Source organism: Acomys minous (genome assembly GCF_964271855.1).
Source record: "Acomys minous genome assembly, chromosome: 10".
Lineage (NCBI taxonomy): Eukaryota > Metazoa > Chordata > Mammalia > Rodentia > Muridae > Acomys > Acomys minous.
Window position 1 is genome coordinate 18749776 of NC_140491.1, and position 72089 is coordinate 18821864.

General features: G+C 38.7%; 1 long non-coding RNA gene across 1 annotated transcript; it reads right to left on the minus strand.

The window, feature by feature from the left end:
* Positions 1 to 7428: 7428 nt before the first annotated feature.
* LOC311607022 lies at positions 7429 to 48295 on the minus strand. Its single transcript, XR_014782502.1, has 3 exons — positions 48267 to 48295; positions 47780 to 47892; positions 7429 to 7514 (listed from the first exon to the last, which is right to left on the minus strand). It is a non-coding gene; the product is annotated as an uncharacterized lncRNA (long non-coding RNA).
* Positions 48296 to 72089: the final 23794 nt, after the last annotated feature.

Here is a 72089-nt window from a genome sequence, read left to right on the forward strand (position 1 = left end):
CTGCACCTGCGCAGAACCTTTCTGGCTCTCTACACCAGCATCATAGCTATCCCTTAGTTGGTCTTCAGAATGAAAACTGTTTATGTCATTTCACACCACGCTTTTTGTGAACACAAATATGATAATGCCACTCTCTGCTTAAAGTTTTGTCCGGGAGGACTCCTGAAGATGAAGGCCCAAACATTAGGTGCGTAGGACTTCTGCTCTCTCACCTTTTGCCTTAGTTTTGAAAAAAAAAATTACATTTGTAGGGCAGTAGAAAATAAATTCTTATTTATTTTGTGCTTAAAATGCATAGTTGCCGACATTCATGAATGGGCAGCCTACCAAGAAGTAGTAACTTTAGCTGGATAACTTATGGATTTCAAAGAGGTCCATGTGGCTCCATAAAGAGTGTGATAAGACAGATATAGGAAATGATCATTGAATAACTGACTAGAAACAAAAACAAACAGTGGGAATGGGTGAGGTTTATTGACTATATATTGTGTTGTGGCGGCAGTTTCAGATATGTCTGGATACGTCAACTCACTTAATTCTCATGTTGCCCCTAGGAGGTGAGTGTCAATCCACTGTTACAGATGAAGAGATTCCTGTGCAGTTGCTACCTGGAACTAGTAGATGGACCTTACCTGAACAATAATTACCAAAGCTAAAAATCAAATTCATGTTCTTTGGATCCAAAGCTTATACTCTCGACCACATTAATAAATTTAGATGATGAAATACGCATGGGTAGTTTCAAATACCATGATTTCTAGGATGTTTTTAAAGCCATGGAAACCTTCATTTAAGCATACCTTTGATAGATAGGTTGGTAATATACATATCCACTGGTGCCGTGGTGGCACCAAAATCATGGATGAGAACAATCGCGTTGTAATTGTATTAAGTCCCACTCCACAGAATGTAGTCCAAATCTACACACTTGGGTCCATAAACTATGAACAGACAGCTCCTAGTCCTAGGGGAGAATCTAAGGCTATGTTTCAGGATGGGTTTAGTATGAAACTAACTTACAGTTATACCTATCAATTAATAATGTTAATAATGCTTCTCTCAATTCCCACCAGAGAAGCTTCTGTTTGCAGTAGACTGTGATTAACACAGAGATCCATGACTGGGCAAGGTGCAGAGAATAGGAGACTGCAGACTCTTCTGCCCTATGTAGAGCTATTATATGTTTATATACATACAGTATGAATGTATATATGTATTGAGAGAGAGAATTTTTAATTAGCTCTCTAAATGAACCAAGACCCTGCATCCAATCTTACGGTGTTTGCTTAATCCCCCTTGAGGCCTGCACACAATGTTCCAGGTTTGAGTTTAACCAGATGTGTTGTTAGCTTAGATAAACATCTACCCTCGGGTTCTGAGGAAAACAGGAACCAAGGATGGTTCCTGTGTGACTAAGTCTGACCTTACCCCGGATCTGCCTACACAATATGCTAATGTTCAAATGTTTGAAACAACCAATCGTGTGTGGCCGCACCAAAACATCCTGCTCCCCCTCCCCCGCCCCCCCCCCTCGACCCTTGCCTATATAAACCCCAAGCCCCAGGGCTTCTTAGTCGACTCCTCTGTCTCCTGCGTGAGATATGTGTCGACCTGGAGCTCCGCCAATAAACTACCTCGTGCATTTACAGCAAGATGGTCGTCTGTATGTCTTTGGGTGCGCGCCATCCCGAGGCTTGAGTGAGGGTCTCCCTTCAGGGGTCTTTCAGTATGTATGTATGTATGTATGTATGTATGTATGGATGGATGTATCCCACACTCCATCTTCCCACATCTCTGGGAACATTGATGAAGAAAGGATAGAAAGTGTATGAGAGCCAGAGGGAATGGATGATTCCAAGGAAGCAGCGTCAAGACAGACTAAATCTTACCATGACGAATGGAGTTGCGTATAAAGTCCCACCTTTTGTTATGGAGCTATTGGCAAGCATTTGCTCCTGGCAAAAGGACATTCACTTAAGAATGTAGTCCTTGGTATGTTAAATATGCTCAAGTGGAAGACTACGTGTTTAAGAATATCACAAATTTGTATTGTTAGATTATCAACAACAGCAACAAAAGCAGCACAAAGCTAGGAGGACAGGAAAAAAGAATAATCTGGGAAAAACAGGGGAAGTGGAATTCTTTATAATTAAAACACATTGTATAAAATTCTCAAAGAAATGGGGTTTCTTTTTGTTTGTTCTTAAAGCATTCTTTTGGAAAAAAAGAACTCTCCTGTTTTATAGAACTGATACAAATGAAGTTACACTTCTATTGCTAAACTATGGTACACCAAGTATACTGAAAGAATTAATTCTATAAAACTGTGAGGGAAAAATGTAGTTATGTGTGTTAGTACACCAGAGAACAGGTAAGTTTCCCATGCTACAGTAAAAAGTGAAAACATAAGTGGAGTATTGTGGGATGAATGTTGCTCTACAAGTGTACCTGGTAACAGAACTGGAGATCTTCCTTAAATAGAAAGACACAAAAACAACAATGAAAACCCACTGGGATCAATGCAAACATTCAGAGGCACAGCAACTGCATCCTAACTGAAATTTTGCCAAGAACCTTTCCTGGAAGGAAAAAAGGCCAATGCACATACATGCATGCGTGTGTGTGATTTTTTTTTTTGCGTGTGTGTATGTGTGCATGTGTATGTACTTAGTGTGTAAGAAGAAACTTTGCCAATCTCAGCAGAAGTCTCAAGTGCTAAAGTTAAAAATCTCTTATCTAAAAATCTTTACTGACTCACCTACTCTCTGACCGTCCCTACCAGATCAGAGAAAAACTGAAGTTGTCACTGTAGTCAGAGCTCATAAACACATCAATGACGGCAAAGCTGAATGAACAGAGATTTCATGGGAACTACCTTGAGAATTAAAAGCTTCCGGAGCCTGGTCTTTGGAACAAAGAACAATAGTTTCTGTGAGAATTACTTCCATGAGCCCTAGCAGGCTCAGCTGGTATTTTGAAAGTCCCTAAGCTTCTGCCAGTGGCAGCAATAGTATTACTTTTGCCTACCCAAGAGAGACAACGGGACACAGTGGTAAATTGAGAGTTTATTTGTAAAAAGTGGGAAAGTGACGATAACTCTTCTCAGGGCAAGAGTGACCCCAGCCAAACTACAAATGCTTGGATTCTGACTTGAATCTCAACACAGAAATCCTAGATTTTCCTCACTCCTCACATCCTCCCTTAGGGTAGCTTCTTCCTAAAAATAGGTGAAGCCTTCTTGGAACATCTTTTAACCATAATTCAGTCTGTTCTGATTTGATGTATGAGATGCAAAACTATACATGAACATTTAAATACCCATAACATTGCAAGGTTTGTGCAAGGAGAGGATGACAAGTGCTCAGTGTGTGCTCCCAGGGTGGGGAAAATCCATGAAGTCATATTAAGCTGGTTCCACCGAGCTCTTGCCACCTAGGCCACTTGCTGTCTCTCATCTCTCTGTATGGTCCATCCTGTCCTCTCTGGCAGCCTGAGGATCACTCACTCCTCTTCCTGCTCACCAGGAGTGGAGAAGGCACTCCTTACAGCCCTGGGGGGAAGAGATTAGCAACTGTACAGACAAATACCAAAGACAGTCGCTTCTTCTCAAAAGGTTACATTCAACCTCCAAAATAAAGACTATCGTCATAACGGGAAAACCATGGGTCTTGCCACATCCCAATCAACTGGGAGATGGGGAAAACTCTCATTTGTTTCCCTCTATCATTTCTTTCTCTGATAAAGAGGAGAAAAATACAGCAAGATGCTTATTTGAGAGACACAACCAAGTACAGTTTCCCTCCAGCACAGTGTTAGAGCATGCTGTCCTCCTGTGCATCCTAACACCATGCCGACTTCCTGTAGAACAGTAGATTAGCGCCAAAAGAATTTAGAAGCTTCAGGTCCTATTTATGAGTCTCAGAGGAAAACAAATGACAAGAGGAGATAAAAACAAGGATATTAGAGGGAAAATTTACCTTCTAAGCTACAACAAACAGTGAACACAGCCTAACTCCTGCACAAATTAACATAAAATCTCACCCTAACTGCTTATTTATTCAATTCATTTTATGGTATATATAACATCTAGCATTCAGTGAAAAAAATATGCAAGTATAAAAGACTAAAAAAATATGGTTTTCAAAAATAAAACAAGCACTGAAGCCATTATTATCAGATTGTCTATTTAAAGGAATCTGTGATTAAAATGCTAAGGGCTGAGCCAGATAAGGAAGGAAAGCAGTGCAGACACGTACTGCAGGGCAGAGATGGAAGCTTCCAGAAGCTAATCCAAGTTGAATACAGAAATATAAAATAGCACAGCAAAACTGAAGAAGAAAGAAAATCTACACTGGGCCAATAAGTAAACTGGAAACAATTGAGGACAGATTTGGCAACTTGAAGGTCCCTCTGTCGGAACTTTTTGGGTTTTTTGTTTTGGCTGGTTTTTTGAGACAAGGTTTCTCTGTGTAGCCTTGGCTGTCCTGGACTTGCTTTGTAGACCAGGGCGGCCTCGAACTCACAACTAACAGCCTCCCTCTGCCTCTTTGAGCGCTGGGATTACAGGCGTGCGCCACCATGCCTGACTTGTCAGAACTTCTAACATTGACACGCAAAGAGAAAAAATAATGGGAGATGAGAGGGGGTATCTGTAAACTGCGGGACAAGTGCATATAATGTAACATATCTGTATGTGAGAAAACAACAGGGAGAAGAGGAAGAAAGCAGACGCGGTTGTAGCGATAATGTCTGAGGATTTTCTGAACTTAATACAGACGTTAAATCAGAAGGATCCAGGAAGATGGGAGCATCTCAAGCAGGACAAATGTCTCCACCCTACAAAATCTATACTTGAACATATCCTATTCAAAGGGCAGGAAACCAAAGACTGGGGGTTGGCGGGGGGGGGGGGGGGGGCCTGGATGTCCAAAGCAGCCAGAAGAAACAAAGAAACAACATTTAATGAGAAGCAGCACCAAGTAAATGTAGAACTAGATAAACACAGACTGCAGACCTCTGGACGAAATACAAAAAGCTTATTTCAGGTGCAGTCACTGTTATGCCTTTGCAGAGGAATGGAAGTGGGCTTCGTAGGGATTTTGATCATTCCAAGGTAGGATTGGGAGGTTGGGATTTTGCTGTTAAGTGTAAAGAGGAAGAAGAAAATAGAAAGCAAACGTGTGCTTCTGTTGATGGCTGCACCAAAAAACCAGTGGATTTGAAAAGTGGGATTCACAAAAAACTCCCAGGGAATATTATTTATTTAGGCTGAAATTAGTGCTCAGAGGTTTAACATAACTGGAAAACAACCTGGATGATTTGTACAGGAAGGGAATTCTGAGAATCGTTCTTGGCAGTCCGTGCTGATGGAAACGGCTGCTTGGTGATGGAAAGAAGTGGTCCCACCTAGGCCAGGACATGGAGAAGGAAGAGCGAAGATGCTCTCCACTCTCTTCTACTCAAGACTGCAAGAAGGACAGGGAGCCACATGCGTTAGGAACACTGTCCTCGTGTCTGCCTGTTCCCTTCCTACGCTGTCGACTGAAACACGCGCTTCAAGCCCTCCGGCTGCTGGTCAATACCCGAGTTTGAAAGAAAGCAAGGACCATAATTAGTGAAGCCGAGAGGTATTCTTCGGCGCTTCTAATGATAGATCATAATTCTACAAACGTGAAAGATTTATAACACGCATTGCACACCTGCTACATTCCAGATGAGCGAACTTTGTGTGCTCAGAAGTAAGTGGGAAGATGTGCTGCATTGGATTTTATTGATTTCCCTCTTTGCTTGTATAGTTTTACGATGCTCCATTTTCTCTTTCTCTTGGTTTGGAAATTGTGGCCTCAGTTATTTATTTTCTTCCTTCATTTCACATTTAAAACGTATAGGTAACACTGCATCAGTTCTCCCGGCCACAGGAAAGGCTGGGTGAACTCTTGGGCCTCAAAAAAGCTAATCTCAAGACAAAGGAGTTAATTCTTTTCCCTCTTAGAAAACTTCTCCCTAAAGTTCCCTTTGCTTATCATTTTAAATTCGCTTGTATCTTGCCCTTTTATCTGCTATTCTGACATCTCACTTTCAGTGATTCTAGATCTGTAGTGTTTGAGGATCTATTTTGCACCAGGTTGGGGCCAGCTGCCATTTATAAGTTATTGACACAACTCTTCTAGCAATGGGACTAAAGAGCTTAGGTTCTGTCTGTGGAATTCTGGGAACCAATGAAGATCAACTTATAAATTTGACCTCCCCACTTTCCAAGCTTGGTTTTAATCAGAAGAATCAGCCTCTTTCCTAAAGTCCTATTCTTTCAACTGGCTCAGCACTTAAGACATGCCAGCCATCTGATATGGGACATATGGCAGGACCATCCATGGCATCACTGCTTCTCTCTCTGTTAGTGCTATTCATTTCTTCCTATGGATTACAGGTCAGGCTTTACTGATAACAACTGCAGAAACAATTCAATCAAAGAAACATTAGAAAAGTGACCAGTTTAAATTTAAAATGAAAGTTTGTGCAAACCGTAAAGTTTTCTTTGTAAGTTGTAGTAAGAGGTTGAGAACACTAGTAAAACAGAAGGACAATAACCATTCACTGTGATAGAAGTTATACATGATTTTTCTGTCCCTCAGTATCTTACAATGAGATATGCACACTCTTTTCTATTGTGGGACCATGGTTCTCTGCAAGGATAGGCATATAGAAAGGGATTCTGTTAGTTGTGGAGGGTCAAATGTTCTAAAGTTTAGACTTTCACACTATCACCAGCATTTGCTTAGAACATATTCCCAATACCTATAATGCAATAACTAGATCTTAACATGGAATACTGCTATTTTGTGTTGAGGAACTTGGCAAATGTTGAAAATTTCACATAATTGGACCTACTAGTTAATATCTGATTAGTTTTTAGAAATGAAAATCCAAGTTTTAAAAGAACAAACATATCATAGCATAGAAAGAAATCCGGCACCACAATTCTAAAAGCAAATGAAATAAGCCGACACAGTAGGGGCAGTTTTGAAGGCCTGCAGATGTGCTGGGGTGTGCCCTGTTCTCAGACGGTCTGCACTCCCTTTGCTAGGGGGATTAGTAAGTGAAAAGAAGGCCCCAAAGGAAGAGAGAAAATCAAGGCACTTTTTTTTTTCTGTTGGGAGAAGCAGAGTGGAAGGAAACCGTAAAAGAGGATAAATCTTTCGATCCATGATTTAACATTTTTACTCATACTCGGAAACAACAATCTCTGTAGCTTATAAAATAAGATATCCAATTAATTATTTTACCCCTTCTCCCTTTTGTGTTCAGGAGAGAATTCTAGGCACACAAAAATGGCCATTATTTATGTAACACCTAGAACTGAGTCAGTTTCATAAGTTATGTTAAATGAAACGAAAAGCACACAAAACACTTGCCATTGCTTAGCAGAGTGCATGCATCCATCGAGGGCAATCTGTTCATTGTGTTCTGTTCCTTCCTGTCTTCTAGGTCTCAGAGTCCAACACATTTTCTCCTTCCTGGGTCGAACAAGAAATGAAGAACAGTTAGGTAAGGAGATATCTGCTTACATGCAAAGATGCGGAAAGTGACAGCAGTTCCAGAGATCCCAACCTTCCTAATGCTGTAACTCTTTAATACAGTTCCTCATGTTGTGGTGATCCCCAGCCATAACATTATTTTACTACTATTGTATGTTCAATGTAAACAACCCACAAGTTGAGAACCACTGCCTTAGTGCGTAGTCTTCTTTGTAATCTTCTTCTTCTGGTCATCAGCAATCACAGGATATTTGGTCTCTTGGATATTTCTTGTCATTGGTGATAAGGCTGAGAAGCCAAAAGATTCAACAGAAACATCTCTGAAGTCACTGATGCTACCATAGGAGCATGACAAAAGCAATATTTATATATTACTGTGTTAAAGTTGTTTGTCCTTACAAGGTGGAAGAAGCAGTTATATTTATCTCATGGGAAACATAATATTACTGTGCTATATTTTTGTGTAAAATATGTAATAATGTAAATTGGTATATGGAAAGATCTGGTTCTGCTGAAATAGCAAGAGAATAAAACGGCAAAAAATGCACAAAATGGAGCTATTAGACACCCTTAAATGCTTATAATTAGTAGGCTTAAGCAATTACATGATTGAGTACTTTGTCAGGAAATAGAAAAGTACACTCAAGCCTAAAATAAAAATTATAACACTAAAAACATAGTTAAAATTAAAATCTCAGTGGATGTATCAAGATTAGGAAACTAAAGGGAAAATTAATGAAGAGGAAAGCAAGCCAGAAAAAAAAAATAAACAGGAGTGAGAAAGGGCAGTACAAATGGCCAATGCAAGAAAGGGATCAGGGACAAATGCAACATACTGGCAGGTTCTAACACATGTATTTGGATTATTAGAAGGAGAGGGGATGGAAGTGGAACAAACATTAACAGATACAATGTCTCAGAATATTACAAAAATGTCAAAAGATAACATGAACATCTGAAAGAAGAATTGTAAATGTCAAAGGGGATGAATGTCAAAAGTAAAACACAGAATGAAGCAGACGCATTCCCAGGAGTGTCAGGGTACAATTATTGAAAACCCTAGTTGAATTCTGAAAGGATGCAAGTAAGACAGCCACTTGGAGTAATCACAGGAGCATCAAATGCTCAACGGAAGCAATAGAACCAGTAGATAATGAAGAATACTTTTGAAATCTCTAAATAGACTGAAATCTTAAAATTTAAATGCCAGAAATTGATTTTTTTTAAAAAAATTTCATATTTTAAGACAAAGACCAAAAGATTTGACTGTCAATATGATAGCAATCAATCTGTAATGGAAATGAGGAAAAAGTACTCCCCCTCTTTTAAAATTTGTTTATTCACATTACATCCTAGATGGATTCCATCCCTCCTCTCCTCCCCGTCCCCCCATCCCCTCCTACCTTGCTTCCCTTTCCCTCATTTTTCTTCTGAATTTTTTTAGTATATGTGTTGCTAAAGTGAGAAAGAAAAACATTTTTAAAGAAACAAAAACTGCATTGATTCTTAAAATACCCATATTTTTTAAATAAGGTAAATATTTATTATACATTTATAAATTATTAATTTATAAGTTCATGCTGCCATGGAAACATTAGTGACAGAAAAAGAATAAGCCTTGTATGCGAGACTTACAGACTGGAAGATGACACAATAGCTACTAATGTAAGAAACTGGCACACTAGATTTTGATGGTTTTGCTTTAAAAAAAAAATCAAAGTTTAAAAAACAAAAAAAGCAGTGAGATGATTTGTCTTGAGCTGCCTGGGTTGGTGTGGTCACCTGGAGCAGAACCAGACAGGCCAGTTACTATTAACTTGGACAAACTTCCGGACAGCTTAGTGATGGACTCTTATGTTGGCCATCTCCATGGGAAAGGATAGAGACATAGGGTAAAATATGCTCTCCTTTGAAATTAGTTGGGATATTAAAATTGAGGAACTTTAAAGTTAAGAAAAGTGGCAGTGAGTAAACTTGTTGACAAATCTTAGTTACCTAACTTATTCTGAAAGAACCTTAAATGAAAAAAAATAGAAAAAACACTAAAAGAAAACACATGTAACAATACTATTCACGAATGCATCATAAATGGATTCATAAAAATCATAAAAATTAAAATTTCACAGCAATATTTAAGGAACATATTTCGGTTGACCACTATTAAGAAACGGCAATTTACACAAACATATGAAGGGATCAACATAAAATATAAATCCAGCTGATGAAGAAATGGAACTGTGAATGACTGTTGGAAAACGGCAATCACATGGGTGTGTAATACAGGAGACTTGAAGGGGCATCTCTCAGTGCAGAGGTCTTGTATGTCATGTGGACACTTTGGACTCGATCTCCAACACTGCCTAAACATGAAGCAGCAGAAATGTTACCTGCTAGGTTTCCCACCTTCAGGTGTTATTAAAGGCTCCATTTTCACAAAAAAATCTCAGACAAGCATAAAGCACAGCGCAGCAACTCAGCCCTGTATTCCCAGGACTTGAAGGCTGATGCAACCTCGGTTATGAAGTAAGACCCTATCTCACCCCTCAGTCCTCTAAAAGAAACTTGTTCCTATTGTAAAAAGTAATTCTTCTGTAAAATGTCTCAGAGAAATTATAAATTGAAACATTCGATAATTGATGGATATATAAGCCTAGCAAGGATAATAATTGGAAATATAAAGACCAATCAAAACAACAGTATGTATTTTTAAAAAACCCAAACTTAGTAGGCACTTCTGGCTATCAACAAATCTTGTTAAGTATCTTAAAAGCAAAACATTTAATATCCCATCCTTATATGTAATAGCTATTGTAGTAAGGAACAAGACAAAATGTGTTTGGTGACTATCACCATTTAGCATTTAACTGAACACCCTGTATTCCACTTAAGTAAAAAATAATGGTTAAAAGGGGGACATAGTATGTGAGTTAGAGTGATTACAAAAAACAAAATCTAAGAGCCTTCAAGCTTAGGAACCCTCCCAATTCTCTCTATCTGCATTAGGTCATTTTCTTGTATTTTTTAGGCATATAATAGTATCATTGGGAAAGGCCTGCAATTTTTCCACATCTTTTATAATTTTTATATCTCTAGTTCATTAATCTTGCCTAATAGAGATGCTGAAAACTTAAAGAACAAGTCTATGTAATAACAGTGCAAAGAGTTACACATATCTTGCTTGACTTTAATATACGTATCTTCAATATTTCCTTAATTAAGCATGATGCCATATTTATATCAGAACATGATATATATTTTTAGTAGCATTGTCTCTTTGATTGGGGAAATCTAGAGAGAATAAGTTTCAGTTCCTGCCATGTGTAAGAAAAGTCATGAATGCTTGTATTCCCTATACAAAATTCTCCAGTTTTTCATATACTGTAGAACATCCTCTCTTACATATTAAAGTTTTATCTAGATAACTTAGGATTCTCAATACAATATACATATTTTAGACATTATCATATTCTCTTCTTTAGAGAACAGAAACAAGGAAGTGTCTGCCGTGTGTGTTCTGTATAAACATATATTTCCTACATTGTTGTTGATTGGGTTGATTGAATCTGTGCATGCATGTGGATACTGAGTTCACCAATACATCAATAACGTCATAGTAAAACTGCACTTTTCCAAATTTAATGGCCTTTGAAAATTCTTACTTCCTAGTGTTATTTTCCTCAAATGCTTGAGATGTGTTTTTATTACCTTCTTAGAGTTTATCAGAGTGACCAAGCAAGCAACAAATCATATCAGACTTCTCCACCTCCATTTTATTGGTTTATTTTATGTGTTTGCATGTGTGTATGAAGGGCGGAGACTAAAGAACATAGCCAGTGCCTTCCTCAATATCCATTCTCCTTACCTTTTTGAAACAAGGCCTTAGCTGAGCCTGAAGCTCATCAGTTTGACAAAAACTGGGCAGAAGGCCTCAGGAATCCTCTAGGCTTCATTTTCATACTGATGTGATTATTGATGAATACTGTCTGGCCCAATGTAGGTTTTGTTTGTCTGTTTGTTTGTTTTTCTAGTTGTTATTGTTTTCTGATTGGTGCTGGGCACTAAATTTGGGTCCTTATGCTTATGTGACAAGTAGTTTAGCAACTGGGATGTCTTCATGGATTCCCTGACTGAGCATTTAAAAGATGAAGTGTCAGAAAGAAATGTCAGAGTAATAGAAAAATGGTATCTTATTGTTATGCAGAAAGGCTAAGTTTGAGGAGCAAATTTTCCTGTACTCCTAGCTTCAAAAACAAAACCAGATGATTTGCCTGCACAGCCTCTGGCTACCCGTGTGCTTAGGTGATATTTATGGGCCAGATAACCAGGGAAAGGTATATGTAGACACATCCTTTAAAAAAAAAATGGCAAAAGTAGGAGAGATGAGCCATTTTGTTTTGCTAACTAAAGTAGCAGGGTAGGAAGTCCCAGTGACCTTTCCATCTCTGCCTGCCCAGAGATGGGATTTCAGATGCCTGTCTTCAGACCGGGCTTAGTACATGGGTTCTGGAGTTTAAAACTCAGGTCATATTTGCACAACAAACACATTTGTGACTGAGGCATTCTTTCCAGCCCCTCCCTGACTCTTACCACTGGCTTTCTGCCTCCTGTTTCATTTACTAGGACTCTTGTGATCACACTAGGATCATCTGAGAAATTCAGGATAGTCTTCTCAGCTCAAGAACTCACCAGATTGCAAAGTTCCTTTAGCAATGTAATATGACATTTTTCAAAGGTTCTGAGGATGTGTGTGCAGAAGTCTTGGGGGCACTGCTGTTTTGTTGACTGTTTCATTATATGGAAATGAAAAGTTAAGGGGTGGACACAATAAGCTCTTCTCTAAAATTCTCAGTGTTTTGTTCTCTTAGCCCATTGAACCTGGCACAAAGTTAAAGATGTGGCAATTGCTGTAAGAGACAGGTTCAGCTTCTACAGGTCTTCACTTACCTCCCCCGCCCACAAGCTGTTCTGTGTACATATCAGAAGTCTCTTGGCTTTTCGGTTGGATCAACTGCATGCACTTCATGTTGTTGTCATAAAAGTACAAAATGGGTCGGACTTGTACATCACACAATAATATTCAAGGTCAATTTTTAATCAGAACAGATAACTCATTTCTTATTTTATTTCTCATTGAAAATTTTGGCCAGTCACATTGTCAGTGGAGCATATCACGAATTCATCAGTCATTCTATTAAGGACTTCTTCCCCAGAGAAAACGGATTTTTCTTTCTCTAGCACCGTCACACCTGTCTCTAACTCCTCAAGTCAGGGTAGGGTCTTGTGAACACTTCTGCAGTGCCTTCTGCAAAGTTGACTGGTATGGTCCTGTGAAGCCAACAATGGCTGTTGAAAATTTATGGGTGTATCATCTCTGTAATGTCCGGAGGCTACTATGTTGCATCAGTCCTCATGCCCTTTAGCTCTGACATTCTTTCTACATCACCTTCTGAAGTGTTCCCTGAGCCTGGGATATAGGGATTATATTATACATGTCCATTTTGAGACGTGTACTCAAGAGTCATATGTAATCTTTGATTTAATCAGTTGTGGTTTTTGATAATGAACTTTTTCTACTGAAACACTGATGCTCCTTTGACGGGGTAACATCAGCATTGACTTAATGTGTATGATGTTAGGTATTTAGAAGACACTTGAACATACAAATTTAGGATTACAGTAGTATCAGGTTCTCCTCTAGAGCATGTGACCTCTTCATGTAATACCAGGCATGAGTTGTGTAATTGAGTGGATCTTACGCTTAATTATAGAACTCTTGACTACCCCCAAATATTGGTGCCACTGTAGCAGCACGAGGCTTATCTTGCTGGTCTGATGATTGTTGTAAGTGAGGATTTATTGATGATTAGGATTGTCAATAACTTTTTTATCCAAGCAGCCTGTATAGCTCCTGACCCCATAAGAACTAATCAGAAGAATGAAGGTTTCCAGGTCAGTACCAGCTTAATTTTTCCAAGTCTTATAACTAAAGTGCATGATGTCTTCAGCAATTGGGTCTTAAACTCAAATTTTGAAAGATAATCAAGAGGAAGAGAAAGGTCTTGTTTTGATTGGGGCACCTCTTTAGAACCCCGTGGTCAGCAAATCTAAGGTGTTACATGGGCTCTAGAGGGAAACATTATCAACAGGCTAACTCAGATATGAACTGTTTGAATTTGATAAGTATGCCCATGGGTACACCAGCGGCATTAGTGCTATGGGGGCAACCAACTAGTTTCTGATTGGATATAAGTCCCATTTACAAGACAGAACATATTCCTGGGGAAGATTCTGTTGGTGAGAGCCTACAGGCCCTAGGATTGAACCTACTACTATTATTTTTGCTAAATAAGCATTGAATTAAACAGCTTTCTAAATTGATATTTCTCTACTCATGGAATAGTGTAGTTCTCAGACCCCATCAATATTTGAGTGCAAGTGTGTGTGAGTAGTAGTAGTAGTAGTAGTAGCAGCAACAGCAGCAACAGCAGCAACAGCAGCAGCAGCTGTAGAAGGGGACACTGGTTAAAGTAGAAACTCGCAAATAGTGCGGAGTACATCTCTACAGATTATACGAGTTAGAGGTAAGGGAGGACCTGAGCAAAGTGTCTTCTCAACATGACAGGACTGCACTCATGAACTGATAGTGTCTGTAGCTAGCTGTATGAGATGGAGCCACTCCACATTCTAGCAGAGAGGAGGAATGAGTTCATAAACTTCATCACTAACGGAGGAGCTATGGTCATTTGATAACCTCTAGCCAAGGGAGAGTAAGGTTTTTTCTATGGTTTGGTTGATTGAGTTTTGTTTGTTTGTTTGTTTGTTTTTTAGAGACTGTGAATTCTGTCAGGTTAACTGTGAGCCCCACACCCAGAAGTATATGGAGAGCATACACTGGAATTTGTTTATAATTTTTTAAAAAAGGGATCCAAATTTGGAATAGCCCTGAGGGTGCAGTGGTGAGGATGCCAGTAGAGATGATGAGATGGGCGGTAGACTTGAACACTCTTTCAGTTCCATTTCTGCTTTCAACTTTCTGCACAGGACATTTACAGTGATATTTGCAGCATATACTCTGCCATGCTCAGATATCAACTATCTCTATGGAAATATAGAGATGTTCCAGATATCTAAAACCCGCCTCCCAGGGAAGCTTGCTCCTTAAGTAGTCAGCTGAGTTCTAGCTGACTCTTGGGGAAAGTCATGCCCCTAGCCTACACTCCGTCATCTTGTTGACTGCACAGGATATACAGCAAGAGTTCTTTACTTGTTCATTCCATTTTTTTTTTTTACAATTCCCAATAACCCACATGACTGAGCTTCCACAATTAACTTTTATTTTACTTGTGAAAATTTACCCCTTTGTTTAGTTTATCTAGTTTTACTCCAGTGCTGTAATTTTGGTTGTCTAGTGCATATATACACGTCAAAATCTCACCATCAACCCAAATTCAACATGTCCAAAAATCAACTCATCATTTGTCCCTCTTATACTAAAAGATGTTGCTGAAATCATTTTCCTTAAGATATTACATCATATTTTTATACATTTTTAAAGAAAGGCTTAGATTTAGCCAGAGATTTTTATTCTTTGGTCCTTCACAAATTCTACCCATTTTTTGGAACCTGTTGTACTTTATTTAACTGATGATAAATATTCTGCTAGGTAGTTTATATAGTACTGCAAACAATATACAAAAAGAGTATATGTATACGTATACTATTCCTAGAGTGTACAAGGAGAGGGAGGGACGTATTCATAAACCCTCTAATATTGTGTCCCTTTCCATTTCCTACTTGACCAAGGCTCTCATCAAATATAGCATCTTCTTTCCTTTATTTCTAAATTGTTTTTCATCCTTTGCCAACATTACTAGGGAAATATGTTAGTTAATTAAGCCTGGGCCCTCACTCATGCTAGTTAAGCATTTCATCCCTGATGTATTCTTAGCCACCTTTTACTTTTTATGTTAGAACAAGGTTTTATGGGGTTGCTCAGTCTGGCTTTGAACTCATTTTGTAGCTGAGACAGGTCTTGAACTCCTGATCACTGGCATGATAAGCTCATGTCACCAGGCTGGCTGAAACCAATGCATTGTATCTATATTCTCTGAATATCTCTAAGCTTCTGCTCCACTGAGGGCTTCTATTTGATAGATGGTCTTTTGTATTAAATCTGAAAATATGTCTAGTCTCAAACCTGATGCTCCATCCTATTTTGGGTAATGATATCACCATTGACTGAATCCCTCAAACTATGAGTCCAGAAATTACCCTTGACAGCCTTCAAATTTACCACTCACATCTAGTTGTGAGGCCAGCCTTGCTCTGTAACTCTTCAGTGTATTTCTCTTTCCTGTCACTGGCTTGGTTTGTCTCTTCTAACTCAGCTGGGAGGCTATCCAGCAGAGAGTCTGGACCTCAAGACACTCCCTTACCCTCCCATTCATTCTTCACACTATTGAAAGATTTATTTGTCCGAGTTAAACTTTGACTGTGTTGCATCACTTCCGTGCCTAAAATACTGGCGCGGCTCTCTAGCCTTGTGGTTGGAGTCCAAATTCCTGAGGGTGGCATGCAGGGACCTTGAAGATCCGACACTGCCTCAGCTCCTACTGTTCAGTTAGTTCAGTATGGCCTGGTAGTTTCCTTTCCTCTGCATATTATCTATAACATTTGTGTATCAGCATTCTATTTTTCTGAGATGCCTTTCCCCCTTCTCAGCCAACCACGTCAGGATTCAAAGACAATTTTACCTTCTTTAGGCTCTTAGGGAACATAAGAAATGTCCCGAGTTCCTATTTTTTTAGAAAAAATCCTCTTACCACACGGTTACATAATTATTGTATTATTTTGGTAATTACTCATTCTCTTTTCCATTTTTCATGCTTTCTCTAATTCGTATTCCTCTTAATGGTCTACAAGGCCATGATCTTGCCTTTGGCTCCTTTCCTGACCTCATTTCCTCCCTTTTTCTCCCCGGCTGACTCTGCTCCAGCAATATTGGCTTCCTTCCTAGTGCCAGCACGTTCCCATACGAGGTCCTTTGTACTTGCTACTCCTCCTGCCTCTTGTCGCCTTCCCTGGATACTTGCATGGCTGGTGCCCTCCTTTCCTATTGGGTTTCTGTTCAACCATTCTTTTCCTCTGCAGACTGTTTTGCCTGACCGTGCAGTCTGCGGTGAGCTGTGCCTCCTGTTTCCTCGGCATCTCGAATCACATTCTCCATAATAGTACATCCCCAGACTGCCGTCTAAATTGTGACTCTTCGACTTGTCTGTACAGATAGATGTACAAATGGTCGTTCATGCATGCGGAGTGTCCTGGTGTTGAAGTTTTCTTTCAGAAATAATACTAAAGCCAAGATTTCATGTGAAGTTCATGGATAAGGATGGATTAACCTAAACTCAAGAAAGCCTCCTGGGACATTTGACTACTCTTGATAGGAGAGCACAGGATATAGAAGAAGGTTTATCTGGGCTTATTATATAAACAAACATACCTCAAGGCAGTGTAGAACTACACATATTTCTTTGTAAACAAATTCCACACTTCAGGTATTGGCATTTATAGGCTCAGTCACTTAGATGATAATAACATAATTAAATTGAGATTTGTGGCAGACAATGGATTAGCACTATTGTGTTCTTACAGAATTTATTGCAAAATGCATTTTGTCATCAAGAGTAGTATGTAATTTAGATGTTCAAATATCCATCTCAGCCCCAGAACTCCAGGGGATCCTTACTTTCTGTATGAATGCTGGCTTGTGCTGACCAGCATACTAAGCAAGCATCCAAGGATTATCCCAACATCTGCTTGGGGAAGACAGATGTTGTCATTACAAATCTTCATCCTTGTGCTCCCCCACAGTTAAAAAGAATTGTTCTCAGGCATTGAATTTATAAATGCAAGTTAGAAATGGACAGAAAAACCAAGAGAACTCAAGTCTATAAAAAGTTCTGAATGGGAAGTTTCAAGACTGGAGGGGGAGAGGAAAAAAAATAGAAAGGGAGTGAGGGGTGTGGCAGTGATGGGGAACGAAGTAAGACATTATGAAGGTCTCAAGCTACATAAAATGCCTTTTGTATAGTTTGTCTTATGTGGGATTTTATCACCACATAAAACCCAATACGCTCGTTTTCACTGCAAGCAGGAGGACGCTGTATAAAGAAGCTGGAGAAACAGCATGCAACTCATAAAAGACATGCAGTTGGAATTTACACACGCATCCATCACGGGGCAGTGTGCAACAAGAGGCAGCCGAGGATGTTTATTTAGTGTGAGTCGAAAGTGATGCTTCCTTTCTCACAGGAAAGCCTGCTAGTTGAAAGGCAAATACCGGATCCATTCGAGGAGCACTGGCAAGCATGGCTTTACAGGACATTTACTTTTTTGCTGCATCTTGCCTTCTTGGCCACGCCTTCAGAAAATCAGGTGACTGTGCTAAGTTTTTTTTTTTTTTTCCCAGCCTCCAGAGACCTGTCCCTGCTGGACTCTGAGATGTGGGAGGCAGAAAAGGACATAACTACCAGGGGACCACTGGTATAAAAATTAATATCCGCCTATGTGTTTCTTAGTGCTTCCCTTTGGAGTTTTGGCTCTGGCTCAAAACCTCTTCTATCTATTGATGACAGACTGTGATATGGCATTCCAGTTTCATTGATCAGGGCAGCTAGCAAGGTTTGTGTCACCTAGATTTTATCTAAGTGACAAAGAAAGGGGCAGATGGACCTGGCACAGTGTGATCGGTGTGAGGCCCTGACCCAGCACAGGTATGGTGCTTGCTGACACTTGAATGTTTCACACTTCTGGCTTTGTATCTAGGTCTTAATCCTGCAGCTGCATCATGGGAAAATTCACTCAGTACAGCTTTCATCAATCCAACCTCCCCTTTCTGGAATAATACTAAAAACATACTTCCTAAACACAGACTAATTACACAGATTAAGATGATGGGTTGGTGATTTTTTTCAGAGGACTCTAAAAGCTGCAGAAGACGCAAGCGGTTTTTAGAAGCCTTTAGCATGCATACTTAGAACAACGTTAAGTGAGGGCCTCTCTTGCATTAGGGAGCTGGAGTCTGTCACATTATCCCCATTGACTCTCGTAATGTCCCTGGCGCCGTACCACATGCAACAGATGTAAAAGGTCACCAGTGAAGGGCGAAATATTATGTGACAATAACAAAACTGTGCTTTCTGCTAAGCAGGCCTTCTCACTCTGCATTTTGATTGTTCTTACCTGGTTTTCACAGACTGATTTTGTTTTTATTTATTTGCCAGAGTTTATTTTGTTGAGTATGGCAAAAAGACAAAAAGAGGTACAACAAGAAAGCAAGAGAAAGACAAGTTCCCTTTTTTGTTTGTTTGTTTGTTTTTGCATCCCAGTATAAGGAAGCATCAGCTGGAGCCTGTTTCACATGGGCTTTGCCTTCCTAAAGAACACTGTCGGTTATACCTCTCCTTTCCGCTGAACTTGAATGATTTGCTTAGCTAATCAAGCTTAAATAACATGTAGCAGCAAGGGGAAAAAAAGCCACTGAAAACTAGAATGACTGCAGCTGTTTTCTGCATTGTAGGAGAACAAAATTCATCTCTGTGTAAATGCTCTTTTGTTCAGAAGAACATACTGATGGAATTTTCAGGTTATGCGAAACAAGGTTCCAAAGACTGGTTCAGGATGGTGGTGTAGATACAGGAGCAGAATCACTCTGAGTTCTTATCAGTTGTCAAAGGTGGTGCTTTTATATTTACTAGTTTTACTTTTATATGCATTGGGAGTGGAGGGGAGACAAATGCTATATACTAGAGCTAGGAGACTATGGGAACAGAAGCTTTCCTGTTATATGTACACACTTGTACAGAGGCACATAGACAGGAAATTGTGGCCATCTGGATCTTCAGCAAATGAAGAATTTGTGAGAAATTTCTCAGTGTGGAAATGGCAGAAAATCCCTAATGGTTGTAAATCATATCAGTTTTTGGCTGTTATCCAATCTGTTATGATGCCTCCTACAGAACCAGAGTAGTTCTCCCTGTGTTCAGTTAGGGTATCCTGTGTGAATAGAGATGCAGAAGCTCCAGAGAAGCTTCCAGAAGAAGAAACAGAACAGTCATATAAGGAGATACAAGTAAGGAGATATAATGAGTCAGGTGCTTGAGTTATGAGTGGACCTCACCATACCCACGGACTTGGGAGGGTACAGGCTGTCCCATTGCTGCATTGGGGCTATAGTATGTTGTTCATTATATATGTGTGTGTGTGTGTGTGTGTGTGTGTGTGTGTGTGTGTGTGTGTGTGTGTGTATGTAAGTATGTATGTATGTATCAAAAAAATAACCCTATTCTGACATAATGAAGGCTGCTCCCAGTGTGTTTTGACACCAGTAACATAAGCTCTACAATTTCAGTCATCCGTTTTCCCGCTTTTTCCAAACTCTAGGCTCACTTTCTTCCCTCCTCCTCCTCCTCCTCCTCCTCCTCCTCCTCCTCCTCCTTCTTCTTCTTCTTCTTCTTCTTCTCTCTCTCTCTCTCTCTCTCTCTCTCTCTCTCTCTCTCTCTCTCTCTCTCTCTCCCTCTCCCTCTCCCTCTCTTTCTCTCCTGTGTAGGTTAGGCTTTCTTTAACTCATAACCCTCTTGTGTAAGCCTCCTCAATTGCTGGAATTATAAAATTGTAGCATCACTTTCATTTCATTTTTCCTACTTGATTTAAATCTAAGAAGTACTTCATTAGGCCAGGCTGTTCTACATAGTGAGTTCAAGGATGGCCAGGACTGTGTATAAAGATCCAGTTTCCAAAGACTAAAAACCAACCAACAAACAAATAATGTACTCACAGATAAAAACAACAAATAGAGAGATTAATATAGCCATTCAAACAAACATCTACGCAGTTCCAAAATCTACATCTCCATCTACTTCAATGAATCAGAACTTCTCATGCTGAACCCAAGAGCATTTCATAAAAAATATACAAGACCAAAAGTGACTTGTAGCTGGATTTAGCTACTTTGTGGGTTCCTCTGTTTTCCGCCCTTTATAGCCCCTACCCACATTTCACCTCCTATCACTAGATAGGAGAGACAGAAGGACAGATGGGGGTGGGGAGAGAGAGAGAGAGAGAGAGAGAGAGAGAGAGAGAGAGAGAGAGAGAGAGAGAGAGAGAGAGAGATCTGTGAATCTAATTTCTTTCTTCTTGTTTCTTTTTTGAGCATGACTACTAAAAAACTGCACCTGCACCCAACCACCACTACCATCATCACCACCACCACCCCTCGCCTCTCATGGGACTCTAGCATTTATATACTCTCAAAAAATTCCCAGAATTCCAAACTTCTCTAGAGCACAAGGAAAATCATAGCCTGCTGCTGCAAAGCAGCTCCATATCACCATACCTGAGGTTAAAGTAAAAACATATATTTCTGTGGTTAAAAAAAAAATGACTTCCAGATTTCAGAATTGTCACTACAGGGTTACGGTTTATTTTGTTTTATAGTTCCAGAGGGCTAGTCATTCATGAGACATATTTTAGCATGTAACAAGAGCAAGAAGCTGAGGGATCACATCCTCCAACATAAACATCAGAGCAGAGACAACAAGCTTATAGTGGGATAAGTCTATGAACTTCCAAGCCTCTCCCAAGTGACTCATTTCCTGTAGCAAGGCTCTACTTCCTAAAGGCTTCACAAGCTCTAAGTGTGCCACTAACTGGGAAGGAGGTGATCACACTCGTAAGGAAAAGTTCTTAGTCAAACCAGCATCCTCTACCCATTCTTTCATGCCAATTAGCGTTTCATTGCATTCATGAAGTTGACTGTGAATATTTAAGTCCACCCATGATAGAAGTCTTGTTGCACTCTTAATAGGAATCAAGAAACATTTACAACAGTGTCACAGATACTTTCGTGTTTTCTCTACGTTATTGTGTTCTGGCTACCAAAACCAAAAGAAATTATGAGGATAAAGGAAATATGTTGCTTATTTTTCAGGTATTTTCTCCTCTACTAAGTGTATTCCTGGGTACCTACTAACTTCTCAATTAGCATTTTGTTAATGGGTAGGGAGTTGCATTAGTCTCAAAAATAAGCATTTATTAGCCAGGAAAATTATACTAGCGGGAAGCTAAGCTGGTGCATTAGTGGATCCAACCAAGCCTTTTCTCCTTGGTGGGTACTATTTAGGTGGGCCACTGTATGGTAAATTAGTTCCCACAATGAAAAATTATAAGGGTTTCAGAACTTTTGTGCTTATGTGGTGTCCCAATCAACATGATACTTTCACCTTTTTACTCACAAAGACACTGTTATTTCCCACATAGCTTCATTAAGCAAAGCCAAAATAAAATAAAACCTAATAATGTCCTTTAGTCAAAGAATCAAATTAAGAGAACTTACAGCTCCCTTTAATATTTCTTTAAATGTTGTGAGTACAGTTAGCTTAATGAGAGACTAATATCTTAAACCCCATATCACCCTGAGTACTGCAAGCTAAGGCATTCATGTGCAGCCACAGATACAAAGTGTAATTTTAAATATCTCTCTTTGCTATGCTACTGAAAGGTATCAGAAGGCTTACAAAATTATTTTCATGTTTCCATTTTATTACAAGTCTGTATTTCAAGTATTCTGCTTTCTTGGTTTATTTTTTGTTTTAACTTCAAGTTTATTTGTGTGTGTGTGTGTGTGTGTGTGTGTGTGTGTGTGTGTGTGTGTGTGTGTACATGCACATATGTGTTATCTCTCTGTGTGTGCATGTACACATGTGTATAGGTGCCTGTGGAAGCTAGAGAGGGTGTCATCTTCCCTCAAGCTGGAGTTCCAGCTGTTTGGGGGCACACAGCAGGAGTGCTGGGGACCAAACTCCAGTTCCCTACAAAAGCAGGGCATGCATGCTCTTAACCTCTGAGCCACCTTTCCAGCTTTGGCTTTGACTTTTCTTTCTTTTTTCCTATTGTTCCATGCTCCTTCATGCATTTTGCTCTGTATTTGAGACTTCTCACAGCTCTCTCTCTCTCTTACATCCTTCATTATCTATAAAAAGGCTGTCCCAGCAGGGAACACTTGGGAGTCAAGTCAAAGTTCCAATTTACCTTGGGCTTAGATTTTACAACCAGGGCATAAATAAGAAAACTGCGTGTAATTAAAATCATCACAAACTCCAATTAGTTGATGTTAATAATAATAAGAGCCACTTCCATGAAGTTGAATAAGTTCATCTTTTCCTCTTCCATAAAAGTAAATCTGTCTGCACTCAGTTGAACCTCAGTTCAATAGCTGACTTCTTCATATGGGCCACGTTGTTACAGAAGTGAGCTTCTTCAGCTTCTGGACTGGAGTGAAATGTTCAGGGTGTCATAGAGGCATGGGACCAAGATGATGACAACAGGACAGGAGTGCATTCCTCAAGTTCTATTAGCATGTTGCTTCCCACATGGCTACTGTGCTGTGCAGCCTGAAAAGCCAACTCAGTCAGATAGGTGTTGATCCTCTGTGCATGTTTCCTTTTTTTTGACCCTCTCTCTTTTCATCTCTTTAACATCTAAAATCAAATCATAAATGCCCTGGGCTTTATTGTATGCATGGTACAACTTAATTGTAGTAGTTAAACTGGGGGTCCTGCCTTGAAAACAAAGCTAGATTTCTGTCTATAATTTTTTTTTGCCACTCAATTGCAAATATCTATGACCGTGCATGAAGCTTCTGTACATCAAACGTGTCAAACTGAAGACCTAAGAGATGAGTTTTGGTATTTTGATCTAGCATTACCCCATGTTTAAATTATGCTCAAAGATTAGGTTAAGCGGAAAAAATCATGGCAAACACTTGCCAGCATTAAAACTGTTTCCTTCTGACTTAGTTACTACATGGAAAGCCTTCACTTAAAAAAAAAAATCAACACTACTACCCATCAAGTGTCTATGCAGTAAGATGTTCGTGAGTGATGTCATAAACTGCTGGTATCAGCATGCGACTTCAACTCTTATCTCAGCTTTTAGCAGCAACAAGTGGGGAGGTGGATGCCTTTGAGGTTTTGATAGCACTTCTATTAGTGCGAAGGAAATCAGTATGCAGATACATAGATTTCAAACCTGTCTATAAGAATTGGTGGGTTCTCTCTCTCTCTCTCTCTCTCTCTCTCTCTCTCTCTCTCTCTCTCTCTCTCTCTCTCACACACACACACACACACACACACACACACACACACACACACACACACACACACACAAAGTCTCAGCATTTAACTGCTGTACATCCTGGGCACAGATGCAACTCATCTTGAGGTCTGCATTGAAGGTTCTTACATACACACTCTAGTTCCAAATCAACATCACTAATTTACTGATGTTCTTTCAGCAACAACATTGAATTTCCTCATAAATAAAACAAACGGGATTTTGTCCTTTCTTTGGCATATTTGGAGATCAAAAAAAACCTTTTAAACATTTATTTTATATGTATACTGGTGTTTGCCTGCATGTATGTCCCTGTATGAGGTGCATGCTTAGTGCCTCTAGAGCTTAGCAGAGGGCATTGGACTCTCTTGAGCTAGACACAGACAATTGTCAGGCACCATGTGAGTGACGGGGACCAAACCTGAATCTCCTGAAAAGCAGCTATGGTTTTTAACTACTGAATAATCTTTCCAGCTTAATATTTGGGAAAAATTTAGCAACCAACATTTAGTTCATTTTAAAGGTGATATGATTATTAAGCTCATGAAAAGAAATAAGGCTATATAAGGAAGAAAAAGCCTTGCCAAATGTAAAAATAAAATTTATTAGGCAATTTTCACCTTGCCAATAACTTTTTCTAATGGTATATGTGGGAGAGTTAATCTATTTTAAAATTCAATACAATAAATAAATATAATTGATTTACCTAAGGTTTTATTTTTTCATTCTTGGGAATGTGTTAGCATGATTTTATAGGCTTGGTCACAGTTGCAGAGATACAATATGTAATTACTGATCTGAAGAGCAAAAATCATGCATACTTTATACCTTTAAACATAACTCAATTTCTATTTGTAGTAGCTGATGCCTTCAAAACCCTAATGACTATAAGGAAATGGCTTCTTACAAGTAATCTTTCAGTTCTCGAGATAGCAGCTATTTTTACTCTCCTACTATAAGGCTGAGTTTAAATTTATACTTTCAACTCTTAAATAAGAAATAACAATATAAAACAATCATCTACCATATTAGATAAGACTTTCAGACTATGTTTCCAAAGTGTCTGGCAGAATGTTGACAGATTAGGAAGTGTTAGCTGGGATGTAGTCACAGGTGTCCAGTGATATTGGTTGTTACTCATTCACATTTACTGCTGGCAGATTACTAGCCTGAAAGAACTTAGCATTATATTACCTTCTGATCTAGGGTATCAAGTGAAATATAATGGGCTTAAAATATTAAGGTGCTGAAGAGATGGACCAGCCATGCAGGGTACTTGCTTCTCTTTTAGAGGACCCAAGCTCAATCCTCAGCACTCATATAAGGTGGTTTGCATACTGTAACTCCAGATCCAGGGGATCTGATGGCCTTTTCTAGCCTCCCAAGACACCCATGAATATATCACATGCACCCACCCACACACACACACACACACACACACACACACACAGAGAGAGAGAGAGAGAGAGAGAGAGAGAGAGAGAGAGAGAGAGAGAGACAGAGAGAGACAGAGACAGAGACAGAGAGACAGAGTAGAGAGAGACAGAATTATAAAGATAATAAAAGTCTTAAAATTATTGAAATCTTACTTTGACTTCATTAATCTAATATGATCTTCAGTCACCTTGTTATATCTTGTTGTCTGATTTGGTTTCTTATAACAATTTTATTGTATACTGATTTACCAGAAAAGCAATGGTTCACAGAAAAATGGCAAATTTAAACTGCCTGGACATCATGGATACAGTGACTATTTAAGATGAGAGAGGCTATGGAGGTTACAAAAGGTGTGGCCTTGGTCAGCCTCTTCAAAAAGTTCCTAATCTGCTGGCGATAAAGAAGCAGGCCTGTGAAATGACAGCACTGAAATACTCTGGCCAAGAAGAAAATGGCTGGGGAAATGGGAAGAATGTCTGCAATACTTAGAAACGCACAGGGAATATTCTTAATGGCTCTAGGGATAGCTCGGTGGGTAAAGGTTTGCAGTGCAAATGTGAGAAGCTGAGTTCATATCCTAACAGTATGCAAATGCTTAGCACGTGTCCATGGCCACCCCTAATCCCAGTGCCCTGGAGGGAGATATAGGATACTCCCATACAAAATTTTTCAGTTATACTCGTGAAATAGGCAAGCTCTCGGTTCAAGAGACCCTGTCTCAATATATAAGGAAGAGAACGATCAAAGAAAACCCTGGAGGTTAAACTTTGGCATCCATACATGTCCAAACACACATATGCTTACCCACATGTGGTAATGAATATGCATGTATAGAAAACACACACACACACATGAGGAACAATAAAAAGAAACCTTGTAATAGCTATCATGTTATGAGAAGAGTATCAGAAATGTTTGGAAGTTTTTCAGGCATGTTGACATGAAGTCAGAGACTCTGGATATCACTTTTGTGGTTCTAAATAAGTAAGTAAACTTTTCAGTGCCTCTTTCTCCCCTGCATGTGTTCACTGAGGGCACAGGGCTCACAGGCTGTACATGAGTGCTATGCTCACTTCCTCTGCTACACCATCCCAAATGGTAGAGGCTGTGGCATTGAGCCAGACAGCTACTAACAGCTAGTACCCATGAAGAGCCATTAGCTGTTCACTCTCTTTGATTAACTTGCTCCACACATATGTACTGGGTATAAGCCCAAGGCTGTGGGTAGGATCAGTTAACTTTCCTGAGTTTCTACTGAGTAACAGCCAAAATACTTTAACATTTTTTCAGACAGCATTCCTGAGCCTGACTCAGTCTCGAAAGTGCTGACACTACAGGTTTGTATCCCTACCCTTGGCATGTACTGCCTTTCACTTAATCTCAATAAACAATGCTGTGCATTTGGCATAATACAAGTCAGAGTGGTCACACAATAAGAAATGGGGTTGGATTTGAACACATATCTGTATGAGCATGATCTGTTAGCTATACAAATAACTTGATGAAATAGAGTCTATTATGATAAATATAATGGGAAGACATCTCAATGGCTGACATCAAGGAATGAGTTTAATTAAATACGGTAAGTGAACATAATAAAACAGGGATGGAGTTATTAAAATTATAATTTAATACAGACGCTCCTCAACTAAAATGGGATTACTTCCCTGTAAACCTATCACAAATTGAAAATATTAAGTCAAAATTGCATTTAATACTCCTGGCCTAATGAACATTATTGCTTAGCAACACCATACATCGTTAAATATTGGTGTCTATTCTGCTGATCACAAGGTTTCATTGGGAGCTGGGATTGACTCTGCTCCCCATTGTCACAAGAGGCCACCTTATTTCCTGATGCCAGAATTTTAAAAAAAGAAATATTTAGTTTATATATAATATTTCTCTCATGGCTGTAATAGGGCTGAAAACCTGTAAAACTGAACCATTGCAAGTGAAAGATCAAGTGCACAATAGTTGTTAAAGGATTAAAAATGACGCAATCAAACCATGTTAAAGAAAGCATTATTACATAACTGTGTGCATGCAGATGCTATGTGCTACTGAAAACGATAACCACTTAGCAGTTATAATGGGGCATAGTTCAGGCCAAGTCACGTATTACAGAAAATTCAAGAAGGATGATTTAGGCATAATTTATTAATTCATGCAGTGAGAAAGTTCATTCACTTGTTGACAAAATTATTTTTTAAAAGCAACTTGTATTTACTAGTGGTGTAGGTTAGCTCTCTGTGTCTAATGGTAGCATGGAATTGTTTTACAGGGTCAGCTTGTCCATCATCTGTACACTGAGACATTCATCTGATGTTTGCAGACAGAGATGAGGATATAGGAAAATTGTCACCTGACAGTTCTGGATTACTTGATAATAATAATCATCCATTTTCAGCCTCCATATAAGTTATCTTCAGAAAATACTATGGGGAAAACCCATTTCCAACAACAAAAACACAAACAGCATATAAATCTTTCTTAAGAATAGAGGTTGCCAGTTGGGAATAAGAGAAATTAAAGAAAGTCAAATATTCGAGAGGGTTATGAAATTTTTAAAAAAGCAATTTGTAAGAGTAAAACTGATAGATGCCAGGGCCAGAAAGTTTATAAAAGCCTGAGAACGGAAGCTCTAATAAATAACTTAGCCTGAACTGCTAAGTGCTTATCTTTTATAGTAGCACACACTGTCCACAGGCATGCACACACACACACACACACACACACACATACACACACACACACACACACACTTGTGTAATAATACTTTGGTTTACATGGTTTGATTGCATTCTTTATTAATCCTTTAACAATTATTGCGCAGATAATTCTGGACTTGCAATGTTTCCGTGTTACAGTTTTTCGGCTCTACTATAGTATGCAAGAAATATTATTACATAGAAACCCGGTATTGCCTTTAAGAACTTCTGACATCATGAAATAAGATAGAATCATAGAGTTTTCTAGGAGACTGAGTCTCACAGGCATGTCAGAAGCTCCACCATCAAGTTTTACTGGCATGACTACCTAAACATGTCCTGAGCAGGGCCAACAAGAAAGTGAAGCAGAAGCAGATGAAAGAAAGTCTAGAATATCTCAACCTTATGTTAAAAGAATAATGGTAACTAAAAACACTAAGATCTGGAGAAGCAGCCTTCCCCAGGGAAAAGCACACTGGTTGACTGTTCAATACAAAGTGGTCATCCCCCAAAACATACCTTAAAATAACAATATATATCAAACTTAACAAAAAAGAGGCCATGAATTAGTAAGACAGCAAGGAAGGGTAGATGGAAGGCATTGGGTGGAGGAAACAGAAGAAAAAAAATAATGTGATTATATTATAATTTCAAAAATAGAAGAAATAACTTTTTTTTTACTTTTTTTTCTCCTTTATTAATTTATTCTTGTTACATCTCAATGGTTATCCCATCCCTTGTATCCTCCCATTCTTCCCTCCCTCCCATTTTCCCCTTATTCCCCTCCCCTATGACTGTTCCTGAGGGGGATTACCTCCCCCTGTATATGTTCATAGGATGTTAAGTCTCTTCTTGGTAACCTGCTGTCCTTCCTCTGAGTGCCACCAGGTCTCCCCCTCCAAGGGACATGGTCAAAGGTGAGGCACCAGAGTATGTGAGAAAGTAATATCCCACTCTCTACTCTACTGTGGAGAGTATTCTGTCCATTGGCTAGATCTGGGTAGGGGTTTAAGGTTTACTGTCTGTATTGTCCTTGGCTGGTGCCTTAGTTTGAGCGGGACCCCTGTGCCCAAATCTGCCTATCATAACTTTTAAAATTAGAGAGTGAATAGTTGAGTAATGTGATTTAAATATAAATATTGGTCATATAAAAATTTTTATCATCATTTGAAAGAAGCAAATAGAACGGACAGTTTCTACATTCCTTAAAATTATTTAAACTCTTGAGAAGTTCAGAGAAGGGTTAAAGGCACAACTTTACATGGAAAAAAATCTTGGGAGAAACATCTCACTATGAATCAAGGAAAAAAACATTATAAAGCAAGAAGAAAAAAATCAAGTTTAAAATATTAAAAACATAAAATGATATCAACAGATATCATAATTAAAGTTAATGAACTAAGTGATTATTTAAAGATATGTTGAGGGGATAGGCACATGACTTAGTAGGTAACATGCCTACTGTGTGAGTGTAAGGACCTTAGTTCACATCCTAGCACCCACATAAAATGTTGGGATTCACTAAAACCTCCAGTGAGTCTCGCATTGAAGACGCAGATACTGAATGATCTCAGGAGCTTGTTGTGAGCCTGGACCCATTGGTCAGAGCTTAAGCATCAGTGAGAGACCTTGTCTTAAGCACAAAATGGAGAAGACGATGAAGACATCTAACACTATCCTCTAGCCTCTACATGTTAGTGTGCATTGCACATAAATGAACATACACATAGACAGACAGACAGACAATAGACAGACAGACAGACAGACAGACACACACACACACACACACACACACACACACACACACACACTTTTTAAAAACTATCTCTAGGGATTGTTGAGCTAGTAAATCTTTGCCCCTCATCAAGAAGATTTTGTAGTACAAAAAGACTGTTAAAATCATAACCAATCAAAATTCAGAGTTGTAGAGTCCAGTCCCAATGAAAACATCCACAAAACACTCTCATGTGAAGGCTCAGGGAACACTGGGGAAGAGAGGCAGAAAGATCCTAAGATCCAGAGGCTCAGTTAGTGTGCTGTGGGATTGTGTCTTCTAAGTTATACCCATAAACATGAGCCGTGCTCCTATAGTCTCAGCAATGACCACCGAAGTGTGGGTGAACAAGGATGATACCAAAAGATTTGCCAAGGTGGATGGGGGAAATTTCATGAAGCCTCATCTCTACACAAAGAATTATAGGTAATCAAGGAAAGCTGGGAGTGGAAGCGGGTGCCTGCTTCAGGAAACAACTCAGAGGGTATGTCCAATGCCAAATGGTCAGTCCTGGAATACATACTGCATACAACCAAGATTATACAGACTGAACAAGTTGTCACATGCATAAATTTCTACATAGAACTTCAAAATAACCAACAATACATACACACACAATACAATTAATGAAAATGAAAAAGGAAGCCATGGGTTTGAAAGGGAACTGGGAGGGAGGATATTGAAGGGGTTGGAGGTAGGAAAGGGAGGGATGCAATGTTGTAACTTTATTATAATGTCCAAAGGTGGCTACCTCTGTATGACTGCTATTTAGAATGGGCACATGGGAACTTATGCATTACAATTTTAAAGCTGAAATATAAGTACAAACGTATCCATAGTATTAACCTATGTGAATGCCAGAAAAACAAATTAAAACCTAGAAATTTTATTAGACATAAGGAGAATTCAAGTTCATAATAATGATGTTTTCACTAGAGAAAAAGCTATGGTTATTATAAATTTATTACATAGTTATTTGCATACCAATAGAATGTTTATTGTACTAACTGATATATTTTAGATAAAAATAAGGTTCAGTAAAACATTTAAAAAATTATTGAAATGTAGTATTTCATTAAATGTAACCAAATGAAAAATGAAAACAGACACAAACCGCCTTCACTACTTAAAACAATCAAAAATATACTTAAAAGTACATCTCAAAAAGTCTGGGTCAGTCAAAGTCTGGTAGTAGTGGTACATGCTTTTAATCACAGTAATTTGGAAGTAGAGGCAGAGGCAGGCAGAACTCTATGAGTTTAGGGACAGCCTGGTGTACAGATTGAGTTCAAGTACAGCCAGGGCTAGCCAGAGAAACTCTGTCTCCAAAATTCAAAAGCCAAAAACCAAAACCAAACCAAACCAACCAACCAAACAAAGAAAGAGTCACAATGAAGTTAAAAACTGTGGAGAACTAAGAAACAAAAAACCATAAAATATGCCTAATCCTATGTGAGGCAGATAAAGTCCCAAATTATCAGCAATTCATATATTAGCATCACTCAACCCTTCTCAGACAAGCTTCTCATAATAGAGGGCAGTTAACATACAAACCCTAATTGGTCGATGTGCAAAGAAGAAGAAACCATGGGGCGGGCTCAGCCCTAAATGGGAAGAGCACATCACACTTCTTCCCACAGTGCTAAGAGATTATCTCAGGGGAGGGATGGGAAGATCATAAGAGCCAGAGGTGGTAGATGAACACAAGGAAATAGTGTTTTATTTATCAGACACAACAGGCTAGATGCATATATGAATTTATAGTGCTTGTGACTGCATGCATAAGATTACACAAGGTCAAGTCAGACAAAATCTCAGTGTGGAAAAGGAAGTTCTGCCCCTAGCTGAGGAGCTACTTGCACTTGTTAACTTCTTGGAAAGAGGAGTCACTCTCCTTAAGGCTGAGACTTCTGGTAGGTCCACCAGTCTTCAGGGCAGACTCCACACCAATCTGAGGAGCACAGATTGGACTTGATGTGTCAGAAAAAAGTTGGATGGGTAAAGAGTTAGGGGTTGATCTATGAAGATTTGAGGAAAGTGGGAAAATATAACCAAAACACATTATATGAAATTGATAAATAATATAAATATTATACAAATATACTCAGATTGCTTAAAGCCTGTCACCAGTTAGATTAACTTTATTCACTATTAACTCTATTTACTATTTTATTTCTCCTTCTGAGTGAGATTTAATCATTCTCCCTTGGGACTACTTGTTACTTAGCATCTTTGAGTCTGTGGATTTTAGCATGGTTATCCTGTACTTTATGGCTAACATCCTTTATAGGTGAGTAAATATGAGGTTTGTCTTTCTGGGTCTGGCTTATGTCACTCAGGATGACAATTTCTACTTCCATCCATTTGTCTGAAAATTTCATGATGTCATTGTTCTTAGTAGCTGACTAATATTCCATTGTGTAAATGTACCATATTTTCTTTATCCATTCTTCAGTTGAGGCAGATGGCTGTGAGTTTTAGAACAGCCTGCTCTACAGAGCATATATAGTATGGCCAAGGCTACACAGAGAAACCCTGTTTCAAAAACCAAAATAAATAAATATTAAAAAATTAAATAATAAAAATAAAGTTGCTATGGAAATAGTTGAGCAAGTGCCCTTGTGGTATGGTATCTTTTGGGTATATGTCCAGGAGTGATATACCTGGGTCTTCAGGTAGAATTTCGTGAGAATCTGCCAAATTGATTCAACGTGGTTGAACACATTTGCACTCTCACCAAGAGTGAAGGAGTATCCCCTTGCTCCACATCCTGTCCAGCATTTGCTATCATTGTCACTTGAATTTTTTATCTTAGCCATTCTGATGGTGTAAGATGAAATCTTAGGGACATTTTGATTTGCATTTCTCTGATGTTTAAGGATGTTGTTAAATGCTTATCAGATATTAATGATTTATCTGTCAAGAATTTTCTGTTTAGCTCTGTACCCCCGTTTTAATTGGGTTGTTTGGTTTGTTTCTGTCTAATTTCTTCAGTCCTTTCTATACTTTGAATATAGACCCTCTGTTGGATGCAGGGTTGGTGAAGATTATTCCACAGTCTGTAGGTTGCTTTTTTTTTGTCCTTTTGATGGTCCTTTGCCTCACAGAAGCTTTCCAACTTCATGAGGTCCTATTCATTGACTGTTGATTTTAGTGCCTGAGCTGTTGGTGTTCTATTCCGGAAATTATCTCCTGTGCCAAAGAATTTAAGGCTCTTCCCCCATTTTTCTTCTCACAGATTTAGAGTGTCTTATTTTATATTGAGGTCTTTAGTGTACTTGCATTTGAGATTTGGACAAGATATGGAACTTTTGTATTCTTCTACATGCAGATATCCAGTTAGACCAGAATCATTTGTTGAAGATGCTTTCTTTTTTCCATTTCATAGTTTTGTCTTCTTTGTCAAAAATCAAGTGTCTGTAGGTGTGTGGGTTTACTTCTGGGTCCTCAATTCAATTCCATTGATCAACAAGACTCTTTTTATTATAATAGCATGCAGTCTTTATCACTATAGCAAAAAAAAATATTTATAATATATACTATATATTTACATAGTGTAAGTATATTATGTATATAAATATATTTATATATGTAAATGTGTAAAGTATATAAATATATATTTATATTTTTTATAACATACATATATATTTTATTGTTATAGTTTTTAATAATATTTCTCTGTAGTAAAGCTTGAGATCAGGGTTTGTAATACCTCCAGAAAGTCTTTTATTTTACAGGACTGTTTCTAGCTATACTGGGAGTTTGTTTCTCCATATGAGGCTGAGAATTATTCTTTCAAAGTTTGTAAAGAATTATGTTGGAATATTGATGGGACTGCATTGACTCTGTAGATTGCCTTTGGTAAGAGGGCCAGTTTTGCCGTGTTAAGTCTACTGATCCCTGACAATGGGAAATCTTTCCATCTTCTGAAATAATCTTCAATTTATTTCTTCAAAGACTTGAAGTTCCTGTTGTACAGGTTTTTTACTTGTTTGTCTAGAGTCACAGCAAGATACTTTATACTGTTTGTGGCTATTGTGAAGGGTTTTGTTTCCCTAATTCCTCTTCAGCCTGTTTACCATTTGTATAAAGAAGGGCTACTGATTTTTTTAGTTAGTTTTGTGTGCTGAAGTTGTTTATCAGCTGTAGTAATTCTCTGGTAGAAGTTTTAGGGTCACTTATGCATACTACATATCATCTGCAAATAGCAATATTTTGGCTACTTCCTCCCCCGTTTGTAACCCGTGATCTTCTTTAGTTTTCTTACTGTTCTAACTAAAACTTCAAGGACTGTATTGAGTAGATACAGAGAGAGTGGACAGTCTTGTCTTATCCCTGATTTTAGTGCACTTGCTTTAAGTTTCTTTCCATTTAATTTGATATTGGCTATCAGCTCGCTGTATATTATCTTTATTGTATCCCTGATCTCTCCAAGACTATTAACATGAAAAGGTACTCGATTTTGTCAAAGGCTCTTTCAGCATCTAATGAGATGATCATATGTTTTTTCTTTCAGTTTGTTTATATCATAGATTTCATTGAATGATTTCTATATGTTGAACCATCCTTGTATCCTTTGGATGAAGCCTACTTGATCTTGGTGGATAGTGTTTTTTAATCTGTTCTTGGATTTGGTTTGAGAGTATTTTACTGAGTATTTCCATACCAATATTCATAAGGGAAATTGGTCCGAAATTTTCTTTCTTTGTTGGGTCTTCATGTGGTTTAGGTATCAGGGTGACTGTGGCCTCATAGAATGAGTTCAACAATGATCCTTCATTTTTATTTTATGGAATAGTTTGAGGTATATTGGTATTAGGTCTTCTTTGAGGTCTGATAGAATTTTGCACTGAAACTATCAGGTCCTGGGCATTTATTTATTTATTGGTTACAAGATTTTAATGACTCCTTTTATTTCCATAGCATTTATAATTCTATTTAAATTGTTTACCTGATCTTGATTTAACTTTAGAAAGTGGTATCTATTAAGAAAATCTTCAATTTTTTTTTTTTTTTAGATATTCCAATTTTGTTGAGTACAGGATTTTGAAGTAAGACTAAATGATTCTTTGGATTTCCTCAGTTTCGTTTGAAATGTCTACCTTTTCATTTCTGATTTTGTAAATTTGATGTTGTCTCTCTGCCTTTTTAGTTAGCTTGGCTAAGGGTTTGTCTATCATCTTGATTTTCTCAAAGAACCAGTTCTTGGTTTCACTGATTACATTTTTAAAAATGATGCTAATGAGATTAAAATATAATCTAATGAACAGCTTAAACTAAAACTAACAAATAACATGGAATCTTTGTTTTTCAATTTATTTTTTGATCATATGTATACATGCCATTCACACACATATATTATCTACAAAATATATAATTATAAGTGCTTATGTATATTGTTTACATGGTACAAAGTAGCTTTTAAATATATGAGCATATTAAGTAAAATTTTAAAAAACCTTTCCAATTTTAAAGAGGAAAATAATAGACCTGGCAGTAATAAAAAATATATATAGAATAGAAATTAAGAAATAGAAAGTATATGTCATCATCAATAATTTTAAATCAGAAACTGAGTTTATTTAAAAAAAAACCAATATAATTAGCAAAATTATTTTAGTAAGATGTAGTACAAAAACTGGGGCCATGAATAAGATATTGGAAAACACAGAAATGTGTTTGTGCCTCAATAGTAAATCTGATGATGCAGGTAGGACTAAATTATGTTATCAGCTAACAGCTGAGACTCACATAATGGAACATCATGTTGTCAACTACTTATGGAGAAGTCCCTAGATCTCAAATGCCTCCTTCTAATAAAAATGATGTTTAAATGTTTCCATCCGTGAATTCTACAAAAAAATCCAAGAAGCAGATAACTCCAATCTTACAAAGGTATTTCAGGATACCAAATAACAGAGGAAAACAACTAAGTCACTTTATGAACCAAGTGTAACTGGGAGTCAAATCTACAGAAAGTATTAGGAAGAAGAATTACAGGCCAATCTTACTTATAAATAGAAACAGAAGACCAGTAAACAAAACCTTAAACCCAGATAGATAGAGATAAGCCATTACATCACACAGATGTAATGCATGTCAGAATATAAATTGGATCCAGCATTAGAACATTTAGAGTGGGACTGCTACATCAGTGGGTAGAAGAAAATAATAATATTACTTCTATAGAACCATAAAAAGGTGTGTAATAGAATTCCACAGCCATTTGTTATATAAGAAGAAATTTCCAAGTAAACCAGACATAAGCATAAACCTTCTCAACTTGACAAAGGAAGGAAAAAAACATATTCAACCAAATTACTAGAATAAATAGTAGAATTTAGTTGTGCTTCCAGATACAATATTGCTATATAAAGTTCAATATTCCAGACATCAGTGCAATTTTCATGATATGCATACACCAATGTACATCCTTAATTCAGTGCAGCAGATTTGAGAGTATGTCTAAGTCCAGTGTCAGGTTTTAAATAGAAACACCTACCCATGACACCCAGAAGTAGATTAGATTATATATAATATCTTTATAGATAAAAATAACAGAGGTTAAAAATGAAAAGTATAAGTTAATGAAGGTAAATACCATGTTTAACAGTAACAGCATACGTTATCCTGATAATAATCTCCCTTAAAGCAGTCTAAGGATCAAATGCAATTCAAAAATATGTAGAGGAGCTTTGTTAAAAAATAGTTTTCATAATAGAAAGGGTTGATTAAAGGACCTCAAAGGGCAAGAAAGTGCCAGGGGAAAAAATCTAAGCATACCAATACCTATAAGATATAAATATTTTACTACCATGATATAAAAATAAAGATGACACTTTTATGCACATATCATGGGCAGACAAGTTGGAGGCATACTTACCCACATATGAAAACTGATATGAAGGAAAGCATTTCCTGAAAGCCAGTAATGAGGGAAGGTCTAATTATCAGGGCATGTGAGGATGTTACTTAAAAGTGGGGAAAGGCAAACACACAAAATCTTTGTCTAATGTTGTGCACAAATCAGACATCCAGACACAAAATCTCTAGTGGAAATGCAAGTTTACAGCTTAAAAAAATCAGACAGAAAAATACCTCTATGGCTTCATAATCTTTATGAATTCCTAAGCAATATTTTTTAAAGCTAAAAATAAGAGAAATATTTAGATTTACAGTCTTTAAAATACACCATACAGAGCTCAGAGAAGAAAAAGCTCTATAAACAGAAGAGCAAAGGTTTAAAACCTCATAGATCAAATGCAGTAACTAAAGCAAAGATCATCAGCGAACCATAAAGGCAGGCACAGTATGTGAGCCAACCTTTAAGAATGGCCAGAAAACATGAAAACCCCAAATCATGTTAAGGTTTCTAAACACCGCCAGTAATTAGAAAACAGCAAAATACCAAGTGTACGTACATAAGCAGAGTCACTGGTAGAGTTGCACAATAAGATAATAATTCTGAATGTCAAATGACCAGTTCTTTTTGTTTTAAGATTTATTTATTATGTATGCAATGTTCTGTCTGCATGTACACCTGCAGGCTAGAAGAGGGTACCAGATCACAATATAGATGGGAATTGAACTCAGGACCTTTGGAAGAGCAGTCAGTACTCTTGCCCATCTCTGAGCCAACTCTCCAGCCCGAAATGACCAGTTCTTAACAATGTAAAGGTACTGAGTAAAGTACGGAGTAAACTAATTTATCATAAGAGAGTATAGAACTATCACTCACTGTGTGAATGAGGCAAGTGACTATATAATACATAGAATATGGTAAGTTATGGATCCACTAACTCCAGCAAGAGCATGGCCAATAAGAGCACACATATTCAGGGAATATACTTAAGATAAAAATGTAAATATATTTATGAAATTATTAGCACAAAACTTTGAGTGCTTCTAAAGGTGATGGGATCCTTCAGTACAGGTGTATTTGGGAGCCTTTGAGGTGCTTTCCCAGCCTGGGTACAGAGGTAGTCATCTCATATGTGTCTTCATGTAATTTAATTATATACACGTGTGTTCTATTTTGGATGCATGATACACACATTCATTCATTTCAGTGCAACTGGAGCTTCTTTTAACCAATGGATCCTGGTAACTAAGTCTGCCATTCTGTGTCATCCTCAACACTAGGCAATGATTTATTACACCGTACAAGAAAGAATACTTCCTTTCTTCTCCATGATCTGCCTGGAATACCAAGACATTTAGATTTATGTAGGACAGAGGAGCATCCCTTGTATTGAACGCTTCTTGCCTATCAAGTGTGCTATGTCATATTTACATCTGTCTATATAAGCATATTTATATATAGAATGCCCTTCTCCCCATTTCAACATGCTCTGGAAAACAGAGAACTGAGGGCATTTTTATATCTAGGATATGGGCTCAAGGCCGTGTCCTCAATCCCCGACTCTCTCTCCTCACACTTCCACAAATGCAGCATCCATTTCCAGCCCTCTGGACCAGGAGCTACTTGTGGTGTAGCCTGTCATTTCATTTTTTTATCCTTGAATTTTGAGCATAGAAAGAACCATGCTATCTGTACAGAAAATAGGAGTTCATCATTAATTATTGCTGGGAGATTTAGGACTAGAATTTGAGCTCTGGTTTCCAGTATAACTCTCGATCACTAGCAATAGAGAGTCATAATTCAGGGTATTTGATTTAATGTTCTCAGATTCTAATTAAGTAAACTGAGGTCTGACCTCTTTATATGGTATGACCATTTCACTACAGCCACAGGAAATTGGAAAAATCCCTCTTCTCTTTCCTGCTCTTCTTACTCAAACATTTCCTCCTGTGGCTTTGTCACCTTTTCTATCCAGTTGGATAGGGCTCAGTTTAGAACTTTAATACAAACCTATTTGTCCAATCCTTCGCACCTAACCTCCCCCACCCCCGCCCCAACTTAGATGTTTTCCTTAGTGAATAGAGCTGAGGACATTTTAATTAATTTATTATGTCCCTTCAATTAGGGGACCCAATTAATAATTGAAATGGGTTTTTAATTGGTTTATGTCCTCTAGGGTATCATATTAATAACATAAATAAACTAACAGGTTTGCATTGAATTAGGATCCATCTATATGCATATCTGTGGCCTCCCCATATATTATCTATCGTTAACCTCCAAAATTGAATGCAACTTATCAAACAGACATTTCCATGGACTAGTTTTCGTTGTTGTTGCTGATGTTTTCCTACTGTGAAGCAAGGTCATAGTATTTTCTGATATAACATTGACTAGTGTACTTTTCCTTACTAGAGACATTATATTTAGTTTAAAAAAAGGTTTATGATGTTGAAATCACCCTTTTGTGATGTCTTAGTTAGTCATCTGTCTAATCATAAACTCTTGTTATTTCCTAGAATCCCACTTGTTTTTCGGCTAATGAAATCAACAATAAGAGAGGTTCGGTGACATGCAGAAGCTCACACAGCAAGCTAGCAGCTGGGACGGTGATCTCTGCTTGGACTCATATATTATTCTGCCAAATATCATTTATCTTGCCTCTCTATTTCCTTCAGCATATTATTCAGACCATACTCCCCCTTGGGTCAGTCTGTTCTTTTTCGGAGCATACTCAGATACATTCTCTTAAGAAAAATTGATTGCCTTATTCTCTGTTTTTAGTATACATCAAGATCAGTAGTGCTTGTTTTATCTGGAGTGGAATTCCTCGTATATTCTAATACTTCCCCTGCCTACGTCACTAACTCCATGCATCTTCCACAGGATCTTGTTTAAACTATTTTTTCCTTACTAAGTCCCCAATGGTTCCCTTAATAAAATCATTTCTGTGTCACTCTTCTTTTTCTGCTGAATGCCACTGCTTCTCTCCCTTATCCCAAGCCTCCAGACCTGGAGGTCTCCTTCACTCAGGGTTTTTTCTCCACTGTGCATTCCCATAGAACCATCTGGAAGAACTGCTAGGAAATGTCACTCTTGGCGTTTAGTTGTCTGTTTTAGCAAGTTCTCCAAGCAATTCTGATGGATGCTCCAATGTGAAAACATGTGTCGTAATCTCTTAGAGGAAGACATCCTAACAAAATATTATGTGCTACAAAGTTTTTTTTTAATAAATAGAAAAATGAAGCCCTTTGCCAATCAATTCCTTGATCGAACTCTTTGTCTACCAAGGACTTTAAGGAGTCATGCCTTGTACAAGTGAGCTGTATGCCTCACTGCTTACAAATAAGAGCTGGCTGAGGTATGAGGTTACCGGCTTTCTTCTTAACCCCTAATCTATGTGATGCTTCTCACTTGTTAACACACAAGTAAATGCATATTGGGTCATTAGATGTGATGACAGTAGACCTTGCAAGAATATTAGCTGATACAGTTCATCTATGCTTTGTTTTTTTCCCTTTTTTTATTAATTTATTCTTGTTACATCTCAATGGTTATCCCATCCCTTGTATCCTCCCATTCTTCCCTCCCTCCCATTTCCCCCTTATTCCCCTCCCCTATGACTGTTCCTGAGGGGCTTTGTGGTCTTATGCAAACATTTCCACACTCTAAGTTTGAGAGTTCTTTATGCTATGAATACTTTCTGTAATACAGGGGCTACTTTCTTAGACTTGTCTCACACAGCTACTCCTGTCCTACCTTGTGGTCAACTGACAAGGACTCTGTCAACTAGAGGTGGCATCAAGGGTTCAGTGAGGCAGAGGAAAAATGATGAAAATCATGATTCTATGTATTAGCGGTAGCAACAAATTCAAGATATGATGACAATGCCCGATCTTCAGCTAGGGAAGAAGGAGTCAGTTTCGTTGTTTTCCCTTTCAGTCCCTGGAAAAGGAGCAGCTTGGTTTTCTGGTGTGTCCAATGATACTGGGTGATCTCTTTAAGTCTCTCTCTCCATTCTATCCCTATCCATGGTGTGTGTGTGTGTGTGTGTGTGTGTGTGTGTGTGTGTGTGTGTGTGTGTGTGTGTGTGTGTCCCATGGTGTGTGTGTGTGTGTGTCCCATGGTGTGTGTGTGTGTGTGTGTGTGTGTGTGTGTGTGTGACATGTGTGATGTATATGTGGTCTACATATATGTTCATATATGAGTACAAGCAAATGCATCACGGCTTTTGTGTGGAGGTCAGAGGACAAACTCGGCATGTCGGTCCTTACCTTCTAACTTGAAACATGTTTTCTTATTCGTCACACTACATGTGGCAGGCTTGTGGTCTCTGAGCTTCCAGAGATTCTTCTGTCTCTGCTTTCTCTCTAACTGTTCTAACATTGAACTCATAGGTATGGACTACTGCATCTGGATTTATGTGGATTCTAAGGATCTGAACTTGAGCCCACACACTTGTGAACCAAGTACTTTTACCCACCGAGATATATCTATACAATTTAATTAACTTAAAAAAAATAAGCCAGAGTCAGTTTTTGTTGCTTGTAACACAGAATCATAATATGCTATGAGAATCTGATATATTGTATTAAGTAGTTGATAAGTTCATTAAGTGGCCTCAACTTCTCATGTGGAGCTGAAAACATATATAACTGACTAGTCTCTGAATATACCTAATATATCGTTGATTTGTCTGAAAAACCAAAGATCATGAAATAAGTCACAGTTAGTTACCTCTTGTTCAGGTTTCAATACAAAGATTATCCAACACACTCGTTGTTCCAGAAGAAAAGCAGGAAGTAAATGCTAACAGTCTCTCATGCTGTCAATGACATCATCATCCTTGAAGGAGACAAAGGTGATCATTAAGTCCACTAGGCACCACATGTGTCTGGATGGCACCGAGGTAGTCTTCCTTAGGCCAGCTCACATTCCTACTGTTCTATGTCAAGGTTCTCTGCTCTTGGCACATCGTAGGTAGATAAATGGAAGTACCCACATACCAGAATTTAGACAGCTTAACTGGGAATACTTATACCAGGGGAACTGTCTGCCTGGAAAAGTACTGAGGTAAGTACAGCTATGTGAGCTGCTTACCTGTTCCCTGTGGGTCTCATGCAATGGGCACAGCACCTCTGATAGGCCACCAAAGCATGGGTACAAGATCCCATCCTCAGATCACAATCAAGTATTGTATAGTGACACCAGACAAGGCCACGATTACAAAGCTTGATGTTAGCAGAGTTAGGACTTGCCTTTGTACTGATTTCATTCAAAAGCCTTTATTTTCCTACTAAAAATACTGCCTTGCAAGGAAAGTCCACCTTAAAACGTTTTTCTGTTTCCTCCCGGGATGTGATTGAATATATTATCTTTTAAGTACTAAATATGCTTCTGCAGTAATACACAGAACACTTTACCACATACCTCTGTTTACACGCTTGTCTCTGAGCTGCACTATTAGTTCCTGGGAGCCCAGGATTATGCTTTATTCATCTTTGTTTTCCATGTTTCTAACATGATGCATGGATTATAGTAGTTTCCTGATAAATATTTATTACATGAATACACAGGTAAATAAAAGCAGAGGGGGAAATCCATTTTGTATAGGTAACCATGAAATATTCACCTGGCATTCCCCAGTAACATACAACTCTGAGGCTAGAACTGTTCCTTAAACCAAAAGAAAATCAGTGTGGCCTCTTTCTGACAAAATAACTATGCGCTGCAGGTCCTTATTCAGACCCAGATGATTCAAATACTCCAAGGTTTCCATTGCTGGAAGCACCCTCATCCCTTCTCACTCCCTTATTCATAGCCAAAGTTCTCCACGGAGGCTAAGGTTGTATAACTGTTGTTCTGGGGCATGAAGGGGTTCATTCCAGGGACCCGTATTATGCTTACTGTTATGGAAGCCTGGCTGAGGGTCAACAACAGGATGAGTCAAAGAATCTTTCCAAGCATGTGAGTCACTTCCTTGAATTTTGATGGCGTGGGAGCTTTGGGGATTGGCATGGGACCAACAGTCTATGCTATGGCCACTCAGGGGATTAAAGGCTACAGCCAGGATGATCCTGTGGAATTAAAAGCCAACCAAGAAGTGGCCATAGACTCTGAGTTCACTGCATTCCATTTGCTGGAATCTTGTTTGTAATCCCAAGGACTGGAAAACTATGGCCCCACACCCTGCTTTCTTTTGTTTAGTGGCAGCAGCAGCACCTTAGTGTAGAAGACAAAGTATGTGATTTTTCCAACATAATATTTTATTGATTATTTGGCAATGTCACACAATGTACCTCGATCATACTCATTTCCCAGTGATCCCAGGTCTACCCCCATCATTGTAAATACCCTCCCTCAAAGAAGAAGAAGAAAACAAGCAAACTAACCAACCAAAAAATCCAATTTTTGTTGCCCATATCCTCATTAAAACACAGTCAAACTCCCAGGGGCCAGCCCCTTAAAGGAAACTGAGCCCTTACCCACCTATACCCCTACCAGAAGTCATCAAAGCTACACTTCAGCACCCATATCACAATTTTTAAGAGCTCTCTTTGATGGCTTCCTGCCGATGCTGTTTATTTTTTGTAGGGTGGGGTGGGATGGGGTATGGGTAGGGTTTATTGCAGAAGTCTTCTATAACACAACTATGAGTCTGCAGTCATCTCTACCACTGCAAAAGTAGCCTTCTCGCCTTTTACAGTAGTGGGAGCACAGACCATAGATATCCACATGGTTTCTGGCAACAACCCACACCATGGGCTTCCACATGGCCTCCAGAGTCAGCAAGGGCCACAGACCCCAGCATGCTCTCTCATAGCAGTGCAGACCACAGTATCAACATGGCCTCTGGCTCATGGGGCACAGACACAAGTGTGGTCCTGGTGGTAAATTTTTTTATTCTTCTTCCATTACTGCCTTTTGGAAAGTCCCTTCTTTACTTGGGACTAAGATTGCCTTTCTGGAAGACTACTGTAATAATTTCTTTTCTCATTCTGTCATTAAGAATTATATGAAATGCTGCATGTGAAGTGTCCTCCTCATCACAGAAGCTGAGGACCTCTGGAGAACTGCATGCTATTGCCATCATTGACTTCTGTGTGTGCCCTTCATGCTCTCAATTGCACCAGGGACATTTGGGGGGGGGTTCATCAGGGAAGCCTGGAGACACAAGAACTCAAGAGAAATGAGAATTGGGTCAGTTAGAATGTGGAACCCTTCATGTCCTCGCCAGAGGAGGAAATACGTGTCTGGTACCAAGATCTAGTCAAAACCCTATAAGTAGGAAGCTCACAGACCCTAAGGGGAGTCTACTACTGGTATTTTGCTAAGTAATGTACACCAAATCTGTGTTCTATGTGTACATGTTTATATGTTTATCCTTACAGAGGAGTGATGCCTCTTTGTGCAATACATGACAATGCAGAGACTCCTAACTGGTTAAAGCACAAAGAATAAACAATACTCAGTTGTTATGCCTTAAATGTCAGATCTACCCTCTGTGAGGACCAGTGCACATTACAGAATAAGGGGCAGAAAGAGCTCATGAGCCAGAGGATGGGGAGAAGGACTGTGAAACTGTCTTCTGCTGTGACATGTTTTTCTTTTTCCATCACAAACACACAGCAGCTGTGGTTATCCACAAAGACCTGCACTCAACTGAGCCCTTAACACGCCATTATGGATCAAGGGTGAGGCATGCAGTTTCTCTTAGTGCTTAGCCACTGGTGAGTTACCCATTTTCCAGTAAGTAACCCCCCATCCCTGCTCATGTAAGCATCCCTGATTAAACTCAATGGGTGATAAAAAGACAAGCAAATATGAGTGGACCAATTAGGAAGAAGTGGGTTAGGAAGAAGAGAGATAAGAGAGTGGGATGGGGAGTATATATGATCACAATATGTGAAATTGTCAAAAATCAGCAGGTGGTATGTGTGTGTGTGTGTGTGTGTGTGTGTGTGTGTGTGTGTGTGTATAACAATAATAATCAAAGAAAAAGGGTTTTACAAGTTTAGAGGAAGGATATGGGAGGAGTTGGAGTGGGAGATCTGGGAAGGATAGAAGGACAAAAGGAAAGGAGGGAAAGTGATATAATTCTACTCTAAATAAAATATATAAAAATGGTATTGAATTAAAATTAAATTAACTGAATAAGAATAGAAAAGAATAGACATCCCATTGCCGGGACAAAGAGATCCATCTGGTATAGCCAACCACACACACAATCTCTTGAACACCAAGCAGTTCTGAGCTTGAAGCCAGCACTTCATTTAATGCTTTTCTCCTCCATCTTCCAAGTACCCCATTAGAGAAGGCCAAGTGATATTCCCTCAGCTGCCAGAGTCCTAAGCATTGGCAATAACCTCACTGTACATGTGTGAAGGACTCTGATGCCTTGAGAGCAGCTTTATAAGCACCACTTTCTCCCATGGTCTTGGGTTATAAACAATCTGTGCTGAGCAAATGGAGTGGACTATTTCATTTCTAATTTTCCTCCATGTGGCCTCCCTCTGGTACAGGAAGAAATTGTGATTAAAGAAGTAAAGTTCACTGTTTGTGAAGAGGCTGGTGGGGGGTGTGATTTCTTTGAGATAAGTAAATATTATGGCCCTCTTTTATCTATGAGTCCTTGGGACTCGGGGCCCATCCAGGGTTGCAGTAGGGTAGGTAGGTCTCTATGTACACATTGACAACTCTACCTATGAACATGATTTTGCATTGTGACTCAATATTTCTTTGTAAAGATTCAGAGTGTTGAAATCTATGTAACTGCATGTTCATATGTGTGCAGGTGCATGCATATGTACACAGCATATATGCTCATGTGCATGTGAAAGAGTAGACCAAACTTTTCCAAATTTTTTCAGGTGTCACTTCTCAGGTTCCAGCTACCTTGTCCCTTGTCTTTAGTTTTTTGTTGTTGTTGTTTATTTGTTTATTTGTTGTTTAGTCAGTTGATTTTGTTTTGAGGTAGGGTACCCTGCTGACTTGGAATTTGCCAAGGAGGCTAGGTTAACTAACTAACCAATGATCAACAGGGATCTCTGCAGTCTCTGCTTTGTCTCTCCCTCCCCGGCGGCACTAGTATTAAAAGTGTACACATCCCTTCCTGCCTCTTTTCAAAATGTGGGTTCTGTGGATCTAGCTCAGGTCCTTCTGCTTGGAGGATAAGCTCAGTGACTGAAAATCTGAAATGAGACAGTGCTTTATACTTCTTAGAGTTACAAGCAGTGCACACCGTTTGACACCTGGCCCCTCAGCAGGCAGTTCTATTTTACAGATGATAATAGTGAGGCCCAGAGATTGAACCATCTACCTACAACAGCGCAGCTGGCTTGTCTTAGCACAAGTATCATGGTCACCTGGGCATCTGCTTCCAGCATCTTAGGGAGGGTGGGCGGACAGAGTCTAATGTTTCACACACAGGAAGAGGAGACTATTGTACCTTGCCCATTTTATCAACCGTGTGAATGAATGAATACATTTTGAGAGCCTCTCCCCTGTGAGGCTTCCATGTCGCGGGGAAGTCACTTTTGTTGTTTCTGAGGGACAGAGCAGCAAAAGCCTACTTCCTCACATGGTTCACATGCTCAGTGACTCAAAGACACTTTGATTTTTTTCTCTTTGGTTTTAAATCATCTTGTCCATGACTTAGAGATGCATTTTTTTTTCCCAGTAGGTGCATTGGGTGACCTAAGTGCTTTAACAGGAAGCTTGGTGCCATTTGCATGTGACCTTTTCTCTAGCTAACCACCATAGGAACCTCTCCTTCTTGTGGAGTTAAGAAAAATTTTTCTGCCTTCTTTCTCAAAAAAAAAAAAATCCGTTTGGCTAGTTTCCCCAGTTCCGTGACTCGTGTTGAATGAACATAGGCCTGACTCAACAAAGGGGCTGCCCACACCTGCGTCTCTGACTCACTCTGTTATCGCCATACATTTTTAGCACTTTGTATGGTTTTATCATTTCAATCGCTGACTGCTTATTCCTTTTCCCTCCGATTCTCCTTTTGGAGCATTCTTGACAATGGCTGTTATTTTCAGAGCCTCTTAAAAGCTTTGTAAGCATCCATCTGCCTTTACCTCAACGCAGAGTGCAGTAGTCACCTGCCCTTTGAAGCTCACATGGCGTGCACTGGCCTTGCTCTGAGTCAGCGCAGCACAGAGAACAGGCAGTAGACAAGGTGCCAGGAGAACTGAGGTCTGGCTTGGCCCTGCTCCTGTTTTCTCATGTGACTTTGTAGGCTACTCTTAGGTTTTGCCTCCTGGAAATAGAAGACTGACACTTCTTTGAGACGGGGGGGGGGGGGGGGGTGGGAGTGGGGGGGGGCGGGGATTTTAAGTTGTGGATCTCAGGCTGCCTCAGAAAAGCATGGCTTGATTTTTGGAACAATGCAGATTTCCAGACTCTATCTCTGCTCTTATGAGTTCTGGACAGAGCCAATGACTAGGATGCCTTTACACTCTTATCAAAAGCTCAATGCCACGGAGAAGCTGGCACTCCTAGGACTATTTCATTTCTTCTGTTCCATACAGAAGCACTTAACACTTTGAGATAGGAGAGCAGCAAGCTTGCGAACCTCTTTAAACTAAACCTCAGATAGTTACCCAGAGGAGATTAAACTGGGATGTGTCACCAGGCTTTGCTCTAATAGGCACCGCTGGGGCTCAACTGGCCAGGCCACCCAATAAGCTGTTTCTCCATTGCATTTTCACTGGTGTTGGCATCTGGACTGCTGGGGACAGCAAGCCTCCCCAGGGGCAAAGCTGGTCTCTTTGAAATGCCAAGGCAGTGTCCTTGTACATATTGGGGCACAAGCGAAGCAGAGATCTGGATGGCGCCTCCCCTGAAATGCCACTGTGAAGCCTGCAAAAGATCCAAGAGTGGATCAGATTCCCAAGACCAAGCTGGCAGCCGTCGGTAGGAAAATCAGATTCCTATGAGTCCTTAGAGGTCAGAAGAGGGCACATGACTGCCCCTGGTCAGAGACTGCAGGGTAGCTCAGGACAGATGCAGAAACAAGGGTGAATAAAAATGAAGGAGTGAAAATACTGCCCCAGTTATTATTTCTTCAGCGTGGCAGTCCTGGATTGTGTGTGACTTGGGAAGAAATGCATAGAAATTTTCTTTGATTTCAGCCATCATAGTCACGCACCAGGTGGCACACACACCCCTGGTGTAAACGCCTCAGCTGTCAGCTCACGCACCCCTGGGAAAGCAGTAACTAAGAATGGAATGTGTGGGTAAGCACACACACACACACATAATCATGAACTTGCAGCATACTTACATATCAGAAGCTCATATTTTCACTGATCATTAACCTTTTGTGAAACTTATGGCCCTTTGGAGTGAGAACTGTGCCTCATCATTGTTTGGACTTTTCCGGAGCCTGGCAACCACCTAGAACAAAGTCAGTAGAAAAAAATTAATAAAGGTAACAAACACTACAGGGTCCACTCCTTAGTGTTAAAAGGTAGCTGTGGCAAATGCCTCCCCAACTGCATATGCAATTGACTGTAGTGTGATAGTTCATTGCAGATTTAAACAGAATTCACTTGCCACCATGCGATTTCAGAGCTCTTAGTGAAGACAAGTGGACCTAGTACAATCTATGAAGTGCATTAAATCCAAGGCAGGAACACAATAAGGATTGGGGTGGATAGAAGAAAAAGCCCACCAATAATAAATCTCATAACCAGGTTCATGTTCTATTATTATCAGCAGCATAAAAATTGTCAGTTCTACGAAACAGCTTCTCATCGTTGAGAATGAGCCTGCATTACTTATCCCCGCGGTTCTGTGCCTCGCTGTGTGTGTCCGAGTGACTGGGAAGGCCCTTATGTACTTGCTAAAGTGTGCAGAAATGTAAACATTGACAGAAACCTATTTGAAATGCGTGTTTACTAGTTACAGGTACCAGTTACATATGTACCTTTTCCAATTGACCTTGCAAATGAAACACTTTGCCACTGAAGGGAAATAGAATGTGCTCAGAGGTCCTCCCAGTGTTTATTTTTACATTGAACATCAACTAGGCCCCAAGGCTAATGCCATTGACCTGTAACACACATCGAGATGGCAAAGCAACTGGTCACTTAGTTGGGCAGTGAGCTGAAAGGCCAAGAGGATCTTTGTCCTCAATGGGACACTGCCATCTGGTGCATGCCCCAAGTGAGACATGGAGAGAACAGTAGCTAGACTTGGGAAAGAGTGGGGAGGCTGAGCTACTCCAGGAAAGGAAACACGGGGCTCCTGCAGTTCCAACCACAATCTGTAGTTGAGAATAACCATCAAAGAGCTATTACCATGGAGATAGAAGAACAAATTATCCATAGATGTGATCGAGAAGCACATTTCCTCAGTGTCAGTTGAAAGCGTAAGATCTTATACAATCCATCTTATTTAAGCTTCAGAGTAACCCATTGGAATAGTCATATAGAAGGTGAGGACGCAGAGGACCAGAGCCACTAGGTAACATGTAACATACCTGTAAGCCACTCAGTTAACAAGTACAACTCACCCTGTTTGAAACTAAACTTGCCTCCTCTGTTACTTTTTTTTTTTAATTTGGATAAATTCATGATTTAAAAAGAGAGACATTCTTCTCCTTATCCAAATATAGTTCAAAGTAGAACTAAACAGTTCTTTACAATCAATAGCACTGCTCTGGGGACATGTCTCTAGAGTTCCTGATTTCTGGCAGCTTATCGTCCAGCTAGAGGGAAAGATATTCACATATCTAAATGAGTGAGGTAGCACTACATTAAAGGCTAGAGCAAAATTAAGGCTGGAGCTATCCTTGTGCAAATGATATAAGCAAACATTTGCAGCTTTGTCCTGTATAACATAGGAGTTCTAGTGCAGTGCTGAAGCCAATCAAAAGCTGAGGGCAATAATGGTATCAGTTTGAAGTTTTGCATTTTTTGGTCATATAGTATTCACTCATTTGGATTATACCCATTTCTTAAAATAACATATAAGTTGATTATTTATTTTTGTTATCAACATTCCTTACATTTTGTGTCTGGAGGTCATCCCTGGCTGATTGTGATCTTGAAAGCTTTGTGGCTGAAAAGACAGCAGTGTTTTAGAAAAGTCTCAGGTTGCCAAAATAGCTGTCAAAAAGATTCTGGCTTGGTTACTATTGGCAAAATGTTCTATTTTTTCTCAGGGCATAGAAACATTTCTATTCATATGATAAATTCATTAAATGTAGGTATAATCATACACTCATTATTAGAAACTCTCTACACTGTGGGCAATATTTTTTTTCTGTGTCTCCCATGAATAATAACTGCTTTACCTATGTTGAAGGTTAGCAGAAAATTAGACAAGCCATTAGATGTAACGTCTCAATTCCTAAGCATAATATGTGTGTGGAAGGGCTGTTAATCACAGAATTACAGATCCTCGTTATGATGGGCACCTCTAGAGAGGGTGTGTGTGTACACTGCCTTTGTGTCTGATTTCCAAGTTAAACCAGAAAGATCACCAGGGAAATAACGTCTTCCACCAACCTGCTACAAATTGAGAGCAAGTAAAGTGTTAGCCCTTAGGTCTTCCCCGAGAGCAGATTGATGGTGATGGAAAAGTTGCATTATGGAAGTTCAAAGTACTCTCTTCTGGGAAATATTTGGGGTACCTTTCATGTAACAATACATCAAAGCCATTTGTAAGCTACAGCCACCGCAATGTGCACCTCGCTGACTATCAGACACAGGTGGTTAAAATTTCAAAGCCACATAACGAACCCTGGGAAAATTCCCCATTGGTATTTCTGACTTTGTCCAGGGGTCACAAATTATAGAACTTGAACAGACACCGTCAAAGTGTGTTCATTAAATGAGGGTTTAATCCTACAGAGTTCACGTTCCGTTAATTGCCTTTTGACTCATGGCAAGCAGAAATTAAGAAGATCATGTCATGGTGAGTAATTTGCTCTCAGTCCCTAATGTAATGTCACAATCTAGATCTTTCTTCTGAGCAGATTTAGCTGAAACTTCCACACACCTCCTCAAAAGAACACCATTTAATGTTTCATTAGTAAAACAGACCATTTGGAAGACATAATGAAGAAAACTCTCAGAAGAGCTCCAAGAAGACATAAGGGAAAGCCCTGTTTTCATATTAATCTTCTGGTTAAAGCTGAGTCTAGGTAAAGTCGTACAAATTCCTTTGTAATTTATCTGACAAAATAAGATTTCAGTCAGACAAGGTACTTACAACTGAGAAACCAGCTTTTCTCAGCCATAAAGCATGCTAATTGGAAGGTTGTGGTTAGGATCCTGCCAAAAAATGAGGCGTCTTCTTAAATATTAATGGTGCGCCCCTTGCCAATATTTTGAATGCTGTCATGAATCTGGTGGCTTCAAGATTCTTGTCACTTCATTTTATCTTTGGTTTTGGCTTTGGCATACCCTGAATAAGTGTACCATCCTGTGGTAGGTAGGACCTTCAGATCAAGCACAGAAGGTCATGTGGGTTTCCGTTAATGCACATGTGAATGTGTACATGCCTGAAGTGCGCGTGCGTGTGCGTGTGCGTGTGCATGTGCGTGTGCGTGTGCGTGTGCGTGTGTGTGTGTGTGTGTGTGTGTGTGTGTGTGTGTGTCTGAGAGGAGACTGGCTATTGTATGTGAAAGTGGACTCATGCCTTAGCAATGATAAGTATTCCAACATGGTCACAGGTATTGATGCTTCAGTTAGCTAGGCTTAAACATGGAATTCATTTATTTTGAACTTGGTGACTGAGATTTCCATCAGTAGAAAACATACCAAGGAGTAGTCACAATGGTGCTGGGTGACTCCTCATTTGGAGATTATAAGGTAGAAGACAGAAGAAACCTTCCAAAAGTGGTTGGAAAGCTGTTAATGAGAAGGATGACCTTGGCTGCATGTAAATGTGGCTGACTTTGATCACATAAGCAGTACAGGAAGGCTGAAGTGCTCCCAATTCATTGTGGAGCAGCTTGACAGAATTAGCAATTTCTCCAGATGCCTAATTTACTCTACAGAAGCACTTTTCACCTCCAGAATCCACCAGAGCTGGGTTTGGTAGCTGGCAAGCATGCACTCTGGCAAGTGGCAACCCAAGGGACAGAGGAGACCTTGCAACTTTCCTCTCTGCCCAAGAAGAGGTCAGCAGAGAAGATTGCTGGGAAGATTGCTAACACTGATGCTAACCCAGTGCAGTGCATCTCCTGAACTGCTAAGCTCCTCTCCTTCGGCCAGGGTGGTCAGTGAGGCCCTTGAGGAACTGTTGGGTTTTCTGCTGACGTCACTTCAGGACTTCAGGACTTTGTTTTCAGATGCTTGTGGGAGTGATTGCCAACTGAATGAATGATTGTGAAGGGGTTTTCAGTAGATGGGAACTGAATTCTTATCAAGGCATTCCAGAGTGTAAAATCATGTGGAATAATGATGTAAGAAAAGGTACAATAAATCCTCACATTTATGAATTTCTTTATAGGGTAGAGTGCTGGTTAAGAGCAGATGTGTGGAGGTTAGGCTAAGATAGGTTCTTGCCTTATGTTAACCACTGGGTAATCAGTCACGGGGACCCAGATTTCATTATTTCTTAAAGCCTCTGCCTCTTATTAGCCGTGTAGCTTCAAGCAAATATCCTGACCTCTCCAAGAACCTTACAGATGAAACTGGCATAATACTGGCCATGAAAGTGACTCAGTTTTAGGCTTTAAAAATTAAGCTGTATGTAGAATAATATGTGTTACTACAGGTTTTATTATTTCTCCTTAAAAATTACAAATTCATATTATATATTATTACTTTATATTTTTATTTTCATTATTTAAATTATATATGCCTTCAAATTATGCATTTGTTTTATTTTATGTAGTATATAAAATGTTATTTATTATGTTTCAGTAATTTCATATATTATTAATATACATGTGTTATACATTATTTAGTTTGTATATTATGAGATCCTCAATACTGAGAAATGGAGCTTTATGAGGTTGGTCTGGGTAAATCTGTCAGGTAAACAGGGATATATAAGATAATTGAAATTTATTTTTAAGGGAAATAATTTAAGTAAATGGACTATGATGTCTTTGATGTCTTTGCAAAGGGATATCTTTCTGTTCAGCCATCAGTGTTTAGTGTGTTTTAGTCATAGTTTCTACTACTATGTGTTAGCCACTTTAAAAAGGAATTATTCAGGCTCAGACTTCAGTTACAAATCCCTTTTGCTATTTCCAGCTTTGCAGCAAGGCCAAGTATGAGATTTGGGTGCCCTGTTTGATTGTTGACTCATGAGGTGACTTTGAGGAATTTTCAAACTTTTTAGCGCTTACCTAAAAATGGGAGGATATTGTTCACAACTTCACAGGGCTGAAAAAAGTCAGTGGAGAAATGCTTCAAAATGCTCAGTGTTGTTCCTGATATAGCAAGGTCACCGGACATATTAACTACTGTTGTTACACCAAAAAGAAAAAAAGGTAAAAAGAACCAGAAAACAAACAAATAATAATTGAGTGGCAACGTTGTTTAGGACTTAATTATGTGTTATTTACTATTATTACTACTACTACTATTACTACTACTACTACTAAATCTCACAGCTTCTGTGAAAGATCAGCACTCTTATATTTATGGTAAGAAACCTGTGGTTCAAAGAATATATCCAAACGAGCAGTTCACACATCAACTGCTCATGTCTCATCTTCAGGAATCATATCAAGGAACTGGTGGCTGAGAGGGAAGGCTGTGAAGTATAGATTTCAAAACATAACATGGCTACTGCACAAACCAACTTATAGCAGCTGTGGTTACCTGCACATGATCAAGCCAGTCAATTGGAGGAACTGTTGCCTGTGGCAATGAAAAGCCACTCTACTTTGTGGACATGACCCTGGTATGTTGTCATGTCCCAGTGGATGGCCTGATACCCATTCAGTTACCACCACACTAATTGAACTCAATGTTTTATTAATAACAATAACAAAAAAAGATGGAAAGATGGGTGGGAAGTGGGGTGGAGACTAAAGAAAGTTGGAGAAATGGAGTGGTAGATACGTAGAATAAAAAAAAAACCATTGTATAACTGTGTAAAAATTTCAAATAAGAAATAGAAATATTATTTTTTAAAAACCCACTATACCAAACAGCACAGTTTTAGTGCCATCACTTTATAGAAGATATACTCTCTTAGAAGCATTTGAACACAAATCATAGGCTAGAAGCATGACGTTGAGGATGAAAATTACACACATCACAGTCAGCTTAAATAAGCAGTTTTCTAGCATAAATATATTTTAAAGTGAGTGCTGGAATTTGACCGTGTACATTGTCCTTCACAGTTGCTTTGGAGAATGCTCTTTTATTGAGATAAGAATACTTTCCTCTGGGGCTGGAGAGATGGCTCAGAGGTTAGGAGCACTGACTACTTTCCAGAGGTCCTGAGTTCAATCCCCAGCAACCACATGGTGGCTCACAACCATCTGTAATGTGATCCGGTGCACATTGTATACATAATAAATAAATCTTTTAAAAAAACAGAAGGCTTTCCTCGTTTCCTGAGTCAGTCAATGGACAATATGTCAGACACAGACTTGATGACATCTTAGTTGACAGTTCAGAGTGATCCAGAGTAATTGTTTCAAAGTTTGTGGGAAGGAGAAGAACATTGGCACATATTGTAGGGGACCTAGATACAGCTGGATACACTGTGTCCCAAGCCTTTTTCTTTAAGAGAAGAAAAGAATTCAAGGGTTGTCTGGTCAGAAGCCACAAGAAGTTTTTGTTCTCCTAACTTTATAAATGAAAGATGTATGGCAATAGACATGCCTTAAATATATTTATATCACACACACACACACACACACACACACACACACACACACACACACACCAGGTATAGGGACTGGATATGCAGCCATGAAATGAACTGATTTTTCAGTGTGAGTAAATGACCTTCACTGTACCCTCCAGGTGCCTTGTTTTCCCAAGCATCTGAACATTCCTTCCCCAACTGCAAACAGCTCGCATTAATCCAATGACTCTCATTAGGCATGGTGAATGTTCCTTTTGACATAGTAAAACTAAAGCTAGTGTAATGTGTGCATGCCAATGGATAGACTTCTTTGCCGAAGGGGTTTTCTCCACTGCATATAGAAGGTGCTTAACTTATGTCCTCTTGCCAGGAGATGATCACGCACTGTATATAAATGCATAAGTAATTTTATGGAGCGTGACACTCCCTGTGGGTCTCTGGAGATATTAACCAGACTCCTCCATTTTCTAGACTCGAAGTTTCCATGAGCTGAGGAACATGTAGCATTCTTCTTGATATAAACATTGAGTCTTACATCTGCTGTGACTGCAGAAAGGAGAGCAACTTATGAAATTCCCTGCTGAAGGACACAGAACTATAGCCATTAGCATCAGAAAGACCAAATGTGATTTCCATAACCTCTTCTCAATGGAAAGATAAATCTATGCATATATAAACTCACACACATATATGTATAAAAGGTTTACTTTAACCATTTGCAGTTTTTAGACTGCGTGGAATTTGCCTTCTCATAAACTAAAGAAACATTGTCAAAGACCTCATTATTAATACTTGTTATGTCTATCTAGAAAATATCTTTATATGTTGAGTGTCTGTCTTCTCACTTGAAAAACAGGGATTGTCTCCTCCCCACCCCCTTTCCAAATTAGATTACAGAATAAACCCAATAAGGTGAAGGGACTTGGAAACACACACATCATATTGCAGGTCCTGGAGAGGGGTTGGAGGATTCCAATATCAGAATATAAATATCCCCAGCATATTTGCATAAGCACCATTTCACTACTACCTTTAGAGGAAAATGTGTTCATCGGCACCCACAACTCTTAAGATTACTTTAAATTCTGCAGCCTGGTAGTTGGTGCATTATACATGAGATAAGGCTAGTTTCACAGCTGGACAGCATAGGAGTACTTAGAATATTTTTGTGGATAATGTAGTCCTCTAAATCTTTATCTCTCTAAATTAGAAAAAGAAATTGGATGTATGAAGTATGATTTTTCCATTCTCCAGGAGTCTTAGATTGGTTTAGAACATAGAGCGATTCCACATTTCTTGTTTTCTTTCTCACCTGTACAATGGGAACTTTATAAATTAAAAAACCCAGTTCATACTTAGGCTAAACTAAGAAATTGAGAACATTTCTGAGGACCAAGAAAAGGAAACAACCTAGTTTTCCATTCATAAGAAAGCACTAGAACGTTGGGGGACAGTTAGAAACGCTTATGTAAAGAATTACTGTATTTTCTTTTGACAGCACATGATTGACAGTTTGGTGAGAGTGGGCAGGCCAGCCCAAGGCAACATGCCGTAACCCTGCCTATTCCACGGGAAAAGAGCTTTTACTATCCAATCCTATCAAGATGTCATTTGTAGATGACACCGTTACTAACTCCCCAGCAAGGAAATCAAGACCCAAGCAGTCGTGTGATGATTATTTAATGTGTAATTTTAATTTAGGAAACCTTTGTTTTAGAAATAATATCAGGAATGAAAACAATATGTGGATTTAATATCCTAATTATTTTACTATCGAAATGTCCTTGCTATTTTAGCCCTCTGTTACTAGATTTAGTTCTATTAAACAGGGTCAGTGAGTTTCTCCCTAAACAGCCAGCTCATGCTGTATTCCATGTTTACACAGCCTCCCACCTCAGTTCCTACTGCTCATGTCTGCTATTGTTGCATGAAACGTGAAGTATTAGTGCATGGATAGAGGAGCCTGGTTGTGAGCCAACCCACTGGACTAGCGTCATCCATGTGGATGTAGAACGGCTCACACATGTCAAGGACAGGACTCTCTCCTTTCAAACCTCGTTCAGACATTCTGTCAAGTTTTCTCTGAGCCTCTAAATCAGTACTCAGTATGCAATATCAGGAAAACTCTCAGCTTTGCATTGTTCATAAGTATTTTGCATATGTGTGCCCATTTGTGTGTGTGTGCGCATTATGTGGCTTTTTATGTCACTTATAATTTATATCTTTAAAGTTATTCTCCTTCCATTTTCTTATGCTGTGTCCTCTCGCAAAACAGTGCTTGGCCTCCTTTCCTTTGGAAACATTTTATTTAACCAATCCATGATAAAGATGTGGAGTCAATGAATGTGCCTGTACGGTAAAGAGGATTAAGATCTCAAGTTTGTTTCAGATTTAATAACTGAATAATAATAAGAGTATAACATTTCTGTGGTAGGCAAAATAGGATTCTGTACTTGTAAATATAAAAGCAACAGAGATGCACTTTGAAACTTGTTTAAATGATTTATATTTGGACACAAGAGTGACAACTGTTATTTTACCTTGGAGGAGATGAGGATTCTGCAAGTCATATCCGTTTGTGGTACAGCCGTCTCCAACGGGGCATCATTCATCCTACATTCTAGTAAAAGGCTGATGAGCAGACAACTGCTGGTCAATTTGCTGGTCTGTTTTAGATTGTTTCTCAGTGTGGGGAACATTTTTGACCTTTATTAAATGTTTTACTATAATACTCTATGCTGGATCCCATAAATAAAAAATATACCTCGGGCCACGTTAGTAAAAATTCTTGGTGTCTGTCAATTTGATTCAATGTCAGTTTCAATGACTTTACTGTCATGATAAGGTAAGCATGCACTCAAAAGTTGCCAAAGTCAATAAATCAACCCTTGGGTCTGGAGAGGTTCTCTGTGATGCTGCATCTCACTACGTCAAATGAAGGACTGGCCCAACTGCCATGTGTTTGCAGTTAACTTCCTCCCTCCCTCCCTCCATCCCTCTCTCTCTCTCTCTCTCTCTCTCTCTCTCTCTGTGTGTGTGTGTGTGTGTGTGCCTGTCTGTTTGTCTATCTGTTTGTCTGTCTATCTCTCTGTCTCTATCTGTGTCTCCCTGCCTCCCTTTCCCTTTTTCCTGTGTATAAAAGGAAGCCAGCTTGCCTTATCCTGTCTTACAGGCAAGTATACTGTGATGTGGTAGTTTGTTAAACAGGTTCCATATGCCACTCAGCTACGAATACGGTTGTGAATGACCACCCTAGGAAGGTGCAGTTTTAGAAAGAACTAGAAAGAAATGATTTTGTCAACCTCACAGATCAAAGTCAGAAATAATCTTATTATTGCCCATTAGCCTTTGCACAAACAAGATGTTGGATTTCTTCCCTCAAAAAATTACATACTGAATTTTGCTAGCTTGTACATTTACTAAGTATTGCAGTCATCCAGCACTGTCCTTGTAGGAAGAAAGAGCCTATGAATAATATTTGAAAGGATGTCTGAAGCTATGGTCTAATAAGGGAGGGAGCACGGGGACAGGAAAATAAGACTGAGGGAATTACAATCGAGATGTAATATAAATAAATTATAATGAAAAAAGAATCATTTTCAAAGATATGTAGGTGGGATGTATACTATAATGTATCAAGTCTGGATATAAACTCACTTTCCATAAGTTTGTCTGAACATTTCACAACTGTATTGCTGTTTACCTATGAAACTCTTATGGATTCTACCAGGTCATATTTGATAATTCTGGATTGTTTGAGTCTATATTCCTAATATCTATCAACAATCCATGGTATATAGTAAATTCTCAGCATTTATTGGAAAATTATTGTCCTGGTATCCATAGTAATATGTAACCGGCATGAACAGTATGGTACTTAACTTTTAAAAGACACCAACAGAATTGTGCTAATATATCAAGACACTGTATGGACTTGTCTTCCTTATTCACACTTAGAAACAAAGTAACTTTATGATAAAAAATATTTTTAATTTTTCAGGTGTGTGTGTGTGTGTGTGTGTGTGTGTGTGTGTTCTGTTGAAGATTTAGTAATGAGTTGGGAAAAAAAAATTTGTTGAACCTGTATTCTAAGAAATTATTACTTATCCTATAACTACTTCAGATATTACTATGCACCCATTCTTTCAACATTAATAATGAGATTCAAATGGCCTCTCTGCTTCCACTATTCTTGCTTCCCAAGGGTAAATACAAAACTGGTTATGTATCTCTTTTGTCGCAGCTCAGAGTGGCTTCCTACACACCCAGTAGCATTTCTAATGGCATGGCGTGCTGTCCCTTTTACCTCACTAACATCACTGACCACTTGTCTTTCCTTGTTTCCCCTGTCCTAGTCATTCTTTCCTGAGGCTTTGGTGAGAATATCATTCACACTCTTTCTTCAAAGACTTTTCTCTCTAGCCAGACCATGCCCATTCACCTTTCCTTCCTGACCTTCGGCATGGTGCACATAGCTACAAAATACTAAAAGGCATTAGAACACGAAGCTTAGGAATACATGATATATTTATCTATTTGCATCTACATCCTCAGTGCTTAGAAAAATTTCTATCTTTTTTATTTACAATGAAGACTCTCATCATATGCAAAGTATTGGATAAATTTATAAATGGGAGGATTTGTTACAATTCAAAGGTATTTGCACTCCTCTTGTTATTGGCATGTGCTAAGAGTAAAATAGTCCTGTGACTTGATTTCATCTATAAGATGTTACAAGAAGTGGTCAAGGTTATCTTGAAATAAATTTTAATATTAAAGGTATAGTTCATGTAATTTACTATTAGCACCAACTTCCCTTATAGGCATATGTCAGAGGAAAGTCTCTGTTACCTTGGTACATGAGAGACTAAAGAAAAAAACACAAAACATTCCTGCTTTATTTGAGTGTAGAGGGGAAATAAAAAATGAACTTTAGTTAGCCACTGAGATTTTTGGAGTGTTTTGTTCTAGAAACACAACCTGAATTAAATTCAACTGAAACAGAATAAACAGAATCACTTAAAATATATCTTCCTGTCTATGGACTATTCCTGATTGCTCACACTAACTATTTTGATATGTTGAACTACTCAAAAAGATACTTATATTACTCATAAGACAGAAGTAAGACAACCCTTCCCTGATTCCTCTAAGTCAGCAGTTCTCAACCTCTAGATTATGACCCCTTTGGGGAGTTGAATAATTCTTTCACAGGGGTCACTTAAGACCACTGGAAAACATGGATATTTACATTATGATTCATAACAGTAGAAAACTTACAGTTATGAACTCTTTAATTTTATGGTTGGGGGCTCACCACAACATGAGGAACTGTACGAAAGTGTCACAGTATCAGAAAAGTAGAGAGCTACTGCTCTAAATCAATGCTGCACACAAAGGTATGCAAGCATCACATATTCTGAAGGAATAGTATTCCAGTGTCTTTGAACTCTAGCAAAAAGAATGTTAGTTTTGGGGAACAGAGCCATGCAGAAGATTCTCACTGTGAGTCCTGATTGGGGGTGAAATGAACATACATGAAGGTAATGAAGATTATTTATAAGTAGTAAATGCAATTCATAAAATGAAGTTTTGTGTAGTATGATTATCATTTAATAGTTGACTTTTGCCTATGGCATATTATTTAGTAGAACTTTGTAAATAATCCCCATTTCCATTTTAAAGAGATGTTACCTGAGTATCTAGGGTTGCAAAGCTGCTGTCATAAACTATATTCAATTACAGGGGACTTCAACAGTAATATTTTGTTCTTAGATTCATTCGTATCATGTATATTTATCAAATACTTCCTATGTTTAAAGCACTGGGCTCATCTATAATTTAAGTATTTGGATCCTTCTCGACCTCTACAGAAGAATAAATTTCAATAAGAGAGCAAATGAAGTAGATTGTCTGGTGCAAGATTTTTTAATTCAGAAAACAGAGGTAATGAAAAGCTTTGCACCTTACTGGGTCTTATGATGCTACAAGTCTTAATGGGGGAGTCTGTCACATAAAAGATGCTTCATCGATAATCCCCGATGACAATGATGACTCTCCTGATCTCATAGTGCTACTAAGCACTGCAATAGCACAGATAATTTTTTGGTCTTATGAACTGAATACATAGTCCCAAAACTAATATGTTGAGAGCGTAAGTACCAAGAACATCATACTGTGTAATTGCAAACAGGGCCTTTTAAGAAGTGGTTGGACCAAGAAGATATCTCAGGGATGAAAAGTGCTTGCTGAACAAGTATAAGAACCTGAGCTAAGGGAGGTGAAGGAAAGGAAATCCTAAAGACAGTGGGAGGGCAGTAAAATGGAATAGCAGGATGCAATTGAACCGATAGATTAAAAAAGGAAAGGGGGCTCCTTAGGGAAGATAGAGGTAGGTAATTACAGAAGAAGGAGATAGGTAGGTAAAAATATTGTGATGTGGAGGGCTGAAGAAAGCTGCAAGAAATTTATTGTTAATTATTCACCTAAAACCAAACTTATAAACAATATACAAAATTCAGTGTAAGAATATGTGTATATGGTTTTAATGAATTTTTTTCATCTATGCTAATGATACTTCTTCCAAGATCCAAAAGCCACCTAACAAATATCCACACCAGGCAAGAGATGCCCTCTTTTGAGTTGTTGGCCATGGGTAAAGCATACATTTACTGCTGTTGATCTTAGTTTCCCTCTAGAGTTGGATGACTAATTCTTATTGCTGAAGACATCATGCGCATCTGAAGCAGGGCCAAGAGACCCTTGGGCTCTAATTGACCTGCATGCCCCATCCCTAGAAGCACTTTTATGATACCAGAAGCTTCCATGCAAGCTTGGAGTGAGAGAGGCAACTAACAATCTTACCCATCTATAGTGTCAGTGAACCACATCAATGACCATCAGGGCACAATAACCTCACAAGTGCACTGGTGACACATGCACCTTGAATGTAGTCAGGGACTCTCTAATTGGATTTCAGAGCCATTCAATAAGAGGGATATCATGCCTGGTATTGGAAACCTAGCTTATTAATCATGAAATCATGGTTAGAGAAGGAGAAGCTACAACCACTTATTATTGTCATTAGATCCACAGACAAGATTAGTCACTACAGTCTCATCAAGATAACTCCCCTTTACAACAGATGGAGATCATTACAGAGAAGCCCAACCAATAGAAATGTAGAGTTCTGGAGCCAAGTTCCATTGAGTACTAAACATTCTAACACCTAAGGCTCAGGGAACATTGTGTAAGAGGGGGCAGAAAGATAAAAAAAAATAACAAAAGATTGAGGAGGCTTTTGTGAGATAGCTTCTCCTTGTAATGCAAGAAACTACACCCACAAACTCACACCAAAAATGACTGCCCAAACATGAGGTGAACAAGGAAGACACCAACAAATATACCAACTGCATAAGGAAAAGCCCATAAGGCCTCAAGCCCACACAAGTTACTTTAGGCAACCGAGTAACACTGGGAACAGGAGAGGTGGCCCTCCTTAAGGAAGTACAAACTAACTGGTCATTCAGTGACAACTGAAACCATACATACAAGTAACATTAGATGGAATCAGTGAGTTATTTGGGAATATATATGTAAATACATATATGTTTGCAAAAATAATTGGTGAAAATATGCCATGAATTTAAAGCAAAGCAGGGAATGGTATATGGAAGAATTTGAGGGAGAAAAGGGAAGGAAGAAATGTCACAATTAAAATACAATCTCAAAGAAGAAAATAGTGAGTGAGAGAGAGAGAGGGAGAGAGAGAGAGAGAGAGAGAGAGAGAGAGAGAGAGAGAGAGAGAGAGAGAGAGAGAGAGAGCGCCTGTGTTCAGAATCTCACATCCCATATAAAAGTCAGTCTAGTAACTTGCATCTGTAACACCAGTGCCAGGAGGCAGAGATAGTCAGATTGATTCATGGGGTTCACTAGCTAGTGAGTCTAACCAGCTGATGATCATTGGTTCAGAAAAGACACCTTGTCTCAAAAAGAAATTAGGATGCAAAGAGAACACCTGACATTTACATATGCCTCCAGCATGCATGCATATCCCCTCCCCCACATACATGCATATACAAAAAGAAATCCTGAGAAACTACAGAAAATAAAAATTAACAAAGCAATGAAATTTGGTCCCAATCCAATATGTATAATATCACTATAAGAGAGGAGAGTCCAAAATAAACAAAATCATTGCATGAAGACACAGGAAGATGATATCTACCAATAAATGGATCAAAATTTGGAATTGTAAAGTAATGTGTTACTGTGTTTTAAGGCATGTAGTCTATGGTATTTCATTATACTATTTCTACCAATCTACTATAGTTGGATTAAAAAATAATTCATATTCACAGTGGAGTTGTTTATTTATTTGACTCACATGTTATTGAAAAAGTCTGAGATCCACCAGTAGCTACAGACACTGTGATGAAATCACATGCTATCAAAGGGTACCAGAAAAATATTTTTAATTAATTTATTCATATTACATCTCAATGGTTATCCTCTCCCTTGTATCCTCCCTTTCCTCCCTCCATCCCATTTTCCCCTTACTCCCCTCCCCTATGACTGTGACTGAGGGGGGCTTCCTCCCCCTGTATATGCGCATAAGGTATCAAGCCTCTTCTTGGTAGCCTGCTATCCTTCCTCTGAGTGCCACCAGGTCTCCCCCTCCAGGGGACATGGTCAAATATGAGGCACCACAGTACGTGTGAAAGTCATACCCCACTCTCCACTCAACTGTGGAGAATGTTCTGTCCATTGGCTAGATCTGGGTAGGGGTTTGAAGTTTACGGCCTATATTGTCCTTGGCTGGTGCCATAGTTTGAGCGGGACCCCTGGGCCCAAATCTGCCTATCAAAATGTTCTTCTTGTAGGTTTCTAGGATCCTCTGGATCCTTCTACTTTGCCATTCCCCATGCTTCTCTCATCTAGGGTCCCAGTAGGATGTCCTCCCCTCTGTCCCAGTTTCCTGGTTAGTGAAGACTTTCATGGGACATGCCCCTTGGGCTAGTATGCAGATATAAGTGAGTATATACCATTTGAGTCTTTCTGCTTCTGGGTTAACTCACTCATTATGATCATTTCTAGTTCAATCCATTTGTCCACAAATTTTAGGAATTCCCTATTTTTAATAGCTGGGTAGTATTCCATAGTGTAAATGTGCCACAGTTTCTTTATCCATTCTTCTACTGAGGGACACTTAGGCTGTTTCCATGTTCTGGCTATTATGAATAAGGCTGCTATGAACATGGTTGAGCAAATTTTCTTGTTGCGTTCTGGAGCATCTTCTGGGTATATTCCAAGGAATGGAATAGCTGGGTCTTGCAGAAACCCTATTCCCAGTGTTCTGAGATAGCACCAGATAGATTTCCAAAGTAGCTGTACTAGTTTGCATTCCTACCAGCAATGAAGGAGTGTTCCTCTCTCCCCACATCCTTACTAGCATGCGGGGTCACTTGAATTTTTGATCTTAGCCATTCTGATGGGTGTAAGATGGAATCTCAGAGTTATTTTGATTTGCATTTCCCTGATGACTAAGGAGATTGAGCATCACTTTAAGTCAGAACAATATTTGTTAGGCTTTATGTAGGAACTTTTACTAGCAGGGATTTTACATAATAACCTATTATTCTTTATTCTTTCTACTTAAACACAGACCCGGTTATGAAATCCAATTTATAATTTTACATGTAGAAGATTGTTTGCCTTGTCTTTGAATGTATTTCTACACCCACTTAAATGTGGTAGAACAGGTTGAATTACAGCTCAGCTGGCCTCCTCTATCTTTCCCTAGTTGTATGATGAAGCCTCAGGCACTTAAGAGATATTTAATGATTGGGATGGGCCTTGCATGATATTCTGCTAAAGAAAGCATCACTATGTATTTGTTTTCATGACACATAGAACAATGTAGTCCTGTGCCACCCTCATTGTTTGAGGCACAACTGGGTATCAATATCATTAAAACTATTTTGGGTCACTAGGAATTAAAGAATTCCTATAATATCCTTGGGGCATCATGATCTATCAGAAGCATCAACTACTTCTCTTCTGCCACTTTTTATTGCACTAGAGTTCTTTACTTATTAGTTTGATCCACTGTTTCTGTGTAGGACTGCATACTGAGACCACCAGTTACTCCACAATATATGTTTTTTCTTCATTTCGGTTAAACAGTAAGTGCGAGTAACTGCGAGTAACTTGGGCTATATGGGAATGTTTATTTACTTGAATGCCTGTGATTTAGAAGGCTTGCTCTGTACAGAAGTACTTATGATTCCTATATAGTTCAGCAATCATTATCAAAATCACCCATTCCAAGTAGGGAAAACTTAGTGACACATCCTTATTTCTGTTATAAATATCTGTTAGTTTCATAGGGAATCAAACTGTTTAAACTGACAAAACAATAACACTCCACCCCATTCCCTGGTATAGACTTCACCTGATAAACAGTGAGTAGCCTGGCTGCCAGAAAAATCACAAGGCATAAGCAATACAAGAAATAAATAACTGCCAAATATTTTAAAAACAGAATGTGTTTGTCTACTTTGCTAACCTATCATAAGGTTATAGAAAAAAATCGACCACTGATTCCCTTAAAAAGGTGCTAGGATTTACCAAAGTGGCCAATGGCCATGCTTTGTTAGGGATCTCAAGGTGTCAGATAGATCTGGAATTGAATCCTTATTTCTCATTCTTCTACCAATGGAAGATGGTGTGATTTTCTTTTGTGTACCACTCTATTACCAGGTTAACATGCCTCATCTTTAGGTCCTTAGTTTATTCAGCTGGAAAATGGGAATAATATTACAAGGTACCTTGGAAAAATACTTGGCAAGAAGAAACAGTCCTAAATAACAATAGCTTTTCTTCCTTTTCATTCTCTGTGATACTTTGAAGGCTAAATTCCTGCAGCATTAAACTCCCAGGAATTAGGGCAGAACTTGCCCATGTAGGCGTCTTCACTCATTTATGACCTGAATGAAACTTTTAACAAAAACAAATGGCATACTGCACCTTCAACAGTGATATGCAGAAACCTTCTATAAAAGACCCTATTTTAAAACCATTGAAAAGAAACTCCATCACTCTAGTTGAATGAACACAGTCATCAGCCACTGAAAATGGAAATTAGTTAGCAGACAGTCCCTAGAAACCTGTGGAGAAATGACTTAATAATCATGGTGACTGAGACAGAGGTTTCCTTTTATACCAGAGCAAATAAAAAGAAATGTGAAAAATATACCTCCTTGGGCTTTTAGAAATAGCTTACTTAAAACTAACATACTTATAACAGATACACACAATTGAAAAGTGAGTAGGGAAAATTTTCTGTATTCCAAAGAAGTGAACAGTGAATGACATTTTATACAGGCTACTACATTTATTTTAATAAGTGTAGACACTCAGTTATCCATTGAGGTCAAGAGGTAAAATTCCTCTATTAATCAAGCATTCTACATACTGGAGGAAAACAACTCTTTTATCTGCCACCAATTTTTCTGAGAGACTCTTTTGCATCATTCATTCCCATTTGTAAGCCCTGTTTCTGTGAAGTCCCAGCTGGAGTGAATTACACTTAGGAGGGTACAACACAGTTACTCCCCTCATCCTTAGCTCCTGCCTGCCCCATAACCACAGAAAACGAGACAAATGCTTCTCTGAAAACCGAACCGTGAAACTAGTACAGAATATATTTGAGGATATGCCACATAGAAGGACTAAGTATCTCAAACCAGTAAGAAGAAAGTGAAATGTGTTGATTGCCTTGTGAGGGAAATTGGAAGCAAAGAAGGAAATGATGAATTCGTGGGAAGAAGATGGATTGAATCACAAAGCAAAGTGAAAGGGAGCAGAGAACACATCTTGACAGTACCTATTAGAGAACAAAAAGGAAAGGAGAGTGCTGAATTTAGGCAACAGAAATCATCCCAGTGTCAGAAGTGGACGTAATTAAATATTGACCTTCTTATTGTTATGATCAAGAATCTAGCAGAAATATCGTTATCATGCAATGGCGAAGTCAATCATCATGGTAACCATGCATCAATTTAAGAATTTTTTAGCCAGCAGAATTTTCACTAAAGTGCTTCTATAACAAGGCAACAGTACAAACAATAGGAACTTTCCGTAGGCTGAAATTCAAGGTCAAGGTACCATCAAGATCAGTTTCTGATGAGGCCTCTCTTCCTATATTGCTCTTTATTAATGCACTTTCTTTGTGTAGCCATGCTCTTGGGGTTCCTTTCTATTTGTATTAGTAAAATTTATTTAACTTTAATTACTAGCATTCTGCTCTGTCTCCAAAGACAGTTCCAACTGGAGTTAGAGCTTTAAATAACAAATTCGGAGAAGATTTGCCCAAGCATCTGTCCAATAGAGGAAACTGAGGTTTGGATTAACATATACCTGAAATGGTGCTCCAACAAGTTGCAATTAGTGCTATTTATTTCTCCCCATTGGCATCCCTATACTGGAATACACTTTAAAGAACTTTTTAAAATGTCATATAGCCACTTTCTAAGATATACACATATACACACATACATAATTAAGTGAAAAAGAGAGTTACCCTAGAACAGGGCAACAACACCTTTACTGGATACTGGAGGCTAACAAATAAAAAGTCTTTGCCCAGAATAAGTTATTTCTTTTAGAGCTGATGCCCAATGAGGTCAATAAATATTACCCACAAATATTACCAGTTTTCTCTTTTCCTCATGGTTATACTTCAGAATTTGACTATAAGACCTTATTGAGAGCCAAGCTCGTACTGACCCTGGTACCCACAACTGGCCTAGGGACAAATTACAAGGTGCAGAATGCTCAACCTTAAGTGTAATAAAAACAATGTACCCTTCTTCACAAAACTCAGGGATCACTGCAGAAGAAGGCAGGCAAAGTTTAACACGAGGAAGCACTGGATGCTGATGCCAAGGAAAAAATGTCTTGCAGGCACAGCAGACCAGCTGCACATCTGAACTAAAAGTGGTTGAGAGAACATACACAAAACCTGTGCAAGTTCAAACCTAACCAAATCCTAATGTGGAGAGGAGAGTTGGGCACCGTCCCACTGACTCCCTGTTACTGACTTATTCACAATTGTTATTTTCTGAGAAAGGGAGAGACGGTTTTCACTAAGATGGCCACAACTGGTAAGTCAGCCACACTACAATGGGAGACCATATATCCAAGAATATTTGGCAGCATAAATTGGTCTTGATGAGTTAAAAAAAAAAAAGACACACACATAAAAAAGACATGCAGGGAAGTGTGGTGGATTTTTAAAGAGTTGGGATAGGTATGAATATTATCAACATTCTCAAAGAACAAATACATATATATCATACATGTATATTTAACACATAGATACTAGGTTGATGCTTTTAATTATCTGCTAATATTTTGAAAGTACTATGAGGTACATTCATCCGAAAGGAACTGACCAGTTTGCTAGAATCTGAAATTTAGGGCTCTTACCATGATCTTCTGAGTCAGAATCAGTGAGACAATGAATACTTTAAAATAATATCTTAGGAATTTTAATTTTAAAGAGTAGTCTATGAGTTTTTTCCTGGAATTAACTTGAGCTGAAAGATAACAATTTTATAAAATATTTCTTTAAACTCCAATTAGAAACAGGAGTCCAAGACTTCCTTGTAAGATATCTAGGCTTAAATTAAGATTCCTGAAAAGAGAGCCTGCTATCAAGCTATTTAGCTTTGCATATTCCTCATAATTAGATACTTTATCTCCAGTTACCTCTGGGTTCTCCAAAGTTCAAGAATAGGCTTTATTTATATCTCAAAAAACACAATTCTATCAAAGTGTAAAATGGAAATCTGATAATTTACCCCTATGGACGTACATGATGTACATAATCTAACAACTTTCTAACAATCACTGGATGCTAATTGTTAGGAAAAGGGGAAATCAAAAGTGATTTTACTGTAGGCATTTGTATATCATTTATGCATCAATCACATCCACTTTCAAGCAACCAACAAGATGCCATTTAACATGGAGTTGTGAAAAAGGCTAAACACATTTCTCCTGAAACCATACGAACGGGCTCTCTTTCACCATTAATCTTATTTCATTAATGGTTATACCTCACAATGACCAGGAAAGCCAGGCTTAAATTTAAAAGCCTTATTAGACCTCTGTGGATTCTATACCAGAACAGGTACCTGTTTATCATCACGGCACTTACCAACCTTCTTAAGCATCACATAGCCCAGATAAAAGGACTTAGCCATTACCCGCTTAGCAAGGAAACATCGTGTAACAAGATGCACTAGATGTCATGTAACACAACTTAGCACAGAGCAACAGATCCTTGGAAAAGAACGCGAAACACTTCCAAAGACCCAGGTCACATTCTGGAGGTAGTTTCTTACATGTTCCCTCACTTTATCCCTCAGGGTTTTAGATTCTGCTGTGTCAGCTCCTTCCTCTCCAGTGCCTCTAATCCTTTCAGGTACACTTCTGTTTTCTGTGTTTGACCAAATGTCCCACCTGAATGTACTGTCCGGTGCATATTGCGCTTCTGCTAATCTTTAGATCTCATGTCAGCTACGTTCCAAAGTATGCTCTTGACATTTCTTAAAGGCCAGTAATACTGTTCCAACAACTAGAAGGTTGAACATCATTGGGGAAACTACTGTTGCTATTTCATATTTTTTTTGTTTTGTTTTGTGTCAGGTAAAATCAACATCATCAAACATCGAAAACATACAATCATTAACACTGGTATTGTATCTTTATGTTTCTATGTTTCCAATTAGGCTTTAGATTCCTTGAGAAACCATTTGCTGTCATATTCATTTTATATCCTTGACACATTAATGTCCAGTGCTTTGTATGACTCAACAGCTAATTATCAAATGAATGATATAAACAAATGACTCACTGAAAAACATTAATACAATGAAACTGTAAAGAGTGAATCATAAGTAGAAAGAATAAGTAAGTGCATGATAAGGCATCTGTGATAGCAATTTTTATGGTAGAGTAAAAAAAAATGACCATATGAGCTATTGGAAAGTAACTGGAATAACTTAGCCTGATAAATGGGCAATTCAAGTCTGTAGTCTTCCATCTAGCTCTTTATGTTGATAAGCATGGAAGCATTAAATAACACAAGTGAGAGGCCAGGAGGGTGAGTGTGGCTTGGTAACATCAGAGAAACTCAGTCAACAATGAATGTATATGTGTAGAGTAAAATTCCCAGAGCCCACTGCCTATAGTTGTCACTAATGAAAATTCCATTGCTGAAAATGTAAGAGGTTATATTGGGGGAAATAAATAAAACCAGATTACCCCACAATCATCCAAACAAATATGATCTTATTAGAGAGTGCTGTGTTGGTACTTCTGTTTTGAGCAGATAATCTCCAGTGCATTAATATAAACTAACAAATGGATCACATTGCAGAATGATGGGCAGTTTATAAATGAAGACTTGACATGTGTACATTCAAATACAATTCCAACAAAACCATGATCTTTAATAACTAGACTAAGTCCTGATGGTGTATTCCTTCTTATGGACAGTGTACTTGTTGTTGATATTTTCAAATACTATACATGGAATGTTGTAACAAAAATCAATTATCTTCTTTGAGGTAGGCTGGGCATTGCCAGGATTTAACCTGTCTTGTTGTCAAAGAATCTTTAAAATAATTAAAACATCTTTAAATGCCACATTCTGTAGTTCTCCAAGGTTTTTGAAGACCTTATCTAACTATTTTACCTTATATAACTAGAATCATATCTATCTTTTAAAGCCAGGATGTATATTCTTGTGATAAAAATAGACTAGTAAATGAGATGACCATGATTTGATCAATTAACAATTAGTTTGTATTACTTAATTATCCTAAACAGCCTGTAATACCACCTTCAAGGTAGTGGAAGTCAACCTTGTATGGGTAAAGTACCTCATATTACAGTAGAAGTATATATAATGTGTGCGAAGCATAATTTTAAAATTGATTTCTATATCAATGTATCAAAATTAAACTTATTTTGTATCAATATACAAAATTCCCTACCAATGAATTAAAAATAACCTTATTTGTTAGTAACAAATAAGGCCTTAGGTTGGGGAGAAGACTTAATAATGTACTTCTTATCCTGTAATTCCTATATATTTCTGTATTCCCCCTTCTTTCTTTTCAACCTCTATCTCCATACCTACGAAAGAAAGATAAGGGGAACATGAGACATCCCTGAGTCCAACCTCATTCTTTTTCTGAATAAGACCAATAATAACTTATAACCAATTCTTAATGAAAATAATCATCTGTATCCCAAGAGAACCGACAAAAAACTATCCAATTACCCCTTTAGCAGAAATTGGGCATCATTCTCTTAGGGTTTTTCCAGCTGATTTGGCAAATACCTTTGTAGGGGCCCAAATAAAATTGGGGAAATGATTAAACAAGCCAGGAATAGCATTTGTGGTCCTGTTTCTAAATGTTGAGAAATTCCAGGACTCATAGGAGTCCTGTGTGGTACAGTCTGAAATGCTGGACCAGTTGGGATCAGATACTTTCTTCAAAGCTGTTCTAGGAGCTATGCTTTTCTGATGAGTAACAGCAACCACTTGGGGCTGGAACATAAAGAATGCAGGATGTCAGCATCCCGCAAGATGAGAGGAATGAATCCTGTCAGGTTTGATTCATTGTCATTGATTCATTATTTTGTTCTGAAAACATATAATTTCTCACAAGCATTATGCAGTCCTAACATTATAAACGTATGAGGAGTGCATGATGCACAGAACAATTAAGGCTGGTTCTCTGCTCTTTGTATGAGCAGAAGAAAGATATCTGTAAACCTTCATACATGCCATATGAAGAATGGGATCTAACAAGTCACAGGGACTCTGTGACCAATAAGAAGCCTTGTCTGTGCATAGACATTAATGTCTCAGCCAGTCTCAGAGCTACCCCCATGTATTGGGATTAGCAATGTAAGTTACCTGTTTTTCCTGCACTTTGAATTCTTCATATCCCAATTGTAGCCACCTCCCTCATCAGCTCTCAAACCCACTCTCCCTCCCTTATTTCCCCTCCCTCCCTCCCTCACCTTCTACTCAGAAAAGGGAGCCCTCCTTCCCTAACATCTGACCTCAGCCTGTCAAGTCTCATAGCATTTGTAGTCCTGTTTCTAAATGGTGAGAAATTCCAGGACTCATAGGAGTCCTGTGTGGTACAGTCTGAAATGCTGGACCAGTTGGGACCAGCCACCCTGCCAGGCAAGAGGTGATCAATTTTAGGAGGCCAGAGTCCCTGTCAGGAGTAGTCCCTACTCTCCATATTGTGGGACCCACAAAGAGACTGTGCTGCCCATTTACTACATCTGAGGAGAGGGTCTAGGTCCACATCATACATGATTCTTGGTTGGTGCATCAGTCTCTGTGGTTATCCCGTATTAAGTGGCTAATATCCGCTTATGAGTGGGTATATAACCATGCATGTCTTTCTGGGTCTGAGTTACCTCACTCGAGATGATTGTCTTTACCTACATCCATTTGCCTGAAAATTTCAAGATATCCTTGTTTTTGATAGCTGAATAGTATCCCATAGTGCAAATGTACCATAGTTTTTTTTATCTGCTCTTTGGTTGAGGGACATCTAGGTTGTTTCCAGATTCTGGGTATTACGAATAAGGCTGCTATGAACATAGTTGAACAAATGTTTTTATTGTATGGTGGAGCATCTTTAGGGTATATGCCAAGGAGTGGTATGGCTGAGTTTTGAGGTAGAATTATTCTCAATTTCCTG